At 46.5% G+C, this 71,739-nt stretch overlaps 2 protein-coding genes across 2 annotated transcripts; both read left to right on the plus strand.

Moving 5' to 3' along the window:
* Nucleotides 1–5,072: 5,072 nt before the first annotated feature.
* Nucleotides 5,073–34,786, plus strand: LOC118086755 (metal transporter CNNM4-like). Its single transcript, XM_060275777.2, has 8 exons — nucleotides 5,073–6,945; nucleotides 18,359–20,976; nucleotides 22,568–22,708; nucleotides 25,429–25,557; nucleotides 26,815–26,984; nucleotides 29,382–29,481; nucleotides 32,133–32,281; nucleotides 34,205–34,786. The coding sequence occupies exons 2-8, from the start codon at nucleotides 19,575–19,577 to the stop codon at nucleotides 34,328–34,330; spliced, it is 2,217 nt and encodes a 738-aa protein (XP_060131760.1). The 5' UTR covers nucleotides 5,073–6,945; nucleotides 18,359–19,574; the 3' UTR covers nucleotides 34,331–34,786.
* Nucleotides 6,939–12,262, plus strand: TRNP1 (TMF1 regulated nuclear protein 1). Its single transcript, XM_035118749.3, has one exon. It carries the CDS (start codon nucleotides 6,992–6,994, stop codon nucleotides 7,583–7,585), a length of 594 nt encoding a protein of 197 aa, XP_034974640.2. The 5' UTR covers nucleotides 6,939–6,991; the 3' UTR covers nucleotides 7,586–12,262.
* Nucleotides 34,787–71,739: the final 36,953 nt, after the last annotated feature.

Below are 71,739 nucleotides of genomic sequence, written 5' to 3' on the forward strand. Positions count from 1 at the left end.
TACTGTAAACTCATCCTCCCCATGCCTTTTTAAGGTTCCCTATTGAGAGGCTTAACTTCATGCTATTTTCCTGAGGGAAAAATACTGGAGAGTAATGGGTAGGTGTGCCTCTTGGTCTCCTGAGGCAACCTGGCGGATGGGAAGCACAGCTTATCATTAGAGTCATGTACCAAGAAAAGCCTTGCCTCCCGGCCATCTTTGATCCCCTCCTGCTTCTTACTGGTGTTATCTGTGTTGGTAAAACGAATTCCACTGGGGCTCATTGCACAAAAGGTGTACCCCATAGACAAGTATTCCTTAGGGCCATTCATTTGCAATCATCACATCTTCCAATCACATGCACACCTGGCACAGCTGTTGTCCTTTTGAAGTCTCCAAGCCTGCAGAAGGCTAAGCTGATCCTTTTTAGGACAAATGGGGCGCTCAGCCATCCCATCCTCCCCCTGTCCCTTGCAACCAGTTCAGAGGGTAGCAAGGGTTGTCAGCTACCTCCTCAACCTTAGTCTTAAGTGTTGCACTTGTAGAACCCAGCAGGGAGGAAGGTGGGGACAAAAGTAGTTTTAGTTCGCTCTGCCTGTCAATGGCTTTGGTGTCACTTACAGTGAACCTTCTGCTATGCACCCTGCCAACCTCAACAGGAACCAGGGAGTCGGGACCCTTCCTTACAGACATACCCTCTCTCACACAGGCCTTTTGAAGGTATTCTAAAATCCCCACAGTGCGCCTCAAAGCAGTGGAGCACAGATTTAAACCACTTAAACCAGGAACAGGGAACACAAGGATCTCCAGCTTATAACTCCCACCATCCCTGACCATTGGCTATGTTGACTGGGGCTGATGGGAACTAGAGCCCCACAAAATCTGAAGGGCTGCAGGCTCACCATCTCTGGATTAAACAGTAATTTCTTCTCTCCAGGGAATGCTGAGAGTAGTAGTTATGTAAGGGGGTATCACATCAGCAGGTCTCTAACTGAAACCCCCCAGTAAACTACGGAGATCTGAATTCAAATCCCCACTCAGTCATGAATCTCAGTGTGACCTTGGGCCATGTTTCAGCCTAGCCTACCTCACAGGGTTGCTGTGAAAATAAAATTGGCAGTGGGACAGGAGAGAACCATGTCTGCTGCTCTAAGCTCCTTGGAGGAAGGGCAAGATATAACAAGTAACAATGATGTTCAAGTGAATGTACAGACCCCCTCTATTTGCAAGCTATGGTCCTTGATTCAGACACAGGAGTAAAAGCTTACCTTATGAGTCAGCAAAAGAAAAACTGCAAATGGAGCAGCGTCTGTCTTTTTTGGGGGGCGGCATGTGTTCTATATAATGTTTATGCATAATAGACTATATCTTGCCTCAAGGCAGGAAGGGTCTGTGTCCTCATGCCTGGTCTTTGTCTTCAGAGGACAAAGAACAATTCCTTCCAGGACAGGTACAAATCTCTTTGATGTTAAAAAACAAAACAAAACCCCACACAAACCTAACCCTCTTTTGTCAGCTCTGCACGGTGATATCAGGAGATCAGCTCAGAATGAAAAGTCTTTAAATAATTTAGCAAAGAGGCTGAGCTGAGGCTCAGAAATGGAGATGTTTGGAGCTGCATTTCTGCAAGAAGAAGCCAAAACATGTTACATTTATACTGGGGTGGGGAAATCTCAGGCCTGGGGGCTGAATGCAGCCCCCCAGGATTCCCTTGGGACTCTCACCAAGCCATGCCCTTCACCGGTCCTGCTCCATGCCCTCCTCAAGTGCTTTTACCTGGCTAGACCTTGAATTGTGACAATGCCCATTGCATTTAAAGCACATGTCTTATCCCAAAGAATCCTGAGAACCATAGTTTACTCCTCACAAGCTACAACTCCCAGGACCCTTAACAAACTACAGTTCCCAGGATTCGGAGGGGGGGGGTAATGTGTTTAAATGTAGGGTACGTATGCAGCTTGTCTGCGTGTTCAAAAACTCTTGACTTTTTAGGGGCTTGGATGTCACATTGCTCCGCTCACTTTTGTCTTTGGTCCCACCCACCTGACATGCATCTCCCGGATGTTTCCCCCAGAGTGACTGTGTTCCTTGGGCCAAAAAAGGATTGCTATTTGCACCATGGATAGCGATCCTGTTTGCATTTCTAGCTGTACAATTCTATCTGCTCAGAAATAAACCTCAATTGTACTCAGATGAGGTTTACACCCAGATACTGCAGGTCTGTATACGATTACTGCCTTAAAACCTAATGACAGAATCGAATAGGCGGAATTTGCATAAAATGAGCCTTCCTCCTCTTGAACATGGAGGTTTGGATAAGAATGCTGGCCACGATGTGGGATTTCATATCCAATTATTATCAGGCTGGGTGCTCTTAAAATGAGGGAACAACATTTCTGGGAGAAGAAAGGGCGTCAAGCCCTCTCTCCCTCTTTTCTTCTTCTTCGTATTGCAAGCCTACTGGGGAGCCAGGATCTGTTTGTACTCTTTTTGTTTGACAGCATATGCTGTGAAGCTGCAGAGTGAGTCAAGCTATAAGCTGGAACAGGCAAACAAACATATTGGATGAAGCCCCCCAAGTCCCCAAATTCATACTGCAAATTCACCAGTGCCCAGTCTGTTCCAGTTCTGCCGTAACCACCAGCAGAAAAAAATCAAATAAAAAAATTCAATTTAGAAAAGCAAGAATATCCCCAATGGGTAGGCCGCCAACGCTACCTTCTGTTTAGCGGGATACAGCCAGCTCTACAGATGACATTTCACTGCCACACAGCTCTCAATCTTGTTCTGAGTGGGTTTCCTGTGGTTTCCTGCCAACCCATCCCACTTTAAGCCTTATTAATAAAGCCTTATGTAACCGTGCTGTTGGCAGACACGTTGCATGATCAGGTGGAACATCTAGTGGAAGGATGCTGTAATTCAGAGAATGTGCAGAAATGGTGGTTATGTGCATGTGTGAGGGGGAGTAATGCGATTAAACAACTCGGAGAGAACAGGAAAACTTGGGGACAGTTCCTTGTGATGAGAAGTGCAAAAATGGGGGGGGAGTTAAATTGTATATGGAATGGCCACTAAGGGTGAAGCAAGTAAACAGACAGAGCTGGGTCAGGCTCTGCTTTCTTGGTAGGAACCTCTGAGCCCTCATTCTCCCGGGCCCATCAATTGTCACTCCAAGCATGTTCCAGTCTCTCGTTTCCCCTGGCCCTAGCCCCCAAATTCTCCAGCCCATCCGAGTGCTGTTAAATCCTTCCAACAAATAAAAGTATTTTCCCCATAACATAAGAACAGAGGAAGCTGCCTTATACTGAGCCAGTTCACTGGTCCATCTCCACTTAACTGACAGCAGCTCTCCCGACCTGAAGATGCCAGTATACCTGAAGGAGCGTCTCCACCCCCATCGTTCTGCCCGGACACTGAGATCCAGCGCCGAGGGTCTTCTGGCGGTTCCCTCGCTACGAGAAGCCAAGTTACAGGGAACCAGGTAGAGGGCCTTCTTGGTAGTGGCACCCACCCTGTGGAATGCCCTCCCACCAGAGGTCAAAGAGAACAATTACCAGACCTTTAGAAGGCATCTCAAGGCAGCCCTGTTTAGGGAAGCTTTTAATGTTTGATTTCTGTATTTTAATGTTTTGTTGGAAGCCGCCCAGAGTGGCTGGGGGAACCCGGCCAGATGGGCAGGGTATAAATAAATAAATAAATAAATAAATAAATAAATAATTATTATTATTATTATTATTGAACCAGGGGCCTTCTGCATACAAAGCAGATGCTTGACCACTAAGCCAAAGCCCTTCTCCTAAAGAGCTAATACAGTCATACCTCGGTTTAGGTACGCTTCGGTTTGAGTACTTTCAGTTTAAGTACTCCATGGACCCATCTGGAACGGATTAATCCACTTTCCATTACTTTCAATGGGAAAGTTCACTTCAGGTTAAGTACGCTTCAGTTTAAGTACTCCGCAGACCGTCTGGAACGGATTAATCCACTTTCCATTACTTTCAATGGGAAAGTTTGCTTCAGGTTAAGTACGCTTCAGGTTAAGTACAGCCTTCCAGAACCAATTGTGTACTTAAACCAAGGTACCACTGTATATAATATAAATTAAAGCATTTATTCGCTACCCCATTCAGATCTGCCAGGTTCATGTAATATAAGGCTGGGTGTTTTGTGGTTGATGAATCTAAGTTCCATTGGAGAAGAATAGCATGTGTATATGCTGTCCTTGTCAGGATTAGGAAATCATGTAAATAGGCACCTCTTTCCAGTAACCACCGATTACCTCCTTTCTCACTGGGCTGCATTGTGTCCCTAAGGTCAATATTTTCCTGTCTGGATTACTATAGAAACATTTCCCGCAGGGAGTTGCCAAGGTTTCACCCTCTCATCCGTTACCCCCTCTGAATTCACGCAGGAGCCATGACTGAGACAGATGAAACTGCGGCTCTTTGATGAAACTGACTCAAGCTTGCAGTAGCTGCCTTTGCAGGTGGCGTGGGCATGGCAAAGAGAGTCACCTGCATTTTGCACACTGCAGAGAAGGAGCCGAACCAGCCCCCAGTAATGCTTTTTCGGCTGCAATCCGATAAAGTTCTTTCCAGGGAGTCAGTTCTCTTGACTGAGTGGGACTTATTTCTGAGTAGACATGAGGAGGATTGTACTGTGTTTTACCAGCTGCAAGGGAAGAAATACGTTTGCAGATTAATCCCTTCTAGAACAACAACAAAAATGCAAGCAGCAGAATGCAGAATGTTAATATTATGATACACTACATACACAGGGCAGTATCCATCTAACACACCCTGCCAGTGAAAAGATTTAAGCTTGTGCAACAGAACTCGCCCCCCTCCTGTACTCTCCCTAAATCTGCTCCAGAGGGTTGGGGGGGGGGGCTCTCAGAGCAGATTGGGGAGGGGCACAGGGGAAGCCAGGAGGGGAAAGTTTCATAGTGCAAGACAAAATCATTGCGCCATTGTATCATTGTGATACTTCGAATATAACCCAACATTCCTAAAATCTGCAAGAAAAGTTAAGGAGAAAAAGGAAAGATGGCACCAAAATGGCCTAAAAACGAGAGGAAAGCCTCAAGTAGGTTCTGGATAATTTATTGTGCAGTATGCTGCTACTGTACAGTTGTCCTCATCAGGGGTGCTGGAAATACTGGTAGGCAAGAAGTAAAATCAATATAATAACAATAATTTTTTATAACTTTCTATAGCAAGTCTCAAAGGAAAGCAATCAGAATACAAAATGGGCAAAAGCAGAAACTTACTCTAATATTTCATTTTTATTTATTAAAATAGCCTACCACTCACTGACATCCCAAATACTAGACCGGGGTAAAACATAAAAATAAATTATAATACCTAAATGAATAAAACATCCAATTCATTAAAATATTGGAGAGGCAGCTAAAAACAATAGAGGAAACTGCATAACAAGGGTGGGGAACACTTTTCAGCATTCTTTTTCTTCTATTGCTTTATTACTCTGTAGATCATCTCTGTAGATCATTGGTTGATTAATCAATGAAAGCTCATTAGATTAACAGTACAATCCTATGTTCATTTCCTCAGAAGTAAGTATAGGTTTAAGGTACAGGTTTAATTAATACATTTATTTGGAAAATGTATAGACTATGAAACTTAAGCTAATATCTTTACAGGGTTTACTGGGCCTGTGACCACTATAGTAAAATTCATAATGCAATGAACAATAAGACTGCAATAAGACCATCAATTTTGTACAGATAGGGTTGTATTAAGATTTCTTTCATCAGCCCTAGTTGTTAATGGGTGGAAGGTAAAGGTAAAGGACCCCTGGAAGGTTGAGTCTAGTCAAGGGCGACTATGGGGTGCAGCGCTCATCTCACTTCAGGCTGAGGGAGCCGGCATTTGTCCGCAGACAGCTTTCCGGGTCATGTGGCCAGCATGACTAAACCGCTTCTGGCGCAATGGGACACTAGGACGGAAGTCAGAGTGCATGGAAACACCATTTACTTTCCTGCTGCAGCAGTACCTATTTATCTACTTGAACTGGTGCGCTTTGGAACTGCTAGGTTGGCAGAAGCTGGGACAGAACGGGAGCTCACCCTGTCACACAGATTTCAACCACCGACCATCTGATCAGCAAGCCCAAGAGACACATTGATTTAGACCACAATGCCACCCGCTCTCTGTTCTTTATGGTCATGGGGATGGGAATTTGCCCATGGGGATGGGGATTAGCAAGCGTATGTGTTCAGTCAATGTGCCTGTCCACCTTTGCCAGAAGCATGTACTTTGCCCTCAGCCTCGAGTAAAAGTATGCTATTGGCACTTGTGAGTGTATCCGCCGAGGGAAAGGGTGTTGTGAGAAAGGGGTGTGTTTGTGCGTGGTCTGGTCTAGCCTCCAAGCAGAGCGAAAACGTGTCTGGCCAGAAGCTCCTGCGGCAGGTTGCTGGGTTAGCAGCTGTTCCGTACAGAGGCAAGGGGCGTCCGCGGAGGGCAAAAAGCGGAGAGTCCCCAGGCGGACGTGTGCGAAGGTGATGCAACCGCCAGGCGGGAAGAGGGGAGCTGGGATCGGGACTGGCGAAGGGATGCGCACCGGCTGCAGCCGGGTGGGCGGGCAGGCACCGGGCGGGGATTCGCTGAGTGATGCTCCCGCCGCTTCGATGACTGGCTCAGGGCGGCATCTCTCAGCCGCCCCCCTGCCAACACCCCGCCCGCCCTGCCGTCCCGTTATAAGAGCGCTCGGAGCCGTTCGCCACTTCGCCACAACATCACAGACCGGCGAGACCTGCGCCTCGCTTCCGCGGCAACGCCGCCGCCGCCGGTCCCCTGGAGCCTCGGCACGGGGGATCGGGGGAGAGAAAGCGCACCCCGAATCCCCGAGGCGATCCTGGGAAGGAGCTCCTTAGCCCCGTCGAGTCGAGAGCGGAGCCTGGCGCGCCCCGGGCGCCTCGCCAGCAGCATCAGCGGCTTCTCCAAGGTGCGGCGGTGCGCTCCTCCTCTCGCTCTCCGAAGCGCGCGCCTGGATGCCCGGCTGCGGTCCCGCGCCCTCTGCTGGCGAAGCCATGACGCCGCACAGCCGCTCGGAGGCCGGGCAGCCTGAGCAGGCGGCCGCGGCCGCGGCAGCAGCCGCCAGCCGCGAGCTGGAGGTGCGCGGAGCGGGCGCCTCCGCCTCGTCCCTGCCCGCGGCGGTGCGGGGCGCGCTGGAGCTGGCCGAAGCCCGGCGTCGGCTGCTGGAGGCGGAAGGGCGCCGGCAGTTGGTGTCGGAGCTGGAGAGGCGTGTTGAGCAGCTGCACCGCGTCTTCATCGAGGCCGAGCTGCGCATGGCCAACCGCGCCGAGAGCTTGGGCCGCCTGGGCAGCGGCGTGGCGCAGGCCGAGCTCTACCTGACCACAAACGGGCAGCGCCTGAAGAAGAGCCTGCGGCGCTGCAAAAAAGCCAGGCCGCCCGCCTTGCTGGCTTCGGCGCTGGGATTGGGCAGCTGCGTGCCTTGGGCTGCCTGCAGAACGCGCCGCGGCCGAGGGGGCCCCCCGGAGCCGCCCGAGTCCCCCTTCAAGAGGATCCAGCAGGGGGCAGCACCAGCTCCTTCTCCCCATCAGCCCCGGCGAACCCGGCCTTAGAAGTGGGGTGGGGCGCTGCACCCCTCTGCTACCCGCTGGAGGGAGGGTGTCGCTAGGGGGGTGGGGTGGAAGGCGACAGGTGCTAGTAAGCGTGCAGAGGGTCTTCCTTGCAGAATTTTCCTCCAAGGATGGGGACCGTTTCCCGAGCCCCCCAGAGCAGGAGGGTGTGGTGATGAATGTTGGTGAGCATCCTTCCTTCCTTCCCCATCTGCTTGTGGCAAACAGCTCCCTCCAGGCAGATCCACCTTATGCATTTAAAGCATTCTTATTGCACATTTAAAGTATATGACTTCCCCCAAGGAATCCTGGCAACTATAATTTGTTAAGGGTGCTGGAAAGGTTTGTGAAGGAGCAAACTACAGTTCCTAGATTCTTTGGAGGGAGTTGAATGTGCTTCAGATGTATAGTGTGGCTCTTTTCCAGCTGCTCATCATCATCAGATCTATTGGCTGCTCAACTATTGGAGACATCTGATTCTCATGACCATCTCATTCATTGACTTTCCTTATGGTTTGGATAAGTTTGGCTTGCAACCAGCCCCAGATTCAGCTCTGCTGCTCTTGAACTGGTCTGCTGAAGCTTTAAAGTTGTTCCAGAGCTGGCTTTTTTGGACTGACGGTCAGAGGGTGAGATGATGGTGGGAACCAGTCCTGGACCACTTGCCTTTAGGAAGCAAAAAACGGCACCTTCTGCTCCTAGGAAATGAGTCCTTTTTACTAGGAGTCAAGCAGTTGGGTGCTTCAGCTTCGACTTTTGGAAATGTCTATTACCACAGGAGGCCTCTTCATTGCATTCTAGTGAGGACCCAGAGCAAAATGGGCAGCATCAATATGTCTAGGCAGCCCTTTTGGCAGCAGCTGGAGAGAGGGTGTTGAGTCTGCTGGTTCTTATGCAATCAAAAAGTACCCATCTGTTTTGTAGAAACTCATCCTTTTTAGTCCAGGGCCTCGGAGAGCTTCTGGATTGTGCAGAACCTGGAAACATTTCATCTTTGCATAACTCTTAAAAGCAGTCAGTTTTTTTGTGGCTTGACATTGCCCCTCCTAAACTCTGCTGGTACCCATGGGTCTTTGAAGAAATAAATTTTGGTTCAGGAGAAGAGCAAGTCCCATCCCTCATATATATATATATATATATATATATATATATATATATACACACACACACACACACACACACACACACACACACACACATGGCTTGGCTTCCGAGTTGTCTGCCAAAGATTCCACCTTGAAGTTGCTTCCGGCCATGGGACTTTAGTGATGTGGAGGAGTAGGCTTGCCCAACGGTAAGCACCTGCTTGACAGACTTGACCTTCACCTGACACTCTGCTGCTAGATCTTCCTCAATGCAGGTGCTTCTTTTACCCAGCAAGGCTGCTGGTCATGCTTGGCTTCTATTCTCCTCTCCCCACCACATTTCCTGTTACTGGTTCCAAGAAATTGGCCTTAATTTTGCCCTAGTACATAACAAAAGCTTCCTTTATCCACCGAGGGAAACTGCCATGGAACTGCAACCAAGACAAGAGGTATCCCGAATTGCTCCTTCCTGCTGTTTTGGACAATGGCGTTACGGGGACTGAGCAGGAATTTTTTCCTACAATGATTGTATTAGAGCTCTTCCTTAGCCTTTTGTCTAGCACTTACTGACCTGAGTTGGACTGACCTGCTGTTCTGAACATCAGAAACACTATAATTTCTCATATTGAGAATCTATCTTGGTCTTTATTGGGGCTAGAGTTTGCCTCTTGCTGGTTAGCTGATGGGAACTTCTGAAATACTTTTATTTATTGCACTTTTAATGTAGATGTTGGCGTTGCTTTGCCATTTAGAATCTTACAGGGTAATGAATGGGTGCAGAATATCCACTGGATATTGTGCCCTTGATCCTCTGTATCCAACAGGTTTGGGTATATGGGGTGAAGACATGCCAGCTTTGTACTTTTGTATTAGTTCCACTTTCAGCTGCTTTGACAAAGGAACAGATTGAATCAGACTTCAAAACGGGGGGTCAAAACAGGGCGCTGAAATAAAGCCAGGCTGCATTTCTTTTACGTAGGTAGGGCTACAGCATGTGCTTAGAATTCGAAGCTAAAATACTCGTTATGTAACAGGAATGTACTGTGCAGTCTAAGTAATACTGGACAAAATTGCTCAACTTTCTCACTACAAAAATAACTGTAGGGGTTTTCTTGTAGAATTCGGATTGCTTTTGCATCTAGCGAGGTAGCCTAGTTACTCTTCTGCAGCAAACACAACAAGGAGCTTTTGGCACCTGTGAGGTTCACCAGGTTTAAGCTTTTGATGGTGCCATCCAGGCAGGACTTTGGGGCAAATGTCCCGGGCTGCACTCAGCAGAATGGGCATGGGCATCGGGAGGGGGACCTATGCCACAGGTTTGGCTAATCACATTCTGAAGTGAATGAAGTAGCAGGCATTGCCATCAAAAGAGGTAGGGAGACAAGACCATTAATTCCAGAGACACTGCAATTCTAACCTCGCTTACCTGCGAGTATGCCCCATTTGATTCAGTTGGTCATACTTCTGAGTAGGCATGGTTAGGACTGCATTCTAAAATTACCTAGCTGTGCTGCTGCAGGAACTGGAGCAGTGAGGGAGACTGATGCATGAAGCACTGGGAGATAGGCGGAGTGGTGCAGTAGGAAGAAAAGGAGCTCAGGAGGAGGCATGAGCTCACTGGAGAAATGCAAGCATCCAAAGAAGCCACTTAGGTTTGATAACAGCCAGACTTAAAAGCAAAAGGTCTAGAAACTCCCTTTAAGAAAAAAGGAGGGAGATTGCAAAATCAGGATTGAAATAAAGTCACTGCATTTAACCCAATGTTATCATAACCATCAGGCTAACAAGAGGTTGTTTGAACAACTGATGCTTAGAGCTAACACAACAATAAAAATAGTGGGGACAGCAGGAGAGGAATTCTCATTTTTGAACACAGGTTTCTCAAGAGACTGACATAATATTTTTTAAAAATATTAGCTTCTGAAAACTAAGGGCTCATCCAAACGTACACTAGGCACAGGTCCATACTTTAAAGCACTGTGTCCGAGCGCTCCCCCCCCCAACACTTTCCCCAGGTTGAAGCCCTGGAAGGACATCTTGAACAGGTTAAATGCATTGAAGAGTGACCGTATGAAGAGTGACCTTTATCCAAATATGCAACCTCTCTTCTCTTTCCCTGGAACGTATACAGTGCAGTCCTATATAGGTCTACTCAGAAGTAAGTCCTACTGTGTTCAAGTGTGGATAGAATTGCAGCCTAAGAAAGGGCCAGGCTGCCAATCACTAGCAATTTGGATAAACACATACTTTCAACCACAGAGTTGCATCCATATGCAGCAGGAATGTCCAACTTCTGAGAGACTGTGATCTACTTGCACGAAAAAAACACTGGCAGTGATCCACCCATTGTATTGACCGGAGTTGTTGAGCTTTTTTTAGGGAGCAAAAATTGTTGATTTTTTTGGGGGGTGTGTGTGTGTCAGGGTCTCACAATCGACCAGGATCGACCACGGATCCCTGCGATCGCCCAGTAGATCGCAGTTGACCTGTTGGACAGCCCTGACATATAGCAAAGAAAATTGGGATTCATGTGGTTTGGATAATGACGGTGCGAGAGGTACTGGTTCTGACCTAGCTGTCTTGCATGGTTGCCAGGTGCAAAAGAGGACAGGGCTCCTGTACTTTTAGTAGCAATGTAGAAAAGGGAATTTCAGCAACTGTAGCTTGTCATGAAGCTATTAAAGGTGCAGGAGCCCTCTCTTTTGCACCTGGACACCCTATTCAGTTATAATATTTGCCCTTCCCATACAGCAATCCATTACAAGCAATCCATCTGAAGAAGCGTGCATGCACACGAAAGCTCATACCTATGACAAACGTAGTTGGTCTCTAAGGTGCTACTGGAAGGAATTTGTTTGTTTGTTTCCATTACAAGAATGTAAAGGACAGGAAATTTTGAAGCTGCTTCTCCCCCCCTCACTCCGACCTTTGGCATCAGAAGGGACTCCTGTTATCTTCGCCTAGTAGGGATAAAATGATACGTCTACTCTCCTCTTTTATAAAGGAACTCGAAGGTATTTGGTGGTGTGTTTGTTTTAGAAATAAATAGATAAATAAATTGCTATTTCATGAAAGTGCTGCAGGGACTACCTTAATATGGATGAGATAATCAGGCAGCTGGTCTGTTACGTAATCTTTGCCTCCCATATGTTTCTGGTGAAGGGCTCCTGCCCTGCTGATGCGGCATTTGGGCTCTGTTGGAACAAATGTACATATTTTGCTACAGGCACCAGCTGGAAAGGAGCGCAGAGTTTATACCCAAATAAACATTGTGTTCATTGTTTTGAAGGTGGTTGACTTAAGCCAGGTGGAAGAGGTGAGACACGCAAAGCAAATCCCAGCACCCGGGTGATAGCTTTGCAAATGAACAATGGGAAATACTTTGAAAGTGTGATTTTCTCCCTCCCTATGGTTGAACACCTGTGCATGCTTACCTGGGAGTAAGTCTCATTGGGGATTGCTTTCAAGAGGGCATGTGTAGGAATGCTGAATAGCCGTGATCACAAAATCATGTGAATCTGGAGGAGTGTCATTGAAATTAAAAGTGCTTATTGAGTAGATTTCTGCAGCTGAAAATAAAGGCACATGACACAAAGTGGAGGCTGGCTGATTTATGGGAACATGAATGTGTGCTGGTAAGATGTTGACAGATGAGAAGCTGGTAAGTAAACAGTGGGGAAACCTTTTAGGCTGGTAGAATCATTGTCCCTACCTTCATGGGTCAATGTTGACAGGAGGGTGGGACAACCCACCTGTCAATCATCTAAAAATCACATGTGGTGCTTCCCAAGCACCTAGCAGACAGCTGGTTGTCTGACATTTGGGAAGAGCAATGCAGGAGGCTTTGCAAGCCCTTAGCTCAGCATTCAGGATTTGCTGAGCACAGGGCTTGCAAAGTGCTTTGGACAGCACTTCCCAAGCACTTGGCCACTAGCAAGATGGCAAAGATGCTATTTGCGTGTATCAGCTGTGGGATTGAGTTTGCCACAGGGAATTCTGTTGTGTAGCTTATGCAGCTGTGTCTCTGCCCCCCACACGATATCACAACAAACAAACAAACAAACAAACAAACAACCCAAAGCCACATCCCGGTAGCAGTATGGGCTGGGAATGAATCTGATCAGGGTTGCAGCACAGTGCAGAAGCTTTTTGAATGCCTCCTAATACCTTAACGAACACCAGTCATTGCAAGTGCACAATAAAAAAATGTTTGGAGGGGCCAATAGAAAATACACCTAATGGCAGACACACAGATTGGTATGTATTGTTCCCAATGTGTTTTGAAAAATGTTTCTTAAGGAAAAACGAACACCCTCTATTTGCAGTGTGCACCTTAGTAAGATCTGGGAGTGGGAGGAAACTGATGCTGCAGCTCACCAAAACTGGCATAAAACTCCCCAGTGCCATCCACTTAGAACACTGTCAAAGAGTCAGTAATGGGCACACCAAGCATCTAGTCACAATTCAAAAGCATCTCTGCCTGACTTAAGAGCAAACATAGTTAAAGTCACAGAGTGCTTTTGTGTGATGGGAATGGCTCACAGGAGCAGCCCGTGAATGAAAATTGTAGAGAACCACCCCTGCATGATGCAGCCCTATGCATGCTTACTCAGAAGCAAGTCTGCTTGACTTCATCAGGACATATGACTCATCCAGACTTGCCTTTGCCCCAACACTTTCCTCTGAAAAAGCTCGATCTTCAGTGGTATATGTCAATTGGGTTCTCTCCGGATTGAGTTTGCTCTGATTTATCACTGAAGTACGGGTTTTCTGGGGGAAAGTGGCGGGGCTAGAGCAAAACCACTTGTCCCACACTTTCTAGGCACAGGTACAACTGGAAAACCACTAAGACCTGTTCTTTCTAGGCAGGAGACAAATGTAAATCTGGATGAGCTCTTAGTGTGCTTCAGCCAGGACTATAGCCTTGTCGTCATCCACACCACACCAGCCATGATTACTATGCTATCCCTCCACTGTTGGAAGCAGTATACTTCTGAATACCCATTTCTTGGAACCACAAGTGGGGAGATTGCTGTTGCTTTTTGTTCCTTCTGTTCCTTCTTGTGGGTTTCTCAGAGGAGACTTCTGGTTGGCCACTGTGAGAACAGGATACCGGACCTTTGACCTGATCTAGCAGGGCACTTTTTATGTTCTATTGCCTCTCAGTCATTTCTCCTACAGCATACGTAACTCAAAGTACTTGTATGGCAGGTTTTAGATGTACAGTGCAAATCTACACACGTTTCCTCAGAAGTAAGTCCCATTATGCTCAGTGGGACTTTCCCCCAGGTAAGCGTGCACACACAGGATTGTTGCCTCAGTGTGACAAGTTACTGAGATGCTCCATAAAGGAGGCAACACAAATAAGCAAGCAATTCTTCTTTTTAAAAAACCCTCTACTTGAAATATTCCTGGCAGTAATTCAAAAGCCAGTACTGTTTCCCTTAACCAGCCTGGTGACTTTTCCTATTGCTGTGTCAGAATGTACAAATGCTGTGCGTCATGGTGCCAGCTCATACTGTGGAAATGTCAAGAGGCCTAGCTTGCAGCTGACTCATGCTGCCTGCCATTATGCTAATTGGGGGGGGGGATGAGCTCCTTCTCAATGCCTTCACTTGCTCCAAACTTCACACTGAGCTATGACAACGTCCAGGGAGATATGGCGCTGTTGAAGTTGACCGTAGGATGTAGGTCAGCTGCTGCCAGTGTCAGATTCAGGCTCCAAAGGGGATTGAGCTCAGATGAAGTCTGAGGAAAGCCAACTGAAGCGAAGGAACTGATCACAAAGATCAATGCTTCCAGAAGTTTTTTTTAAAAAATTGTTTGTTTGTTTTATTTGGTGGAATGTTTATATCTCACCACCCTTCCTCAAACTGATAGGCCTAGTTTTGATCCTGGGTACGCCCCTGACCAACAGGGTTGCAAGCACGCTTTGTCTGTTTCCTTTTGGACAATGGGACACAGCAGAGACTGGGGTCTTTATGCTATATGGTTTATTTACACATATACACAACCTGAGTCTACCTGGGTCAATGCATTACACTCCAAGAGGGTCACTTGCTTCTCCCATAGATATAGCAGGCTTGGGTCTAAGAACAGAGAAATCAGCCATGCTCCCTGTCTCTTTGTTGTAGCCTGTTACAGTCAGCCCACATGGTGCTTTTCACCCCCATTCACCTTCCTTTTCACCGCTAACCCAGTGAAACTATCCCCCTCCAGCCTTGCATCATCCAAACAGAAATTCTTAACCATCTTTTGTCTCTGCCCACTAACACACAGCTGGATGAGGGGCTCCAACCCTCTTGCTGTCTGGCACTGAACGTCATATGATGGCTCATCTTTTGTTAGGTTAACGATTCTGCCATCGCCAGTCAATTATTTCAGGAGGAAGTTCGCCTGTGTTATTTCCATCTTGAATCCTTGCTGGATCTGGGAATTCAGTGTTTGCAGTTTAACTCCCCCCCCCTTGATTAAAATCTAACACTAAATCTATAACTTCTGCACCCATAAGCTCTAGCACCAAAAATTTATAATACCAGTATATTTTCTTTTTTTAAAAAAACCCAACAACCTTGGATGTCCTCAGTAGGGTGATCACATGAAAAAGACAGCAGGGCTCCTGCACCTTAAGAACTATTTCCAGATGGGTGGCCCATAACACTGCCCAGCAGCGACTTGCCTGGTAGTAGGGCAGAACAGCAACAATAGCTGCTGCTTAGTGGGAGACCAAGGCAAGGTCTGTGTTTTCAGTGTTGGATTGCAACTCAGCTTGTATTGAATACTGGTGTGTCTCATGGGGAGAAAGGAGAGAGAGAGAGGAACCTCCAAGCTCCCTAGACTAGGCATCCCCAAACTGCGACCCTCCAGATGTTTTGGCCTACAACTCCCACGATCCCTAGCTAACAGGACCAGTGGTCAGGGATGATGGGAATTGTAGTCCCAAAACAGCTGGAGGGCCAAGTTTGCCCATGCCTGCCATAGGCTGTCCTTCAACATGTGCTGACCCTCCTTCAGGTGCTAGACCAGGCAACCCCAAACTTCGACCATCCAGATGTTTTGGCCTACAATTCCCATCATCCCTGACCACTGGTCCTGTTAGCTAGGGATCATGGGAGTTGTAGGCCAAAACATCTGGAGGGCCGCAGTTTGGGGATGCCTGTGCTAGACTGATACTCTCTGGGTTGCTTTCCTCATTTCCTTTCCCCTTCTCTTTCATCTTCACCTTGGGAGAGGAGACATATTTTTATGTCTCTCCTGCCGAGACCAAAGATCAGGCACATGGCTCTTTGCATCCCTCCACCTGGATTAGACAGGATCTTTCCTAACAAGCGTGCATTTCCTTAGATAAACTTAGCATTCTTATATTACAAAACTTAGGGTCTCATTGCGATTATAACCAAGGGTAAGCTGTGCTTATCCAGGAGGGAGCCAGTGCTCTGTTTGGCTTCCAAGCTGTGTGTTAACCCTGCACGCACATTTTAAGAGGCACATCCGTGGAGCCAATCTGGCGCTCCCACTAGTTCATCCCCACAGCCCTGACTCTGCCAATGCCTTGTGCCTGTCCCTGCTGGTAAGTGGTAGAGACTCTGCTGTCATGAGGCTGTTCCCAACACTATCAGGAGTACTGCACTTTTTCTATATGTACAGTACATCTGACTAGGTTCTCTGCATACCAGAGGGCCGATTCTTTTGTGGTGCGTAGGGATTGGAGAATCTGCCCATTTCAGTTTCTCTCCCTCTTTTTTCCAGTCTCAAATTCAGCTCTCCACATTTCCCCATAATTGTGTGTCTGTTTATAAAGTCTCCTTGAAAATTCACCATCACTTTAATGTGAATTTCTTTACACGTTTGGTATGCAGTTATGCCTAATATATACATTTTTGCAAAAGACTTTCCCCTAACGTTATCCAGTTCTGTATGTTATTTTCACTATGTTCACTTTGCAGTTTTTGTACACATGGCTTGGCTGGAGCATTGTGGTGCAAAATTCAAAGAAGTGAATTTATTATTATTATTATTATTATTATTATTATTATTATTATTATTATTATTAGGATGGCTGTGTTTTGGTTCTTGTATTATTTGGGAAAGTTCAAATTAGGTAGATTCATCTTTAAATGCAAACTGAATCTAAAATCTCCCCTATTCCTAGTGGTGAGTGCCACTTTGACCCTGTTTTGTTTTTATTTTATTGATCTTTTAACTATCACTAAAACACAGTTCTTGCTGCTGCTGCTGGTGCTTTAAGTGAAAGAGTGATATGGCACCATAAACCCCATGAAGGAAGTGGAGGAAGGGAAGGCAGAGCAGATCCCCTTCTTTCTCTCTGTTGCCATAATCTCATCCAGCGTCTAGTCTAGTTGGCCAAAAGGAAAGTGGAGAGGATGGTTTTAACAGCAGTGTAAGGGAGGAAGGGATCAGGGTTCAAATAGGAGAAAGAACACATTATCTCACAGAGGGTTTCAATTAATGGTATGAAATGCACAGCTTGGTCTTAAATCCTCCCGTTCTCTCTCCTCACTCGCAATGAGCGATTATTTTCAAATCAGCTTTTGACCCTATTATAGCAAAGCCTACTTAAAAGAATTGAAAAGAAGAGTCTGTAAAAAAAAAGGAACCCACAAAGATTAAGATAATGCAGTCTGCCTCCCTTTTCTGCCCCTTTAAAAGACCCCTTTTAAATATCCAAAAGGAGACACTAGGATATAGAAATAACACAAATATAAAAACAATTAGAGACTACAGAAAGCCAAATCAGAGCAGAGTAAAATAACAACTGTAATATGCCTGGGCAAAGAGATAGATTTTGACCTTGAATTGGGCCTGGAAATGAGCTGGCAACCAATGCAGCTGTTTTAGAGCAGTGATTATAGGAGTTCTAAAAGCAACTCAAGCCGGTAATCTGCATTTAAAAAAATACATATTAAAGATTTTCCTCATTTACAAAAGCATATGCATTGTCTATTTCTTCAGGTTGTGTTTTCTACAGATCAGTTACATTTGTTGTGAGACATTGGGGTTATATCCAGTATAGGGCTGGGAAGAAAAGAGGTGGGGACAGGAGAGAGGGAACGGCAAAGTTTATGTTATTTTGCTTAGACTTGTGTGGGGCTTTTGTGTCAGTGTCACTTGAGTATGTTCTCTTTCTATTCGCTTGTGATGTTTCCTTGGTGATGAGAGAGGTTGGTGTGGCCTAGGGTGTGGTTGATTGTCTTTGGTAGGGTTGCCAGACTCAATAGAGGACAGGACTTCTGTGCCTTTCATTGCCCTGCTCTCTTTTGAGTCTGGAAACCTTAAGGGGAACCAGCAGACCCTTTATTTAATTTCCAACCAAAGGGTCTGCTGGTTTCTCTTTAAGTTGTCCAGACTCAAAAGAGAGCAGGGCAATGAAAGGCACAGAAGTCCTGTCCTCTATTGAGTCTGGCAACCCTAGTCTTTGGTTGGCTGCAGTTGGATTTGTGTGTGTGTGTGTGTGTGTGTGTGTGTTGTTGGGTCAAGTTAGCCATATTGAATCGAATGCTGTTGGTGGGTTCATGTTGTTGTCTTGTTGGGCTGTATATGTGATAAAGGGGAGCCATACCAGAGTGAAGGAGTCCTCTTCTATTTGTCCCCGTGTCAGTTTCAGTCTGTTAGTTAGCTTTTCAAGTAAGGCTGTTTCTTGATACCAGTGTTCCATGTTTATTCCTGACAGGTCCCTCCAGTGTCTGGCTATGATGTTTCTGGCTGCTGAGAGTAGGTGGGTTATGAGCTCTTTATAGTGTGAGTGGGCATTGTTATCTTGGAAGATGTTCAGTAGGGCCAGTTCTGGGGTTACTTCTAGTACCTGTTTAGCTATTTTGCTTATTTCTTGCATGACTGCCATTTGACGTTTCCGAGTCATTTTCAAGGATAGCCCCATGTACGGTGCATTGCAATAACCCAGTCTGGGAATTACCAGTGCATGCAGTTGCATGGAAGTCATCTCTGTCCAAAAGTGGTTGTTGTTGGTGAACTAGAAGGAGCTGGTAATAGGCACCCCCAGCGTGGCCACCGACACCACCTGGACCCCTCAAGTGACAATGTTAGATCTAGGTGTACCCACAATCTGCTCCTTCCAGAGGAGTGCAACGCCAACCAGAGCAGGCCATCTTCCCACCTCCTGGACTTGAGAACTTGGAACATAGAATACCTCAGTCTTTTCAAGATTCAGCTTCAGTTTGTTGGCCCATAGAATCATAGAATTGGAAGAGACGACAAGGGCCATCCAGTCCAACCCCCTGCCAAGCAGGAAACACCATCAAAGCAATCCTAACAGATGGCTCCAAAGAAGGAGGCTCCACCACACTCCTTGGGAGCAAATTCAACTGCCGAACAGCTCTTACTGTCAGGAAGTTCTTCCTAATGTTTAGGTGGAATCTTCTTTCTTGTAGTTTGAATCCATTGCTCCGTGTCCGCTTCTCTGGTTTACGCAACCTCATCTATACAGCATTCAAGCAACCAAGAGGCATTATCAGAGTTCAAGGACACATTCCAGTCAGGAGGAAACACTCACAGAAGTGGCAAAGTATGGTTCGTGAAGAGGGTATGGCCCGCGGAGAGGAAATATGGCTGAGGAAAATGTGAAGCCTAGAGAAAGTCCTGAAGACCAGAGAGATCTGGAGGGTCAATTTCTTCCTCAGAGCAAGAACTGGCCATCTGTTTAGGGCGCTGACCTCTGAAAGGACCTTCCCCTCTCCCCGCACCATGGAAGAATATATAAAATATCTCCTTCAAGGGTGGAGTTATTTAAGCTACTAGGAAACAGTGTGGCATGCAAATGAGGTGAGTGTGTCTGCATATGAGGTGGGTTTATGACATGTGCTTGTACAGCCCAGTGTGTGCACCTAGAGAGTAACTGGAGGTACTGATCAGCGGAGCTCTCAAGGGACATGTCCACAATGAATGGTTTGGGGAGCTGCCTGAGCTGGAGGGATGAGGATGCAGGACTGGTACTGCTGCTGGTAAGGTGTCTCTTCTTTCTGCTGACAACGTTCCCTTTGCCAGCCACTAGTAGAACAGTCATTTTAGGCATGAGGGTGGAGAACAGCACCAAACCAGGTTCTACAGTCTTGGAAGACGGCATCATCCAAGTGGTGGAAGGAAGCACCATCCGGCTTCGGATCTTCGGTCAGGGCATCCACCAACATACTTGCCAGATGATATACTTTGCTGAATTACCTGATGCGTCAGGTGCTAATGTTAATGTGGACGCCTGCAACAAGAAGACCAACGACTTGCTGGTGAACCCATACTGCCATGAGGTACGGAACACCACTGCCCTGCTGGATGTTTTAGTCCTGATCCTGCGGAAGGAAATCGAGTTCAAGAACTATGTGATGTGCTTGGAAGATCATTCGGGCATGCCACGGTATTGGTTCAGCGACCGCGATTTGGTGATCCAAGTGATCGAGGAAAATCAATTAAAACTGCCTCTCTGGCTGAAGATACTCCTGGTGGTCATCCTGCTGGCGTTGTCAGGCATGTTTAGTGGTCTCAACCTGGGCCTGATGTCCCTGGACCCCATGGAGCTGCGCGTCGTCCAGAACTGTGGCACACCCAGTGAGAAGAAGTACGCTGCCAGGATTGAGCCCATTCGGCGGCACGGCAATTACCTGCTCTGTTCTTTGCTCCTCGGCAACGTCTTAGTCAACACCTCCTTCACCATACTGTTTGACTCCATGGTTAACGCAAGCATTCTGGCTATAGTGGCCTCTACATTTGGTATCGTTCTCTTTGGGGAGATAATCCCCCAGGCCCTCTGCAGCCGCCATGGCTTGGAAGTGGGTGCCAAAACCATTGTCATCACCAAGTTTGTCATGCTGCTGACTTTCCCTCTCTCCTACCCTACAAGTAAAATACTGGACTATGTACTTGGTCAAGAAATGGGCCACAGGTACAACCGAGAGAAGCTGATGGAGATGCTGAGGCTGACCGAGCCATACATGGGCCTGCTGAAGCAAGAGCTGAATATCATCCAAGGAGCACTGGAGCTAAGGACTAAGGCAGTGGAGCATGTCATGACCCCACTGCACGACTGCTTCTTGCTCAACAGCAATGCCGTCCTTGACTTCAACACCATGACGGAGATCATGGAGAGCGGCTACACACGTATCCCCATCTACGAAAAGGAGAGGACAAATATAGTTGATATGCTGTATGTCAAGGATCTAGCCTTTGTGGACCCAGATGACTGCACCCCGCTGAAGACGATCACTAAATTTTACAACCATCCGGTGCATTTTGTTTACCACACCACCAAACTGGATGATGTGCTTGAAGAGTTCAAAAAAGGTAACAAGGTGGAGATCGAGTCAGCTTCAGCCTCCATTTAAAAGTTAACTTTTTGTTTCTCTTTTGAAGAAGGAGCAACTTTTAAATAGTGGTTACCTTTAGAACAGGCCAGAGGGATTGGTCATCATCCAGAGAAAGTGATGGCATAGATTGGTGCCAACATTTTATGGATGACAGAAATGGCCCTTGCATTTGAGGCCCAGTGTCTCCCCAGGCAGAACTTAGATGAATCACAGGAGGTGGGGTGAGAGAAGAGTTCAGCATCCCCTTACATAGCATCCTGTCAGGGGCAGCCCAACCTGTTTTGCCACCTGAGGTGAAACAGGAAAGTGCCACCCATGCTGCCACAGCCTTGTGAGAGCCCCACAAGACCTCATGGAGCTCTTGCAGGGATCTCGCAAGATCTTGCCATAACTCAGAAGCCTCAGCCACTTCTCCACCGGTGGGGGCACCCATGGCAGCACCCCTTGGATTCTGCCACTTGAATCAGCTGCCTCACTCTGCCTCATGGGTGAGCTGGCCTGAGCACATGGCTGTCTCATCGTTCTTGGCCTCTGGGGATAACTGCCCTGTAACTTCTCCCATTCCATAGCCATAAGTATGTAAGCCCTGTGAGATCAGGCCAAAGGCCCATCTTAGTCCAGTATCCTTTTCTCCCAATGGCCAACCACATGCTTATAGGTAGCCTGCAAGCAGGACCTGAATGCAACAACCCTCTCTCCACTTGTGATTCCCAGCAACTGGTGAATCCTATGCTGAAGCAGGTGACTGCAGATTCAGCTACAGGTACTTTAAGGATTGCAGACAGCTTTCCTGAAGGAACAGGAGAAGGCTCTCCTACAGCCTTCCCCAAACCTGTTGCCAATCTCCAGGTGCTGTTTTACTCTAACTTACAGCTGGAATAGGGATGACAGGAGTTGTGGCCCAACAATATCTGGAGGGCACCAAATTGGGGAAGGCAGATATACTATGACTCTTCTTTAAACGCAACAGTTGTCTTAGTTAAAGCAGAATGGAAGTGGGGGATCTACAGGATGAAAGAAAAAGGCATATCGGAGGAGGGATTGCATTGAAAGCAGAAAAGCAAGCCCTGACACCTCCCATTTAAAAGGGTCAAATAGCAGAGATGTGGAATATTATTTCCCATCTGGGACTTTGGAGAGCCACTGCCAGGCAGAATAGGCTGGGCTAGATGGACAAATGGTCAGACCTATAGATAAGTTTTCTGAAGAGATGTAAGGCACGCCTTGAGAGACACGGGTTCCCCATCTCCATGAAAGAACATCTGTGGGCCAAAGCCAAGATTATATAAGAATTTTATTTAATGGATATAACTCTTTAAAACTTTTTTGAAACTAGTGTGTGTGTGTGTGTTTTAAAACACCATCAAATGATGTTTTGGCCTCAGTGCATGGGTGTAGCCAGAATTTTTGTTGGGGTGGGGGCAGGACTTTGTTAGGGGGGAAGAACCGATGTGATTGGTCAGTTAAGTACTTCTATTGTTTTACTTGATCTGGGAGAGCAGCTGCCCCCTGCTTCTCCCCTTGGCTATGCCCATGCCTCAGTGATATAACCAAAGTCTGCCCCACAGGTAAATCTCACCTGGCCATTGTCCTAAAGAAGAATGAGGCTGAATATGAATATGAAGATGAAGTGTTGGGTATCGTGACCCTGGAGGATGTCATTGAAGAGATAATCAAGTCAGAGATCCTGGACGAATCAGATCTCAACAGTTAGGTTCATTCCTAGTTGTTTTTCCACCTATGAAACAGCAGTGTGTGTGTGTGTGTGTGTGTGTGTGTGTGTGAGAGAGAGAGAGAGAGAGAGAGAGAGACAGACAGACAGACAGACAGACAGACAGACAGACAGACAGACAGACAGACAGACAGACAGACTCACTGCATTATATTTCCTCATTTTGGGTGTAGGTGGGGAAGCTATGGCCCTATAGATGTCATTGGACTCTAACTTCCATTAGTCCCAGTTAGTATGGCCAATTTTTAGTGATGATGGGAGTCCTACAATATTTGGCAGGCCTTGTGTTCCTCATTTGTCTTCAGATGAAGGCTTAACACACACTGTGCTGTGGCAGGTGCAACTGTATTTTGTTCCCACCAATGGTGGCTCAGCTAGCCTATCTTGGACCACTGCCATTTCTGCAGAAAACACTCGGAGAAGAATGGTAGAGGGAAAAGATCGTGATCGGCATTAGTTGTTTCCAACTGAATTTTGCTCATTTCTCTTGCAGTCTGCCTAGAATCAATAGTGTCATGAGGTAATTTGAGATGCTGGCCTTAGATTTAGAGTTATTATCCTACTATTGCAGGAGCTGTAATTGCTCCAAGCTACAATGTTATGAAGCACCAATAGGCAGAATTAAAATAAGGAAATTATGGGCTGTCAAAACAAGATGGTGCAGAAGTCCAGGACCTCACTCAGCAGAAGCAAGTGAAGGAATGCACATTTATCTGAGGAGCCCTCCTGAATAATCATTACCTAACTGCACCACTGCTTCTGACCTGCTCCCAATGGTAACTGGTGACCATTGGGCCTGGTGGAGCTCAGGTCATTGCAAACAGAGCTGGGGAAAACAATAGGTGAAGCGAATAGTCTTTTCTATGGCAACAAAAAGTTTCCCCAACCCATTTCATGGAAGGCAACATGGTGAGGCTCAGAGGCAGTGCCCCACTTTGTCCTCTTGAGGGACGCTCTCTAGTTGCTTCCCAGTCTTGCCTCATGGTTTGCCTTTCAGTCCTGGCGTCTGGTTTGCTCCTCAACCTTGCTTCTTGATTTGACCTCCAGTTCCAACCACCTTCTTGGTCCTGACTGCTGGCTTTGCCCCTGGACTCTGATCCCTTTGTGCAACTCCTAGTTCCCGGTTTGACACCCCACCCCACCCCAGCTCATTAAACTGCTGACAGGTATGGAGCACTGCCATTTTCCCTTACCTGGCCCTCTGCGTTGCCAGGAAAAATGAGAAGCTTTGAGAGATCCCAAGGAAAATCTAGGTTGCGGGTTGCTGGTATTTTCAAAAAAGGCTAAACTCCATGGATATACAATGGTACCTTGGGTTACAGATGCTTCAGGTTACAGATGCTTCAGGTTACAGACTCCACTAATCCAGAAATAGTACCTTGGGTTAAGAACTTTGCTTCAGGATGAGAACAGAAATCGTGCGGCGGCGGTGCAGTGGCAGCAGGAGGCCCCATTAGCTAAAGTGGTACCTCAGGTTAAGAACAGTTTCAGGCTAAGAACGGACCTCCAGAATGAATTAAGTTCTTAACCCGAGTGGACCTCTGGAATGAATTAAGTTCTTAACCCGAGGTACCACTGTACAAACTCTGAACTTGATCTTTCCAGTTAAACACATTTATATTTATACAAACGTATTTCTTTGGTGTGCTCTGAAGGGACATGATGCAGCCAACACACTCAAGATAAGCAGATCTGGGGCTGCTCAGTGCCTTGGCGGGCGACCACATGGGGAGTCCTGTGTATGCCATTTTGGGTTCCATCATGGAAAATTTCAAGAAAAGCCTAACTTAGGGTATCCCTGCCACCCAAGGTGTGGTGGGTGGTGTTGCGAGGGGAGGAAAGGAGATACCTCAGTGGTGCTACCGACTTTGATACCATTTCAGTATCAGGCAAAGGTCTCAGCTGTTTTATCTCTGCTGATCACTCGGACTGGGGAGACCCACCCAGGGACCATAAAGCTCACTGGGTGACTTTGGGCCAGTCACTATCTCTCTGCCTAGCCTACCTCACAGGACTGATGTGAGGATGAAAGGAGTAAGGGGGGAACATCTGGATTTGTTAGCTGCCGTAAATGTACTTGTGAAAGCTGGAGTATAAAGTCATCCAAAAATGTAAAACAAAATAATATCATACTTCCTTTATCAAACTTTTTGTATGGCAGCTCCTACACTTTGGAACTCCCTGCCTGCTGACACCAGGCAAGTGCCTTCACTGTGCTCATTTTGGCACCTGCTTAAAACATTTTTATTTAGGCAAAGCTATCCACATACAGGGATGTTGATGTGTTTTAAATTTCTTTTTAAACATTTTCAGTGTTTTTAAAAAATAAAATCCAAATGTATGTCATTCATGGTAGAATCTAGCAATCTTTTTGACAAGGGCTAAAAGGGGAATCAAAATTGGTGTTGAGATGGGGGATCACCCCCTTGGAAGCGGGGACAAGACAGGAAGCTCCCAAATTCCACGTCATTGAAACTTCACTGGTTTCTGAGCCATCTCGCAGATAGCTACCATGTGCTTTCAGATTTTCCTCAGTGATCATGAGGACTAGAAGCATATATGTTCTTTTGGATCCATATGTGACTGCGAGATTCTGCTCTCTCCATTTCCTTCCACTCCTACATTACACAGTGTGCCCATGGCTGCTTCTATAACAACACAATGTAGTGATTCTTTATTTGCTTTCCTCCCTTGCAGCCTACAATCGTACCAGAAGACGAGATGCCAGCCCAAGGAAGTGGGACTTCTCTGCCTTCAGGGGCAACGACATTGAGATGAAGATCTCCCCTCAGCTACTCCTGGCTGCACACCGCTTTCTCTCTACAGGTACGAGCCCTCAGGGACCACCTAGGCCACTGGAAAGGTGGAGAAGGCCATCTAGCATGACCATGAAATCAGCCTGATTAACTCCTTGCAGGGCTGGCCCTGCTGCGCAGCAGGATAAATTGGCCTGCTTCAGGCAGCACCGTGATGGGTAAGGTGGGCCTGGCCCTACCATTAGGCAGAGTGAGGGAGCTGCCTCAGGCGGCACATGCTGGGAGCAGTGAGGTGCTTGAGGACAGAACCATGTGTGCCACACCATCTGCCCTGCACATCCTAAACTACTATGAACATGAGTACATAAAAAGAGCCAAAAGTCCATTGCACCCAGCACTCTCTTCTCACAGTGGCCAATCAGGTGCCAATGGGGAGTCTGCCAGCAGGACATCAGTGCAGCTGCACTCTCCCCACTTGTGATTCCCAGCAACTGGAGTTCAGAATAGGAAAGGGCAAGAAATTTGATTCAGTTCACAAAGACATCTGAAGACAGCCCTGTTCAGGGAGGCTTTTAATGTTTAATAGGTTACTGTATTTTATTTTTCTGTTGGAAGCCGCCCAGAGTGGCTGGGGAAACCCAGCCAGATGGGCGGGGTATAAATAAATTATTATTATTATTATTATTATTATTATTATTATTATTTATGTCATAGCTACCTGATTCACATTTTCTTAAACAATACAAGAACTGAAACATAGCCACCCTAGAACATTTGTTCTTCCTCAATGTCTGCAGCCCAGTTATTGTGCACAAAAATGCATTAATTGGGGTCAAGTGCCATAAAAAGGCATATATTAGTAACAGATGTAAAACAACTAGTTATCATAAATAAAAGTGCTGCAGAGAGGAAGAGAGGTAGGGCATCAGCTTTGAATGCAAAGGGTCCCAGGTTTAGTCCCTGCCCCCAGCTTCTTCAAGTAGGGCCAGGAATGTCCCGTCTGATCTGAAAGCCAAACCTACCTGAAAGCCAAACCTACACATGCATATTTAAACTCCTAGCTCTGTACACATACAGAGTATCTTCCCACTGAGCTGTGCCCCGGCTCAGTTCCTCAGTGCAGCAGGCCCAAAAGGATTTCCAGGTACAGTAGCTGACATCCATAATGTGTGAGTGCCATCACTCTCCCACTCTGTTCCATCCGATGCCACCCGCCATCTGCCTCCAGCTGGCTAACTCGCCTTGCCTCATGGTGGCATGGATCTGGGAAAGGATTTTGCTCCCAGGAAGCATCCTTTGATTCCTGTGTCCTCTCCTTGTCATGCAGAGGTCTTGCAATTTTGCCCGAGCCTCATCTCCGAGAAGTACCTGCTACGTCTCCTCAAGCATCCTGGTGTCATCTGTGAGCTGAAATTTGATGAGCAGAACAAAGAATCTCCCAGACACAACTTGTATGAAAAGAACACACCAGCAGATTACTTCATTCTCATTTTACAGGTACCGGTACTTTGTTGGCACTTCCTACTCTCTCCGCACAGCCAAGGAAGCACCAACTGCATGACCTAATCTGTGGGTCATCAACGCGGCACTTTTGGTAGCCAATGTGCACAGAGAAGTCTTCCTGGTGCCTGCTGGGTCCCATCTCTGTGCTGAAACTTGAAAAAGGCCTTCTTTAGGCAAGGGGAGGTTTACAGCTAGGGAGCAAAGACAGCACATGTGTGAGGCCCACAACAACTTCTCTGGTTTGGAATAAGGGCCCATGGATGCAGAAGGTTTGGTAGCCCCTGCTTAGGCTATAGTCATGTATCCCAATAAGACGACTCTCATGGTCCCTTCCAACACTACAGTTCCATGATTCTGTGACCCTGCTAGTGACTGGCCAATTGGAACAGAGTCCACCTTAAAAGCCTTATCACTGGTGGCACTCCATGTGGCATGTCAGTACCAACTGCGTGTCCTATGGCAACTGTGTACAGCATATTCAGGCCAATGTTGCAGAACACAAGAGGGGGAGGGACCCATGAGGTCATCTGGATCAACCCCTTCGCGTAGGAGGAAATGTGCTTACCAGCATTCCTAGTGGGGCATGACACACTACAGGATATATATAACTACACACCAGCATACATGTATATAAGTGCAGACATGCATAAATTATACAATAGGAAGGCCACTGCTAGACATCTACCGGTAGTACAACCCCGCAAGCCGGAAAACCAGTATACTCGCAAACATACATGCATGCATCCAAATTTATTCTATTAGTAATCCTGTGTAGGGTAATAATTGGTGCCATAACAGGAATATGCAGCTGCCCCATACAGGGATTGGACCTGCCACCTTTGGCAGTTTGCAGGGCTGGCTCTAAGGCAAGGCTGGGTGGCGCATGGCGCCGGGCCACCAGGGGGTGCTGTGCGCTGCGCCTGCCAGACAGACGCAGTGGGAAATGGGGCGGGGGGCGCGCCGGAGCAATCTTCGCACCACGGCGCCAGGGCGCCTGATATGCTTAAGACGGCCCGGGCAGTTTGTATCAGGCACTGAGCACAAACCCTCCATTGTAGATGCCAAGAGATCTACTGCAAATGTGCTCATGCAGATCACATTGCGCCGACCATGTGGTCAAAAACCAATTGGCGTCAACCATGTGACCAAAAACAAAATGGTGCCGTCCGTGTGATCACAGCAACATGGCACCATCTATGTGTCAGGGACAAAATTAACACCGGCCGTGTGAAATAAACTGGTGCCAAACTCGTGTCCCCAAGTAGGGGGTAACCTGGAAGCAGCCCCACCCCACCCCCACCCCCAAGGAGGCCGCTGCCTGTGAACCCAGCCATCCACCTGCAGCACCAAAATAAAGGAAGCCCAGCATTGAGGATGAGGCGACAACAGGAGCTGCGACATAGAGACCTGGGACATGTTACCTTAAGAGTAAAGGTGGGTCCAACTGTGGTGGTGGCCCAAAGGGCCACAATAAATGTGATAATGTGTACCCCTGTAAATCCTTGAGTGTGCTTCTAATAGAAAAGTTATGGTAACCTGTTATGTACTTTATGAAACATGCACAATGTAACAGAACATGGTGGGAATCAGAACTTAATCAGCAGAAATTGCCAGTGCTTATTGTGCATGTGTATTAAACATGAAATGAAGTAATGATGTATATGATTGGTGGAAATTGAAATGCTTTGTTTGAAATTTTATAAATACCGCTGCCTGGACCACCAGGCGGTGTTGCAGTTTTGCGGAACGATCCGACTGTGACCTATTGCTTTGCAATAAACAATGTTGGACTCCTAACTCCTCACGTTTCTGAGTTTTATTGGCATAAACTCAGGAGATAAGCTATTTTCTGGCTTACAACACAGCAGCCTTCCTTGCTGATGCTCTGACCAGAATGGCTGACCAGCATTGACTGCAGCCTCCTTTTCTGGTCCCCAGCTCTGCCCCTGGGGCGACAACTGATTGGCTGATGGTGCCGGTCACCTGGATGACTTACAGCCTACAGGTCCAGGCATCTAGTCCAACCCCCTGCAGTGCAGGAATCTTTTGCCCAGTATGGGTCTTGAACCCACAACCCTGAGATCAAGAATCTCATACTCTACCAACTGAGCTGTCCTGCACAACAGTGATAGCAGCTGGTCCCTACTTAGAATTAAGGAGAAGGCCTTATTTCTGGGCCTATCCTACGCATGCCAAAGCTACCAAGCCCGTTGTTTGAGAGAGATGAATAATACTTGTCTGTAATGTTTTCTTTGATTGGGTTTCTTGGGAGTTACTTCTGCTTGCCACGAAATGGATTGTTGTGAGATTCCAGATTGGCTTGGGTGCTACAGGTTGACCCTTCTCTGACAAGTCAAGTTTAAAGGTCCTAATATTGCCTTTCTGTTCCAGGGAAAGGTGGAGGTCGAAGCTTGCAAGGAAAACATGAAGTTTGAGAACGGACCCTTCTCCTACTATGGAGTCATGGCCTTGGGTACACCCATCCAAGGAGGTAATCTGCATTCCTTCTCCTCCCACAGTTAAAACTCTCCCCACTTGATAGTTTAGGCTGTAATCCTAACCGCGTCTGCTCAGAAGCAAGTCCTACTGAATTCAATAGGGCTTACTCCCAGATAGGGAGATAAGAATACATCGTTTTCCATTATGTCCTCTATTTGTCTCATGCATCACTGTTTCCGTTCCACAGCAGTTCATTCCCCACTAAAAAGTGCATTACTTGCCTTTCTGCTGCAGCAAAATTACATAAATGATGTTGCTATTACATTATTCCACCCCATTTATTTCAAGTCAAAGGAAACACAATGCAGATGGCAGGAAAAAATGACAATTATCCATGATTTGGGGACTGAAAGAAACACAAGCACATCCCAGGTTCAGTTGGTAGAACATAGATGGGTTTTCTGTGGGAAAAGCAGCAGGGCAAAGGCAAAACCACTCTCACCCATGCCTAGAAAATGTGGGACAAGCAGAAAACCTCTTGGACCCATGCTTTCCAGGCATAGGACAAGCAGAAGTATGGGTGAGCCCTATGAGCATTTGGTCTGATTTTTTTGCGGAAAAGTTTACAACAAGGAGCATGCATCCTAGTTTGCTCAGGGGCAGAGGAAGGCGTGTGTGGTGGGGGCAGGCTGCCCCGGGTGTCACCATTGAGGGGGGAGAAAATGCTGGGCAGCACTCACCGCGGGGCCTGTAGCGTGCCCAAGCCATGCGTCTTTCCTGGGAGTGACACGGTGGCTTGGGTGCCTGCAGGCTCCGTGTTGCCCCAAACGGTCTGCCCATCACCCCCCCAGCTGTAGAGCGGCTGAGGGGGAGGAGGCAGGCAGACTCCTTGGAGGCCCCACAGAGTGTCCTGCCCCGCCCTGTGGGCACGTGGACCCGTCCCTGGGTGCAAGGCACGTGCGCCACCCCAGGCGCCTGATCGGCTTCCTCCGCTGCTGTTCATGGGGTGTTTATACATATTTTTGTTAATCAGAGGTACCAGGTTGCCCCTGAGATTGAGGGGGCCTGGTATGTGATGCATGCAAAACGTCACATTGCCTGGAGGAGGCCAAGCACTTTGGAGGAGCTGGGCACTGAAGCTGTGATGCCGCACGGGCATGATGACACACACATGCAATGCGGACCAGTCTCCCTCAACAAATATTGAGGGGGCTGAAGATACCTTGGCCCCCTAGAGTTGGCACACCTGCCATTGACCATTCAGTCCACACTTTCCCCCATCACTTTCTTGGCTGCAAAAGGTCAGGTTCGTTTTAAAAGTGATTTTGTTGTGCCAGGACAGCAGAGCAAATTTGGTGGTGATGGAATTGAAAAGTAAATTGTGCGTGTGTGTGTGCGCGCACGCGCAAAGAGGATGAGGCAGCAACTTGTTCCTCTGCATTTTTGGAGGCTGGACAATTGCATACTTGGTTCACACCATAGTCTGGTGCCATCTAGTGGTTTAATCAGAGCGATTCATCCATCCCTAGTACAACATTCAGGAAAGGGCTCTTGAGTTTCCCTGAGGGTGCCAGACCTTGTTGCGGCTGTTTCCCAGACAATACAACTCCCTCTGGCTCATCATTTCTTGCTATCTCTCTCCCTCTTGGTTGAAAGAGTCCTACAGTATAAGCAAGTAATGGCTCAGGCATGGGCATGAAAAGCCTAGCACAATGTTGCTTAACTAAGTCAGCAGGCAAAACAACCCCACAATATTTGCTGCCATCCCATGTTCTCCAGATCTGCTATCCTCAGTGACCAGCACTCTAGGTAGCCACCTACAGTAGTATCCCCTAGAGACAAACCTGACTTACTGTTGTGGGAGAGGGCTGACAGCTGGGAGAAGGAAATGGAATACAGTGGCACTTAACACAAGACAACATTTTGTTGCAGGTTCCAGACCTATATCTTTCCATCCATGGCTTCTAGTTCCCCAAGTTGTTTCAGGGGCCTCTTTACAGGGATTGTGTCCTTGGCAAGGAGAGACTCTGAAACACAACAGATGGGGGACACATGCGCATAAGCAGCGCTAGCCTCAAAGCAGCACCAGTCCCCCCACCCACCCAAAAAACAACAGCACGCCCTTGCTGTTCCCAGAGGCTGCTTCTTGCAGATTGGAACTGTTTATTTTTGTCCAGTTCAATGTCCCCCCTTGTTCCCTTTCTCTTGGATACACTTTTCTAGGCAGGACCCTGGTCTGAGCCCCTCCCCTGCTACATAAGTGTGACTTGCATTTCTAGCTTCCTTGGGTTGCTGGAAACATCCCCTGCGAACGGCCAGGCCAAAGCTAAAGGGAGAGACTGGGCAGGAGAATGTGTGGCCCTTAACAAGGCACGTTCATGGAGAGGCCTCATAGCTGTTAGTCTGGCTCTTACGATTCCATACAGCTGCAATCTCTGCCCCCTGTGCCCACTCAAGAAGTGTCCTTCTGCTAAATGGTTGAAGGCGGTTCAGCAAAAGTAGATGGAGCTTGGGTGGGTTGGCGGGCATAGCTGCCAAGTTTTCCCTTTTCTCACAAGGAAGCCTTTTCAGCATAAGGGAATTTCCCTTAAAAAAAGGGAGAACTTGGCAGCTATGTTGGCGGGCTGAGGAAAGAAGCTGAGGAAAAACCCAGGGGAGCAGGCTGGAGCATACAATTCTCGCCTCACTTTTTCCCATGTGCAGGTATTGAAATCCTAGGCTCCCAGATTCGCAAGAGCAATATGCAATGCTTTAGCATCACCAGCAGCAACCAGGTCCTCCCCAGCAGCAGCAGCCTACAGTACATGGCAGATTACACTGTCCGTGCTCTGACCGACCTCCTGTACCTCAAGGTGAGGCCTAAATGGATTTGTTTGACCCCTGAAAAGGAGATTCTGGGTGAGGTGAAGGGCGATACTTTCCTAATACCGGTAGATGCCGGTATATTCATTCATCTATAACAAGGGTGGGGAAACTTTAGCACCCCAGATGTTGCTTTGACAACTCTCATCAGCTCTAGCAAGACTAACCAGTGTTCGGGGAAGATGGGAGTTGTAGTTTGGCAGCATCTGAAGGGCCCACCTCTGAACCAGAAAATTCCAAAGCTGCCCTCAGTTGAGAACACAGCTTCAGCTGGATTCACAGCCATTTCCTTTTCTCAGGGGCAAATGGAATGTAATGGCAGCAGACCTGTGTGAAGACTTGGGTCTCCCAGGACATTCCTCTAAGTAAGGCAATGGGAAGCAAGGGGCATGACTAAAGCACTTCTATGTAGGTCTGCTCAGACATAAGTTCTACTGAGTTCAATGGGACTTCTTCCTGGGTAAGCATGCACAGGACTGTGGCTTTGCATTCACTTTTAGCAGTGTCATATCCCCACCAATGAATATTTTTGTGTACTAGGTGGAGGTCAAAGGTGTGGTTTAGTATTTGGAGCTCAGGCCCAACCTTTGCTTTGTAACTAGCCATGCTGTTCAGGGCAGCCATTTGCTGTTGGCACCTGCAGCCATGTCTCAGATTTCCAAATGTGTCCCTGATCACCAACGGTTCCCAACCCCTCATAGCTCATTCTCGAAACCGTCTGTTGAAGCAGGAGAGGAACGCCCTCAGGTTTTAGGAACTTGAGAATGTGGTCACATCTCTCATTATTTTTAAAGTATTCCACTGCCCATCTAGGCTTCACAGAATTGTGGGTGGTCTCTCTCCTCCCAGAGGCGGAGCTAGCTGCTCCAGCACCCGGAGCAGTGCACATGCTGTGCCTGCGAGGGTGGGGCTAGCCACCCACAGCAAGTGTCCCCGGGGGTGGGGGTGGGGCGCTGCGATGTCACACCCTCTCAGGGATGATACCTGGGGTGGGCCGCACCCACTGCACCCCCCTTCCTCCGCCACTGCCTCCTCCCACTTGGGCAGTTGATTTGAACATCCTGATAAGCCTTCTCTTTGGACACCTATTTGCGGGCGGGTGGGTGGGTGCAAACTTGATGTTTGCTACTTCTGACTTCTTTGTAGCTCAGGCATCCCCAAACTTGGCCCTCCAGTTGTTTTGGGACTACAACTCCCACCATCCCTAGCTAACAGGACCAGTGGTCAGGGATGATGGGAATTGTAGTCCCCAAACAGCTGGAGGGGGCTGAGTTTGGGGGTGCCTGTTGTAGCTTATTCTTTAGCCGCTTGCAGTTCTGTGGGAGAAAGGGCTGAGTTGCCACCTCAGCAGCCCCCACCACACCATTTCTGGCCAGACTACCTGTGTTTACATAAGGCAGGAGCGAGGAATCTCTTTCAGTCGGAGGGCTTCAATCCCTTCCAGGCAACTTTATTGGAACCACATGCCAGTGATGGGCAAAGCAATGGATGTGAATGTTTACCTTTTATACACTAGGCTGGTTTTTACTCACCCCCCCTCCCACACCTCTGTTTCCTCCATCCAGGCAAGGGAAGAACCATTATCAGAGTTCAAGAATACATCCCGGCCACACAAAAACACTCAGCCTGCACTTTTCTTGTGTGTTTTTACCTGGCTGGGGGAGAATCCTGAGGGCCAGATAGTGAGGGCTTGGAGGGTAGCATTGCATAGCCTTCAACTGTCCTGGGGAAAATGAAACATCCTGGTATTTTCCTCGAGAGCATAGTGGCCATTGCAAATCTCCTGTGTTGGGTGGCTTAGCAAATTAAATAAATTGTAATAATAATAGATGAGGTCTGGTTGTGCATGCTGGATGCTGGCAGTATGTTTCTGGAGTAATTGCTTTCTCTCTCTCCCTTTCTCTCCAAAACAGATCACACGGAATCAATACCAGAACTGTCTTATGGCCTCACTGGCGGAAGTCAACGCAGCTGCAAGTATCATCTCGCAGGCTGAGACTTCTGTAGACTCAGTGCACCGAAGTGTACCCCAGACTTGAATTGTGTAGAGTCAGTGCTCCGAAGTGTACCCCAGGCTTGAATTGAATTGAATGAATCTTTATTTGCGTCAGCCATCGGCCATAGCAATATTTCTTTCTCTTTCTTTGGCGATCACTCGTAGCCAAGTAAGATTGTCTTCCATAAACACAGTTTCAACAATGAGACTGTAACTGACTGTGGAGGCCAATTCTGGATCCACACATCGTTCCACAGTGGGGAGATTGGTTTCTGGGCGGGAGTTGATTACAGTGTGGATTTGCCAAGTGTGCCTTCCTCTTAGCATGTTTCTCCTTGTGTCCTGAGTTCGAGTGTCTTCAAAGCCCATGACAGCTTTGGTAAAGGCTGTTCTCCAACTGGAGCACTTGCAGGCAAATGTTTCCCAATTGTTGGTGTTTATACTACATTTTTAAAGATTTGCCTTGATACAGTCATTAAACCTCTTTTGTTGACCACTAGCATTACGCTTTCCATTTTTAAGAGTAGTTGCTTTGGAAGACGATAATCAGGCACAACATGACCAGTCCAACAAAGTTGATGTTGAAGAATCATTGCTTCAACATTGGTGATCTTTGCTTCTTGCAGTACACTGGTATTAGTTCACCTGTTTCTCAAGTGATGTGTAAAAATTTTCAGAGACACTGTTGATGGAATATTTTGAGGAGTTGGAGATGGCGTTTATAAATGGTTCATGTTTCACAAGCATACAGTAAGGTTGGTAGTACAATAGCTTTATAAACAAGCATTTTTGTTTCTCGGCGAATGTCCTGGTCCTCAAACACTTTGCACTTCTATCGGGAGAAAGCTGCACTCGCAGAGCTCAGGCGATGCTGGATTTTGGCATCAATGGCGGCCCTTGTGGAAAGATAACTGCCCAGGTAGGAGAAGTGATTGACATTTTCCAACGTTACACCACTGAGTTGGATTTGTGGTGCTGCAGATGGCTTATTTTGTACTTGTTGGTGCAGCACTTTGGTTTTTTGGATGTTGAGCGATAGGCCAAGCCTTTCGTAAGCTTCTGCAAAGATATTTAGGATGGTTTGCTATTATCTGTCAGTAAAAAGCTCCCACTGGAGCCAATGGAAGTCTCCCCTTCCTCCTTTCTAATAGCAGCACGGCACAGGGATGAGCGAATCTGTCAATTTCGGTTTCCATCTGTTTCTCATTTTTCCAGTTTTAAGTTGAGTTCACCACATTTCTGCACCAGTTTTTTTTTAAGGTCTCCATGAACATTCATCAGCATTGTAGTGTGAATTTCTCCTGATATACCTATCTTTGTATGCAAATTTGCCTAATGTATACATTTTTTAGGACATATTTTCTCTGAATATAATGCATTTTTGTATGTTATTTTTTTCTATTTAAACACAGTTTATCCTGGTAGATGCATATTATTTGGCCGGGAAACTGCATTACAGAAATCAGAAAATGCAAGTGCAATTTCAAAGGATGGCTGCGCTTATGCTTGCGTATTGTTTCAGAAAGCATAAATTAGGCACATTCACCATTAAACGTGGACTGAATAAAATTTCTCCCCCATCCCTAGCATGGAGAGGAAGAATTTGAATCAGGACTGTTGCTGGGAGGGGGAGGTTTAATCATAGCTGCCAAGTTATCCCTTTTTTACAGGGATTTTCCCTTATGCTGAATAGGCTTCCTCGCGAGAAAAGGGAAAACTTGGCAGCTATGGGTTTAATCCTCTTGTCCTTGTTCACCAAGGAGTCACCCTTCCTCTTCTCTTTCTTTATGAACTTGATGTAATGATGTGTTTAGCTTCTTGTCTACTTTGACCCATGGCTATCCTGCTGGGCACCATAAGCAAATACTCATAACTACTTATTTTATTTAACAGGATTTATATGCTGCTTAAATTACCAAAAACCTCCAAGCGTCTTGCATAAAACAATACAATTTTTTCATTAAAATTACAAATAAAACCAAACATTAAAAGCAAGTTGACCAAAAATATATCAAAATATAATTAAACAATGTTTATTTGTTTGTTTATCATCATCATCATCTCACCCATGGATCCCATGGTCCCAGGACAGGATACAAAATTAAGACACAATATTTAAAAAAAGAAAAAGAAAAAGGCACTCTGCACATGTTTGAGGGAGCCCTAGTCCTCATGACAGTCCTCAAATATTCTAGAGCTCAGCTGAGTGTTGCCACTGGAAACATGTTCCAGGAAGACTAAGTCCTGACGAAGCCTGACTCTAATAATTAATCCCTCTAGCAGGCCGTTTGTGTGTGAGGCTTTAAGGAATTAAGGGATGGGTTGTCTTCCTGGCCCCACCCAACACGTCCACCTCCCACTTTAAAGCCAAGTTGCCACTTATTTTACAGATCCTGCTCCTGCACCTTCACGGCAGTCTGAGACGGAATGTATTTTTCTAGTATGAAACATATTTTCCAACCCCCCCTAATTTCTGCACTCAGGCTGCTGTTAAAGGCATGGCTCCAGTAAAAGAAGAAGAATCAAGCTCTGTTTTAAGCCTTTTACTCACTTGCCCCCCTCCCATGACAACATCTATCCTTCTTCCATTGAGGTGTGTGGGTGGGGTGGGGGGATACTTGGAGACCAGCTAGGAATCCAGATCCAAGATTGAGAGAACGTACCTTTTCATTTTTCATCTCTGCATTTTGTGATGTCTGGTTTTCAGAACCTTGCAGGGAACTCAGACCACAACTGGGAAATAAACTTTCTATTGCTTTCAAGACATATGTAAATTAGGCTTGCCAACTTTCTCCCCCAAACCCTGCTCCTGTGCTAGGGTAGCCAAATCCAAAAGAGGGCAGGGCTTCTGAGCCTTTAATTATATGGAAAATGGGGTTTCAGCAGGTGCAGCTTGCCTGACCATTGACCCCTTCTGAAATTCCCACTTCTACACAACTCTTAAAAGCACAGGAGCCCTCTCCTCTTCTGCATGTGGCAACGCTGTCCTGCACTGTTTGTAGCAGCTTGATTTGTAGTCAGTGGCAGTGCTTACCTCTGTGTCCTATGAAAACCTTTTAACAGCTGATGTCTGCTGCCGTTAAGGGCACAAGAGGAGGGCTTTCTTTCTTTCTTTCTTTCTTTCTTTCTTTCTTTCTTTCTTTCTTTCTTTCTTTCTAAAAAGCATTTATGTATTAATACATTAATTTCAACATTTCCTCCAAGAAGGCCAGGGTGGACCTCTCCCTCCCTCCCCATTTTCCCTTTACAACAAACCTGTGAGGTAGGTTAGGCTGAGAGAGAAAAGTCACCCACTGAGCTTTGTGGCCGAGGGGGGATTTGAACCCAGGTCCACCTAGGCCTAATGCCAGCACTCTGGCCCACTGCACTACCCTGCCTCTCTTGATTTGTTGGCAATCCTAATGTAAATGAAAGTCAGGCACAAATACTTTCCCACAAAGGACTCTGCCCCTGTGCTTTGTCTGGGGCTCAAATGCGGGAAGAATTTTGAGCTTCAGTTCCTCGGCTGAGTTTCTGTGCAGTGAGCCATGGGAACTTGAATCGCCTCAGTTCACCTTCCCACAGCTGTCACTGGCAGCCAGGTGACAAGTGAGCAAGGGATTACAGACAAATAGCTGGCAAAATCTTTTTTGACATCTGAGGAAGCAGGAAGGGAACCCTCCCACAGCCTTGGGGATTAGGGCCAAGATGATGATGATGATGATGACAATTCAGCCCAGCCCTGCGGTTGATGTTTGAAGTCCCTTCTGCTTCCTTTCCTGAACCAGGAAAAACCTTGTTTAGATGACAGAATAAAAGGCTGATCTAGCAATAATCCCAGCCATTCTACTTTCAGTAACGTTCTCTCTCTCTCTCTCTCTCTCTCTCTCTCTCTCTCTCTCTCTCTCTCTCTCTCTCTCTCTCTCTCTCTCTCTCTCTCTCACACACACACACACACACACACACACACCACAAAAAAAACCACAACCCACCAACATTCAGTAAGTAACCTTTGTCAGAATTGAGTTGCTTGGCATCTAGCATGAGGTAGTTCAAGTGTGAGCAGTAACAGAAAGATGTGTCATTTTCAGTTCTCTCAGGTTCTCATTTTTTCCCACTCTTAAATTTCATTCTCCACACCCCTGCAGCAATTTGTGATTTCTTTTCCTTTAAAATCCTTATGAAGATTAATTAGCATTTGGGTGTGAATTTATCCTAAGAAACACATTTTTGTGTGTGCATCTTTGACTAAAATACACATTCCGGCAACAATTTTTTCCTAATGGAATGCATTTTTGTATGTTGTTTCCCCCCACCAATATATTCATTTACTGGTATAGCCACACTTTACCCTTTGTAGACATTGCTGGGTGCATTGAAAATGAGAGCTAAGTGCGAATTTTTAAAGGGAGCTCTGTTTCAGTTTACATCATTGCCACAAAAAGTGTGTGACACATTAGCCTTTGAACATGAAGTGAATCAAATTTCTCCCCGTCTCTAACTGTGGGCTCATCCAGATTTGCCCTTGCCCTGCTGCTCCCCTCCCCCCCCGCCGAAACCTGATCTGTATTGCTGAATTGGAGCTAACTTCAATCAGGCTTTCTGCTAAAGAGAGTTTTCCCAGGGAAAGTGGCAGGGAAAGAACAACACTGATCAGACCTGTGCCTAGAAAGCACGGAGCAAGCAGAAAACACGAGCCCCATGAAAAACCTGCCTTTCCTCTCCCATCCTTATTGTTAAGTAGATGTTAGCAGGTGGATGCTTTGTCACTGGGCCACAAGCTATTCCTGTATTAATTGCATTCCTGTCCCACCTTTTTCTCCAAGGAGCTCATGGTGGCCTACATGGTTCTTCCCCTCCTCATTTACAACAACCCTGCGAGGTAGGTCAGGCTGACAGGCAGTGGCTGGCCCAAGGTCACCCAGTGAGCTTCATGCCCAGGTTGAGATTCGAACTCAGGTCCTTGCCTGACACTCTAACCACTACACCATACTGCCTTCTCCCTTACTGGGCCTGTGTTTTGAGGTTATACATTCAGAGCTCATTCACACTTACCTTTGGCCTCATGCTTTCTAGGTACCGGTCTACATTTTAAAGCTCTGCATCCACCCCCCCCCTTTTGCCCTCCTGCTTTCCCCAGGTGGCAAAATCTCTTGGGCTGACCTCGTGTTTGCCCTATTCTCTCCTGGGGTGAAGCAATATTACAAGCAGTATTATCACTGAGGAATTAGGATTCAATGCTTCCTTTATTTCTCTATCTTCTTCCCCCTCATCAGGTCACTGTGCTAAACTCACCTTGTGCCAGATTCTGACTTCTACTTAAGCCCCTCAAATAAATGACCCAGTTATACCTCAGAAAACCGCTTTGTTTCACTCTCTGCACATTAATATAGCTGACTGACCTCGCCCCCTTCCTGCATCCTGGTCTATTAACTGTTTGATGGCTAGACATCTCCTGACCCAAACCAATTTGGGGTGTGTAGGGGTTAATGTGTATTACGCATAGAGAGATAACCATATAAGGTTTATTTTTTAAGCAATTATTTAACGTTGCATGTTCAATGCATGAAAATATATTCGAATTAAAATTTATAGGCTACCATGACTTATTTATCCATCAGGGAACATGAAGTTTCCCACAGGCATCTGGCTGGCCACTGTAAGAACAATCAGTGGGCCATTGGCCTGATCCAGCAGGTTCTTCTTATACATGAGAAGTAGATGGATTACCACTGAGCTACTGCCCTTCCCCACACTTGCCGCTGATCAAAGCCACAGAACCTGCAATGCTCAATAGGTTAAAAGCAGCCACTGTTTCATCTCCAGCCTGTTTAACACTCTTGACCACATCTCTTATTAATAGCCTTTTCACAATGCACTGAAGGACGCCCCGTGTCTATTTCTGTCCACTTCCCTAATCCGTTGGTTGTGCAGCAGCCAGCTAAGCACCTCCTGCCAGCCACCCTTTGGGGCATTCATGCCTCTTGGCAAGGCACATTTAGAGAAAACATTTGAGCCAAGAGACCTTGACTGTAATAGAGATGGCCTATAGGTGTGTCAAGAGCATGAAGGGTCAAGTAGTTCCCTTCACCTTTAATTCCCATGCATTTTATGGCCAGCTAGAACATACAGGCCCATGACAGGGGATTCAGCTAATTGGCAAAGAAAAGGCACTTCATATGCATTGTATATGCATTTTAACACTGTGACACCAGATGGCGCTGTGGAGTTCCGTTTTTGCCAACCCGATTTCTCATACAAAGTTTAACTGAAACACTTCTTTGATGTGTCTAGCTCCAGCCAGGGTTATGGTGAAAAGGGAAGGTCAATACAACCTTTCCCACTAGGGATGGAGGAAGAAATTGGTTCTGCTTGCATTTTAATGCAAACCTACTTACCAAAGCAATACACCAGAGCCGGAGCACATTTTTCAGACTGAGGGTCACGTTCTCTTCTCGCAACCTTCTGGGGGTGGAGCACATGCCAGCAGTGGGTGGGGACAGCGGCAAAAGTAGGTGGAGCAACAGAGGCAGAGGTGGTGGGCACAAGGGATGGCGTCCTTGATTTGAAGAGGTCTATAGGGAAAAGAAGGGACATGGGTGGCGCTGTGGGTTAAACCACAGAGCCTAGGGCTTGCCGATCAGAAGGTCAGCGGTTTGAACCCCCGCAACGGGGTGAGCTCCTGTTGCTCGGTTCCAGCTCCTGCCAACCTAGCAGTTCGAAAGCGCGTCAAAGTGCAAGTAGATAAATAGGTACCGCTACAGCGGGAAGGTAAACGGCGTTTCCGTGTGCTGCTCTGGTTTGCCAGAAGCGGCTTTGTCATGCTGGCCACATGACCTGGAAGCTGTACGCTGGCTCCCTCGGCCAATAATGCTAGATGAGCGCCACAACCCCAGAGTCGGTCACGACTGGACCTAATGGTCAGGGGTCCCTTTACCTTCTATAGGGAAAAGAGCATAGGAGCTTAGAAATCTGCCTGGTGCTGATGCCAGAAAATAAACACCAGGGGTCTCCTGACAAGCACCAGAAGTTGCTAAAGCAGAATCCACACCTTCAAACGTTTAGGCGTGAGAGTTGGGCGGGGTTTACAGTGACAGAATGCCAGAGAGCCCACTGGTGTAGCTAGCAGCCCCAAGGCCCTGAACATGGAACTGTACTGAGGGCTCCCTCAGTACAGCCGAATTCCTTCCGGCCTGCCTCAGCATCTTGGACGTCAGCAGGGAGTGAAGCGAGGGACTATATCTGTCAGTGACAGGTCAGAATGGAATGTGCTGGGGTGCCAAGATGGGGCCTTTTTCTCTTCCTCCTGTCCACCTCTCCTCTTATGGAGAAGAAGAGAAGGGAGGGCTGTGTGTGTGTGTGGGGGAGCCTGGGACCTTTCCACCCACAGCCTGAACAGCTCCTCTTATGGAAAGGCAATGGGGGAAGCCCTCCGTGTCAGCAACAGGGCGTAAGAGATTCTCCAGGCCTCCCCACAGCTTACCGTAACACAGGCTGGAATACTAGCAAAGTGGAATAACGGTGCCACTGCATGGATGTCAGCACAGGACAGTCTCCCATCCCTGCCTTGCAGATTCCAGAGGAAGTTGCACTCCAACTTTGTATGGTTATATAGGGGTGTAAAAGAGATGCTTCGCTGTCCGAACCAGAGACAACATGATATATCCCCCTGCCGCCACATTGGAATGCATATTTAAGATGGTGGCGCTATGGGTTACACCACAGAGCCTAGAGCTTGCCGATCAGAAGGTCGGCGGTTCAAATCCCTGTGACGGGGTGAGCTCCCGTTGCTTGGTCCCAGCTCCTGCCAACCTAGCAGTTTGAAAACACGTCAAAGTGCAAGTAGATAAATAGGTACTGCTACAGCTGGAAGGTAAACGGCGTTTCCGTGTGCTGCTCTGGTTGGCCAGAAGCGGCTTTGTCATGCTGGCCACATGACCTGGAAGCTGTAAGCCGGCTCCCTTGGCCAATAATGCGAGATGAGCGCCGCAACCCCAGAGTCGGTCACGATTGGACCTAATGGTCAGGGGTCCCTTTACCTTTACCTTTACTGTGGGTGAATTAGCTACCCCTTAATTAACGCCATTTTTGTGTAGCATTCAAGCAGAGTGGTTAAAGGATAAAAAGAACCTTACACCCTTTCAACGCATGCCCGCTTAGTTTATGATGCTTTTATCTTATACTTGTATACCTTAAACACCTCCTTCCGACACCTCCTGCAGCCAAGCTGGTGCCAAACATATTGACTGCCACATCATATTGGGCCACATCAGCGAGGCTGGAGGGGGGGGTCTTGTCTTCTGGGCAGCCCAGGGCCCCCATATACACTGCCCAGGCTTGCGCCCTGGGGAGGTCACTTCACCCCCAGAAGCACACTCCACTGTGTCTCTTGGGTGGCCCCAATTTTATGGAACTCTCCCAGCTACAGTTAGACAGCCCCCTCTATGGAGCTTCTGGTGCCTGCTGGAGACTTCTTACTATTCCAGCAGACATTTTAACTAAATTTTGATTTTATAGCTTTAACTCCCTTTTTATTATTTTGTCTCAGGTTACTTGTAGAGACTGTTGTAAGCAAGCAGTATGTAAATGGACTAAATAAATAAAAAGCAACCAAAAAGAACTGAAGAAGCCCAGGATTTGAAAGATATTTGCATATGCTTATATGTATAGATGAGGGATGGGGATGGAACCTCAGGCCCTGGGGTCAAATGCAGCCCTCCAAGCCCCTCTATGTGGCCCTCAGAACTCTCCCCAGGCCACACCCCCTCTGGAGCCATGCCCCTCACAAGCCCTTCCTTGCACCCTTCTTGAGTGTCTTATTGAGAAGACATGCAGCCTCTCAAGCTTCAGCCTGGCAGAAGCTGACTGGAAATTTTAGCATACATTATATGGGGGGCTGCCCTCATCTGCTCCCCCTGCCCAATTAACACCCGTCTTCAAAGTCCACTCCATGAAATCACTGGGGCCACCTCCATGACCTTAGGTTTCAAGTGTGGGCCTTGAAATATCGGGGTCTGGGATGCTCCTGACCTGGCAACCCTAGATGTGACCAAAGCACGGCCCGATTTCCTGTCCATAACCCGCACATGACTGAGACAGGGAAATGTGGCCTCTCGTTTCCCTCCCTCCCTCCCTCCCTCTTCTTTCCCTTCCTTCTCTTTCCATGTTCCCTTTCTTCCGTTCCCCTCGTTCTCTGAGTCACTGAACAGTGTTCCTGACCAGGAGCGATTCTTGCCAGTTGGATTTGGGTTTCTCTTCCACCTGCTTGAAAGCATAACTCAACTGACAGTTGTAGAGGCCACAATCCCATCAGGGGAAAAGAAAATGAAAGGGCTGCTGGGAAGGAGGACGTTCGCATCCAACGTGCCCAGCTTTCAAGATGGAATGTTCCAGATCCTGTTTATCTGGCTTTGCCTATGAGGAGGCCCATATAACTCAGGCTCCAACAACTGTGATTCTGGATTGTAAATAGCAGTAGGGGGGCTTCTTCAGATCAGGACACGGAAGAGACGCTGGTAAAGCTACAGACCGCAGGAAGATGGCAGGGTTAAGGGACGTCCAACAGGTAGAGGATCTCTCAGAAAAGATAAGGCTGTGTGAATTCTGGTCACTTTCCAAAACAATACATAAAGTGAAGCACAGCTGTCCTTCAAAATCTGAAATTATCTAAATGTTGCAATGGAGTTTTGCAATAAAGTAATGTCTAGAAAATTCATATAATGGAGTAAAGGTTACATAAAAATGCAATTAGTGAAAATAACATAAAAAGGGGCAACATTATATATTCAAATTGTAATAATCCCAAAGGTGCATCATTATATATTGGGAAACTGCTTTTGTAAAATGTGAAAATTAGGCAAAACAACATACAAAGATGTGTATACATGCAGTTCCCACTTACCAAACATAATGCATTCTCTAGATATTGGTCTTTAGGTGAACACTCACATAATCTACTGATTCCTTTGAGAACATTTCTAATCCAGGATTTGTCTGATCTCTCTTGCCCCTCTGGGCAGCAGCTAACCACCAAAAGAGAGAGAAAAAGGAAAACTGATCTCTCCTTCTGTCTGATTAGTTCGATCTCATTCGCTTGTCCGTTCCCTGCATGATTTCTGCCCAAAAATGGCTGCCACTGACCAGCAAAGCACAAATAAGTGAGGGATTAAGGAAGTGGACAGACTTCCACTGTTCAGGTATCTGAATTTGTGGAGTGTATAGTGAAGTGTGGACATTATTATTTACATTCGGAAAAGTGAATATTTGCATAGCGAGCACGCAGAAAACTGGGACCTGTGTATATTAGGAGAAATTCGCACAAAAATGAATTTTCACAAAGGGTTTGAAAAAATTAACAAATCACAAACACATGGAGATGTGGAGAACTGATGACTGGGACAATGAGAAACTGAAAGTGACAGATTGTCCCATCCTAACATAGCACATGCGTGTACATGGCAACAGTATTCAAACATACGCACATTGACAACCCAAACAACTGGACTGGATTTGGTCCTCCCTCCTTGATTTTCCACCCTCCAATTCTGGACATTGGCTGAGAAGGCCTTCCTTCCTTCCTTCCTTCCTTCCTTCCTTCCTTCCTTCCTTCCTTCCTTCCTTCCTTCCTTCCTTCCTTCCTTCCTTCCTTCCTTCTCTGTGTGTGCATGGCTGGAAATGGGAGAATGGGTCATTGGATGGCCTTGTGGCCCTCCCTGTTCATGGGAAACCGGCAGAGGGCAGCGAGAGGAGCTCTCTGCACAGAAGCACACACCACATCTCCTAGGCTGGGCGTTCTTGTGCCAGTGAACGCTAACCATCAATTAGACAGTTCAAGGAATGGTTGTTATGGCGATGCTTTGTCTATTAAACAATATGGCTGTGATTAGGAGGCATTCTATGTGCCAAGCAAGATGGGCGGTGTTGGGGATTTATAAGTGTGCAAAGAAATGTCTGGATGTTTAATGAGATTGCATTGGGGCTTCCCCAATTTAATTTCCGCTCTTCAGTGATGAGGTCACAGAAGGCTTGGCCTTCTGCCCTCGGTGACGAGCTCTGCTTTCTCAAAACCAGGCAGAGGCATTCTGATACTATTAGCAGTGCTTGGGATGAACTAGTTTGATTTTACAAATTTCAGGGGCCCATTGGGGCAGTTGAAGAACAGCCTTTACCAAAGGTGTCATGGGCTTTGAAGGCACTCGATCTTAGGATGCAAGGGAGAAACGTGCTAAGAGGAAGGCACGCTTGGAAAATCCACACCGTGATCAACTCCCGCCCGGAAACCAATGTCCCCACTGTGGATCCAGCATTGGCCTCCACAGTGACTTACGGACTCATTGTTAAAACTGTGTGATCGCCAAAGAGAGAGATACCACAGTCACGGCTTTCCTCAAAGAATCCTGGGAACTGCAGTTTGCTAAGGGTGCCAAGAGTTGTCAGGAGACCCTTATTCTCATCACAGAGCTGCAATTCTCAGAGTTCCCTGAAATGAGCTATTGACTGCTAAGCCACTCTGAGAACTGTAGCTCTGTGTCCTAGCAACTTTCAGCACCTACAGTTCCCAGGAATCCTTGAGGGAAGCCACAGCCTTTTAAAGTAGTATAATAGGGGTTTAAGTGTCATGCAGCCTAGTTCAAAACTCTGAACTACACCTGAAAGTAGTTTCCATAATTCCTGAGTGACCTGAACTTTTTGGGACAGTACTTTGAGCAATCTAGAACACTTAACGATATTCAATATTCAACATCTTCAAGTTCAATATGTTAAAACTTTGGGGCCTTTAAGCTTGAATATCATAATTCTTGGGGGAAATAAACAATTCACATTCATCTGTATCTCTGTGTTTTTGTTTTTGTTTTAGTCTGTATATTTTATGGTGTTTTTAGTCTGTATATTTTATGCTTTAGCATAGCAGCTTGTAACATTCCACATGCTGCAAGTTGTTGTTGTTTTTCTTTTTTGCCAAGGATCGTTTGGATGAATCAAACTGCAAACTGAACGTGAAACAAATCAGTTCGTTTTGTTTTGGGGGACATGTTGAATTTTAATTAGTTCCTTTTAAAAATGAACTTTCCAAGCTCTGACGCTTAGTCTCTCCTAACATTCCTATGGTTCATTTCAAGGGATCAAAGTGCCTTAGTAGCCTTTTGCAGATATAACGCTAGCTCTTGTTAAAACCACAGTTTGCAAACTCCGAGCTGGTCTTGTGATCACCTGCTCCTCCTTTCCATCTCACTTTCCCCCACACCGCTTCTCTGATATCCTCCTTTTCCTCCTTGCCCACCCATTTGTTTCTGCATCCAGTGGGAGTAAGGAGGAGAAGGGGCCATTCACTATCATTGGAGGTAGCCACTTGGAAGAGCCACCAGAGGGCCTACCAGTGTTGGAGCCAGTCAGGTGCCTCCTCCATCTCTGGTGCAGTTTTTCAACTGTGGAGGGTAAATTGATCATGCAATTAAATCAGTAGTCAAATTGTAGGCAAAAACACACCTGTCAATTGCATTGCATCTTGTGATCATGAGGGTGGGGCGAGGAAATGGGCTCTCCCCCTTGTATGTAAGGTACAGCACCTGAAGAGTGCTGAAGAAGACACACATGTGTTCCCCCTTTGCCTAGATTTCTTCATTTTAACTGCTGTATGGAGTAGGGAACTGCCAAATGGAACCCTGCCATTTCCTCATCATGAAAATATATGGGCCAGATGTTATTTTGACAGGTTCGTGCAATAGTTACATATGTTTTGCTTGTGTAACTGACTTTTCGGTAAGCAGCATGCTGTAACGTATAACTGCTGCTGGTTTGGGATGTTCGTGAACCCTTATATCTTGAAGGTCTGGCAATGAAGGAGCATGCATTGAGCCTCTGCCAGATCAACCCCACATGACGCATTCTTTTGTGGTGTGGACTCCTAAAGGACAAAGATTTGTAGCATGTGACATAATAAAAACTAGGGCCTAGTTCTTCACCAAGGTCATAAGCTGTGGGCTGTACCACTTCAGATGGAATGCTTTATTCAAAACAAAAACAACTTCCTGCACATAGAAAAGTAGCCTGCCAAAGGGAAATATAAGTTGCATTCTTTCTTCCTGATAACTAGTTTTCTGTGTGCAGGGATTTTATTTTTTGTTAATAAGTAGAAGCATTTAATCCTGAGAAGTGGTCTCCTGTTCACAGTCAGTAGTGGTACAATTCTAGGACAGGTTTACTGTTCTTAATACCTCAGAGAGAACTATGCCTCAGTTGTGACGTTATATATTTGTTTACTACTGCATTTATACTCCAAATTTCCCCCAAAGAGAAAGATGGGATACACACTTCTCCCCCTCTCTGTTTTATCCTCACAGCAACGCTGTGAGGTAGGTTAGGATGAGAGACAGTGACTGGCCCTAAGTCACCCAGTGGGCTTCATGGCTGAGTGGAGATTTGAACCTTGATCTCTCAGGTCCTAGTCCAGCACTCTAACCACTACTCCACACTGGCTGTTTAATAATATTAATGTTATAATATTAATAAGCCATGTGGTAAGCCTTCTTATTAACAACCCCACAGAGGGTGACAGGATTGCTTACAGCCTCATTGGCGTTAAAAAGTTCATGGAACTAGTTTTGGACTTTGCTACCATTTGTTTGTAAAAATGGTGGTCGGTCTTCTAGGAGGAGAACTGTAGTTGTATGGGGAATTTAATGGGGTAATGAATCCCACATTGGGCAGGCCAAGTAGTGACACATAAGGCCAATGTGCTAATCTCTTATACCATAGGAACGTAAAAAGTCCAGACCAGATGGAGGGCTGACAGATTTATGGGTGTTCTTTATTCCAAAAGGGTAAAAAAAAGAAGAAAAAGAGAGGAGGCAAATATCATTCTGCTAGAGTGGGGGGTGGTATCTCCTCATGAATCAGTATAATTGCTTTATAATATCCAAAGTATTGCAGAGGACTACTTATTGGCTTTGCAGTGTGATCCTAAATCAATCTGACAGAGTGCAAGGCGTTTACTCAGAAGCATGCGAGGTGCCAAAGGGGCCATGGGCCCAGGTGCAGATTTTTGAGGAGGTGTGAGGTAGGTGCCTCCACACAGGCAACGCCAGGGCGGCTGGGCCCGGTGCTCCTCTCCCAGTGTTTGAAGAACCAATGTTCACAAAGAGGAGCTCTGGGCCGGTCTGCCCTGGGGGGGGCGGCGGCATGGGGGCACCTGGTTTGTGCCTGCCAAGAGCTGCGTCAGGGGAGCAGGCGACACAGTGCGGCCCTGTGTGACTTCTGGGCAGGGCAGTGTCACATCAGCAGTGAGGGCCTGGGTGCTACAGTTGGCTCCTTCACCCTTCGCACCCCGCCAGCCCCACCCCCCGGGCACACGTGCAGCCCCCTGGCAATTGTATAATTAAAATCAGTAAATCACAGCTTATCATTTTCTATGCAGAGAATGCTTAGATCAGACAACTGATCTTGGGACATTGTTGACTGTAGATCATTCTTTATCCTTTTTAGTCTAGAAAGTGATTTTCGTCAGAACAGTCTGTAACTATTAAACACAGGAATATCCTGAAAATTGTTTCCACATTTGGAAAAGCTGTTTGAAATTTCTCCTGGAATATTATTTGATTCATACCTTGGTGTTTGACATTTTCTTTTTTCAGAGTGAGCTTCTTTGACGTTCAGGTGGAAGAGCAAGAATTCATCAACTAGACTAAGGTCAACATCCTTTGGATACTTTCGCATCAACACCTGAATGCCATTGTGAATTTGTTCTTTAGCTTTAGCTGCTCTCAGGTTCATTCAAAAATAAAAATTGCCAGCTACACTCCTACACTGTTGCTCTTATTATCTAGGTTGGGTTTGAGAGCATTCATGACAGGAATAAATTAATTTACCTTTACCCTAAACTTGTCTCTTGGATAAATTTCATCTAAGGTTTCAGGTGCTGTCCCCCCACTTTTTTTGTACCCTCTGTCTTCTTTTGACAGTTTTGTACTCCATATCTGGTACAGCAAATTTCTGTAAAACAGAACAGAAAACATTAAGGCACCAGGATAACTACCGTAAACTTCAGAGTTGTCATATGCTATTACTCTAACTCCCCCATCCAGCCTCTGCAATATGGGCTTTATCTCCCATGATTTTTTTTAATGGGTCCAAACTAAATACTGTACACTTATTCTGTAATAAGACCTGAGTTAGAAAGATCATGAACTCCTGTCTTTGCTACTACCTTTTGTTTTGCGGTACCCATGCTACAATCACAGGTACATGGAAATGTTTTCTTAGGAGCGACAATCGCTTCACCACCAAAGAACAATTAAAGGCTTTAAAAAGACGTTCCTTCACCATAGGTGTGTCCCTCTGGCTTTTCTCTTTGTCTAACTGTCATTATTGCCACGGCTTCTTCATTCTTTGGGTAAAAATACCGAAAGGCAGGAGCAGGCTAGTTTCACTTGAAACAAACAGCGTCTGCATGTTTTGCCTCAAATCTTGGGTTAGGCACTTAAACAAAACAAAACAAAAAAGAATCTGGAGAATATGGCTTAACCAGGGAAAGGATTTCCCCCCTCTCCTACCCCTCCCCAGTGGATCACCTCAAAAATGATATTGTACAGTTGGAAAAGTTTCAGAAAGAGGCAACCCAAATGATCAAAGGGATGGAGTGAGGAAAGGCTGCACTGTTTGGGACTTTAGTTCAAAGGAAAGATGAGTAAGGGACAACATGGCGGAAGTTTATAAACTTATGCATGGTGTAGAGAAAGTGGGATAGGGAAAAGTTTTCCTTCTTCTCTCATGGACATCCATGCAAATTCAATGAAAAGAAGGCAATCTGTGGCTACTAGTCATGATGCCTCTGTTCTGCTTCCACTGCCAGAGGCATTGTACTTTCGCTGGGAATCTCAGGTGCGCAAGGTGCTGCTGTGCTCACATTCTGCTTACGGGGTCCCTGTCCACTGTATGAACTGGACGGTGGACTAAATGGGCCATTGGCACAATCCAGCAGGCTCACCTTATTACATTCTAATGGGTGCCAAGTAGCCCATCTGTCTCTGATACCTCACTTCCCTTGTTGGACTGTAAAAAAGGTAAAGGGACCCTTGCCCATTAGGCCCAGTCACGGACGACTCTGGGGTTGCGGCACTCATCTCACTTTACTGGCCGAGGGAGCTTCCAGGTCATGTGGCCAGCATGACTAAGCCGCTTCTGGCAAACCAGAGCAGCGCACGGAAATGCCGTTTACCTTCCCACCGGAGCAGTACCTATTTATCTACTTGCACTTTGACGTGCTTTTGAACTGCTAGGTTGGCAGGAGTAGGAACCGAGCAACGGGAGCTCACCCCGTCACGGTGATTCGAACCGCCGACCTTCTGATCAGCAAGCCCTAGTCTCAGTGGTTTAACCCACAGCGCCACCCGCATCCCTGTTGGACTGTAGTCTTCCCTAAAGAAGGAATCATGAATCATTTTAAGTCTGTGTTGCAGGTACGCCCATACTTCTGTGCAGCCCTTGTGCGTCTTAAGCACAGCCAAGAACGTTATAGATTCCCTGAACTGAGGATTATGTTCAGCTACAGCAAGATGGTTTCCAGAGGGGTAACTACATCAGTCTATTGCAGAAAACAGGAGAGAGACCCGGTCAACTACTAAAGGATATTCTGTGGTGATAAAGGATTTATAATAGAAATAATGGGTATTGCTTCAAGACACAATCCAAACCACCTTTGTGTTGGGCTGGTGGAAAAGGGCTTGGGTTGGGTGGCACTGCCCCCCACAGCTCTGCCAGCCTCCACCCATGGAATGATGCCAATGCCACTCCACCTTGATGAATATTGCATTCCACCCTCAAATGTGTGGGCAGAAGAATCACCAGTGGGACCCCCTTGGGGTGTTCTGGGGCTAGCGAGGGGTTGGGCTGGCTTAGGTTCTGCTAGATCCTGAGCTGTCCCCACTGCCATCGCTTGCTGGCACTGGGCTTGATCCAGACTCAGTTGCTGTACCAACGCCAGGCCTGTCCCCACTTTCTGCTCTACAGCTCCATCATTCCCCACCTCTGCCCTTCTCTGATTTGGGTTGTCCTGCCCAATTGCTGTTTTGAGAGCACCGGGTCTTTGTCATTATACATGATTGTGTCCAGCATCATAAACTCTCTTTGTGAACTACTGTCACTATCAATTGCAACTTTGCTCTATCTCAATTTTGTGGGCCCTTGTTAAGGTTTCTGTCACCTTTAAGATCAGAGGTGACTAAGCCCTCATTCAGGGGCATTTTCTTCTGCCACCCACCCCAAGAGCCCACTGATTTTTAAGGCAGTGGCAAAACCATGAATATTTAAGTGCACAGCCCACGGATAGGCAACTCACCCCTTTCACAGTTGTTCAGTAATTTGGTCAAGTTGGAGGTGGGTGATGCCTCCATAGATCAGCTGAAGGGAGACACTGTGTGTGTGTGTGTGCGCACACACTTTGTGAGTGTGTGCATAAGAGAGCATGGTGTGGCCACACCTGCTACCCTGGAAAGTTGGCCAAGGGTGTACATGATTTTCAGCCCTTGTTAAAGATGGGGAGGATATATTCATGATGGCATGCATCAGCTTTCATGGGCTAAAGCCCATGACTCAGATGTCACAGGACTCCTTGTTCTCTTTCTCATTATAGCTGTAACTTGGGAAAGTGATTATTCACTTTCTGGAGAGGAAGTTAGAACTTGTCTCCATGTTACTTTTTTTACCCAGTGCAAACTTGGAGCAGCCTCTGCCTGAAGGCTTTTCCACGCCACTATCAGGAATGGGTGAATCTCTCCATTTCCACTTTTTATTGTTTCTTCCACTTCTCTACATTTCCACCATAGCTGCCAAGTTTTCGCTTTTCTTGCGAGGAAGCCTATTCAGCATAAGGGAAAATCCCTGTAAAAAAGGGATAACTTGGCAGCTATGATTTCCACATCAGTTTGTAATTTATTTCACCAGCCTTGTAGTGCAAATATCTCCTAATGCAGTATACACAGTTTTGTGTGTGATTTCCCCTAACACACATTTTTGCAAATCACTTTCCCATAATATAATGCATTTTTTGTGTTTTGTTGTCACTAACATATGCTTTTCCATTGAGTACATATCCTGTAATTTCCACCTCTGAAATCCTGTAACTTTTCATACCACAAGTGCTTGGGGTGTATGAATGTGTCATGATTTTCTTATGCTATATTCCCTTCAAAGAGCAGTAATATGGTATCGTCACAGAATAACAAATAAAGCAGAATAAACACACAATGGAATATATCCCATTTGTGGAATGTTTTTGCTAGGGAGAAGCGCCTGGTGCCTTCATCAATTTTCTTTAAGCACCAGGTGAAAACTTTTCTCGTCAACCTGGCATCTAGCTGATTAACATTCTATGGCTTTGTAAATGTGTTTGTGGGAGGGGGGTTATTGGTTTGTTTTTGTTTCTACTTTTATTTTATTATGTATTTTGTATTCTCGTTTTGTATTTTTCTGTTGTCAACTGCCATGGGATTTTCAGATGAAGGGCAGTGTACAAATTTTAAAACAACAACAACAACAACAACAACAACAACACACTATTATTGTGTCAAGAACACATTGCAGAATACATCTGCACCAGCGTGGAAGGGCCCTAAGAAATAATAAAAGACTACATTGCTTTGCAGTGGCAAAGAAGGGGATGGCGGAAGAATACAGGGTAGAAATTGGAGAGAGGTGGCTGATGCACATGAGTATTTTAGGATGAAGTCATTGGGGTGCATTTGTAAATAATCTAAAAGGTTTTGGAATCCACACCCCAAGGTACCTGAATGTTATATTCCACCCATTCCACTCAAAGCTGTTTCTGAAATCACCCAAGAAATGTCATGTTGATGCCTCAGTTTACCTTATAAGTGGGACTAGGACTTGCAACAAAATCTTGCAGCGTGGAGTACTCCTGCTAGTCTTCAAGGAGTCCCCTTTAAAAAAAACCCAAACCTGCAGTAATTATTTGGGTCAAGGTACTCTGAGGCAGGGGCTGCTGGCAATGTCCTACCTCCCCAAACCAGTTCGAATTTCCATCCCATCTACCAACAGCTGTTTTTTGCATTCACTCTGGAGTAAGTAGTAATGTTTATTGTCCTTTGAGAACACCCTGAGACAGACAGGAACGTCTGTTGCAGGAGTCGCAATACTGGAGTGTGTTATGTGCACCCCACCGATCTGGGTCATCTGAAGTTTCTGTCCCTTCACAGCCTCTCTTTTCCCGGCTGCTTCACAACTGCTAAGTTGGAGCTGTTTCTCTTGGCTTGTGAGTCAGGACATTTGGCTGGAGTGTAAAAAAAAGGAGGTGGGAGGGAGGGAGGGAGGGAGTAATGGCCTGACTTGGCCAGAAGCAGCTGTTAGTAATGGCTGGGGACCAGCTACTGAGCAATGGAAAATACCAGGAGCTCCACAAAGGCAGGGTGCAAACTGGGAATCTTGGATTCTTGCAGTGGTGCATCTGTGGGTGCTAGGCACAGACAGCGGCACCTGTATCATCTCTGGCCTCTGTGCTCCATGCTTTGGTAACTTCTAGGCTGGATGACTGCAGCATGATCTGTGTGGGGCTGCCCTTGAAGATACTTCAGTGCAGCAGCCAGATTGCTGGTTGTGTTCCATAGATAGATGATAGATAGATAGATTTTAAATTAAATGTTATTCCATCATATATTAGATTTAAACACAAACAATACAGACAGGATATCAGATTTGTCAACAAAATCGGAAGAAGAGAGAGGAGATACCTATTAGCAGAAACATATTTCCCCCATCAGAAGCGACTGGGAGTCCTGGGGGTTAGTTGTATTGGTATAAATTAAAAGATAAAGATTCCACAACACCATATTAAAGTGTCCTGGATTTTCTAATCTGGGATTCCATTTAGAATTCATACAACCACTGTTTTAAAACAAAGGGGAAAAAGAAGACTATATGTGCATCTTACTTGCTTCAGCCTGGCAGCAGCTGGCTACAATTTATTACACTCTCAGGATATGAATATGATGATAAATAAAAACATTTAGATGTTTGTTTTCTATAGGGCATTTATACGACATCATCAGTACGCCATGATTCTCCTGTGCTTTCTCCCATTTCTTCTAGGAGCTCAGGACATCTGACCTTTTAAGGAAGGAACAGAGAAGTTTAATCTCCACAAGGGTAGATCATCTCTCCTCCATCATGCCTCTTCAACTTTAGACCCATTTCACTCTTTCCTTTCTGGCAGCGGCCATTTCAGCAGCAATGTTTTTAGCTGTTTTATTTTTTATTTTTTAATTGTGCTTTAAAACTCACTTGCCCACAGTCATTCAAAAAGATTCAAGCATTTGCACAGTGCCGCTTAAACAATGACAAAAGTTCTGTCACAATTTAAAAAGTGGATTTTAAATTTAAAATAAATATGCTGCTAAAATGGTGTGCTTACATGCATTGCTACTCCCCCAATCTCAGGTCTAGTGCGGACAGAATGTAGCATGATGCAAAACCTCTACACCTCCCAAAACATGGAAAGTGAGTTGCAACAAACCATAAGGACAAGCCATTGCAACTACCCTGTTTCTCCTATTTTAGGACGTAGTCATAAAATAAGCCATAGCAGGATTTTTAAGCATTCAAGAAATATAAGCCATACCCCAAAAATAAGACATAGTGGTAGGTGCAGCAGCAATGCTGGCCGCTGCAGGAGGAGGAGGAGGAGGGGAAAAAATAAGACATCCCCTGAAAATAAGCCATAGTGGTTTTTTTTGAGGAAAAATAAACATAAGATGGTGTCTTATTTTCGGAGAAACACGGGTATAAGGACTAGGACATTACATTTTCTTGTTTCTTTTTATTAAGTACAGTGGTACCTTGAGTTACAAACGCCTCAGGTTACAAACGCTTCAGGTTATAAACTCCTGGAACCTGGAAGAGTTACCTCGAGTTGAGAACTTTGCCCCAGGCTGAGAATGGAAATTGTGTGCCGGCGGCACAGCGGCAGCAAGAGGCCCCATTAGCGAAAGCACGCCTCTAGTTAAGAACAGTTTCAGGTTAAGAACGGACCTCCGGAATGAATTAAATTCGTAACTAGAGTTACCACTGTAAAAGCAGAATTCTTTGCTAGGGCTGCCATGCATCTGGAGAATTTCTGATTTGTCCTGGATCTTCAGTAAGTCAACCAAAAAAGCTCAACAACTTGGGGGTGTCTAGATTTTTATTTCTTGAAATATGACAACCCTATCTTTGGCCAACACCATCCTATACTTTTTCTGTGTTTTTGCAGAATCACAGCACATTTACATACAGTCTGGGCTCTGGTTGACCAGTGGAGCCTGGTCCATTTGGGCAAATGGGTCAATACCCTACCAAGCTCAATCTGCCCTAGGCTAGCTCCCCAGCTGCCTGCCTAATTACCTACAAATTCTCCAGAGGTAGCCCAACCTGTTAGTTTCCTCCTCCTCAGTATTACCCTTGTAAAACTCATCAGGGCTGAGAATGGGGCAAAATTGTCTCTGCCTATTGCATAGCTGCCAAGTTATCCCTTTTTTACAGGGATTTTCCCTTATGCTGAATAGGCTTCCTCGCGAGAAAAGGGAAAACTTGGCAGCTATGGCCTATTGTTGGCTGTGTCTCTGCCCATCATTGCCTTTAGCTCCACCTACTGTTAGCCTCCCTGCCTCTCGCCCCACCAGTCCCAATGGACACCAGCCACCACTGTGGTTGCTGATGTGTATTGAATTTCTAGCTAGTATGCGGAAACATCTTCCAACTTTACCCAGTCCTGCTGCAGGACTTTCAAATGCTGACAGTTCTGCAGCAGAAAGCTAGATTCTTCTCTGCCTGTGCCCTTTTTCCACAGAAAAGGGAGGGACTGGTTGCTAAGCTGGCCTCTGCAAGCTACACCCATCAATGTGCAAGGGTGTTGACTGTATCTATTCAATTACAAGGAAAAGGGATTCTGCCCATGTTCAGAGACACCAGCATTGCTATGATGGCTTCCAATGTTCCAGGGCTGAACCTTGGACTTAAAAGTCCAGGCTAAAAGAAAAAACCCTGCCTGCTGTTTGCACAGCCGCACCCGTGTTTTTCTAGACATCTCATTCATGCCAGGGCAGAAAGGTGTGTATTTAGCTCAGGATAAATTCATCAGTCTGAAGGAAGCCAAATAATCCAGTGAATTCTGCCATGCTGTGAGCATGTATGTGTTGGTTACCAGATCTTCTCTCCAGCCTTGCCTGAGGTCTCCCGTCCCCTGTGTGTGTTCTCTGACTAATCTCTTACCCATTCCTGTGGCCAGGCTTCCCCATCAAAGAGAGAGAGAGACAGACAGCAGATACTAAGAGGAATCCCTCCGCCCAGCCCTGCAGCGATGTCCCTGTGCAGACTGCACAGGATAAACCTCGCTGCTGGATCCCTGGGCCTTTCTGGAGTGGAAAAAGGTACTCAAGACAGTTCTTTCTGAGGACATAGCTGAGATAGCAACAGAGATGGGGGTGTGGGGAAGAGAAGAGGAGATTTGTGTTTGCATTGCATTGCATTCAGAAACCTAAAATGAAAATGAAAAACCTAAAATGAACACTGCTTGCCTGTCTGCCTGTCTGCCTGCCACCTTCTCCTCTGGGGCTGTCCGGGGCCACCCACCACAGCTTGTCTCCTGCTTCCCTCCAGCCTCCTTTTACTCCCCTGTCACCCTCAGCTCAGCATGAAGCTGCGGAGAAGGAGGAAGAGGCAGCAGAAGAGGAGGAGATAGTGGGCCAGCACTTTCTGTTTTGTCTCAAGCGGTAAAACATCCTGGAGCAGCCTTGCTCCTCTCCAGGGTTCCAATCTGCCAGCCAGCCCCTCTTCTGGGCACCTCCATTCCATTCTCCATGGAAAAAGTCATGTGCTTTAAATGTGTGTTTTATATGTTTTAGGTGTATGGTGTAGATCTACCTTTAAAGTGGTATAGCAGTGCTTCAAATGTATGGTATGGATATGGCCAAACATTTGTGCTTTGGTCTGCAGTTTGGACTCTGAAATGGGATAGTAGGGAAAGGAGAGCACAGCTACATCTCCAGGGGCAGCCCAAGACATTTTTGTTCCTTGAACTGGAGTGGCAAATAGCACCCTTCCCACCCCCAGTTGAGGTGCATAGTATCCAAGGCCAGCCAAATTATTTTGGCACCTGAGGCAGAAAATCCTACAGGTGGTTCTTTTCCTCCCTGGCAGTAAAAATGCAAAGGCTGAATATTAGAACAAAGTACAAGAATACATTTAAATAAGTAACCCTTTGCTGCCTTTCCATGACACACCAAATCAGCTGCTTCACTCTGCCTAATGACAGTTTCTCATTTTCCCAATCTTAAATTTAATTCTCCACATTTTTGCAGCAATTTTGGATTATTATTTTAGAAAAACCTCAAGAAAATTCACCACCATTTTTGAACGATTTTCTTCAAATAAACACATTTCTCTATGACAGTTTGCCCAAGAGACACATTTTTGCAAAGCTATTCTCCCTGATATAACACATTTTTAGTATGCTGTTTTCACTAATATATGCTTCTTCTTTTTTGCATGCTTTACCCTCATATATACATCTTTTTACATGTTACTTAGCTGGAGAACTGCACACTGCAAAATTTAGAGAAGTGCACATTTTGAAGGACAGTTTGTGTTTCAGTCTGCATATTGTTTCGGAGAATGTGAATTTGGAGGTTTGCCTTGAAAGCAAGTTGAATAAAATTTCGCCACCACCACAAGCAGTCATGTGTGGCCTGTGGGTGGCACCTGGCTCATCCAGTGACCTTTGAGCCTCCCTCCTCTGCCTCCTTGTTCTTCCTATATATCAGCACCTGATTGCGCAGAGAGATATGAAGGGAAAGAATCCTTGTTTCGGTTTCTCCATATACGTGCTGCCTTACAACAGGTACCTGCCTATTTAAATTTAGGGTGCCATATACACGTTGCTAAACCTGAAGACATCCTTCACCCTAAAGGAGCAAAAGATACAGATTTGCATACAATTTGCTTACCCTGGTGTGCCTGCATGTATGAACAGTTTATTTAATACATCTCATTATAGTGGGAGAAAAGCAATGACAAACCTAGACAGCATCTTAAAAAGAAGAGACATCACCTTGCCGACAAAGGTCCGTATAGTTAAAGCTATGGTTTTCCCAGTAGTGATGTATGGAAGTGAGAGCTGGACCATAAAGAAGGCTGATCACTGAAGAATTGATGCTTTTGAATTATGGTGCTGGAGGACACTCTTGAGAGTCCCATGGACTGCAAGAAGATCAAACCTATCCATTCTGAAGGAAATCAGCCCTGAGTGCTCACTGGAAGGACAGCAGGGCCGGCTCTACATAGCCCCCCCGGTGGCGCAGTGCACCACGGCGGGGGGCTGGTAAGCTGGGCGCCGGCCTGGCAAGGAGGGCGCCGCGCGGCGAAGCCGTGCAGAAACCAATTGCGCCCTGCGAGGGCAGGGCGGGTGGCGGAGCGATCTCCGCCCCTCAGCACCAGGGCGCGCGATCTGCTCAAGACGGCCCTGAAGGACAGATCCTGAAGCTGAGTGAAGCTCCAATACTTTGGCTACCTCATGAGAAGAGAAGACTCCCTGGAAAAGACCCTGATGTTAGGAAAGATTGAGGGCACAAGAAGAAGGGGACGACAGAGTACGAGATGGTTGGACAGTGTTCTCGAAGCTACCAACATGAGTTGGATCAAACTGCAGGAGGCAGTGGAAGACAGGAGTGCCTGGCGTGCTATGTCCATGGGGTCACGAAGAGTTGGACACGACTAAACAACAATAGTGGATAATGATTTGAGTGGGTGATCTATGTACCAGCTCAGTCTGCTGTCCTGGTGCTAATTGTTGATGGGCAACTTCCAGCCCCCTCCTGCTCTCCCTTCTCAGGGCTCTTTATGTTTAAAGTGGACTTGGGCCAGGTTTAGACCAGACAACACTTCAAAGGGTGATGGACTGCTCTGTAAAGTAGGACACATGGCCACTCCGTTTAAAAGCAGGCCAACAGGGAGCTGAATGAGCCTCCCTTGATCCTACCATCCCCACCCACATTCTGTTTTTGTTTTGGCTGAAAGATTGAAAGAATTGTAGGTATGGATGTGAATGTATTGTTATGGGTTTGTGGGGTGTCTGGACCCTTCTTCTGATTCCTGGACCCTTTCTTTTGATTATTGGCACCAGACACTGGATTTTGCATGTTAAAATACAGGTCAAGCCAGCTTGCCATGTTCAGGAAATCGCCTGGGAGATCACCCATTAATGACCCATTAAGAAAGCCATTAAGAAGGCAAAGTCTGAGCCTGGGAGGGGCCCCTCCTCCAGCTCTGAGTTAGTTAGCAGGACAAAGGCCAGAGTTGGGAGGAGAGCAGGGGTTTAGGATTGCAGTTGGCTGGGATGGGAGCTCAGAGAGGAAAAAGTGGGAGGGTGTTAAAAGTCAGCAAGCTGGAGCAGAGGGTCAGAGAGCTGATTTCTGCTGGCCTGCAAGGCTGTGGCTATGGGAGAAACACTCTTGGAGTGCTAATGCTGTTAGCCCCTCAGTCACAGGTTGTATATATGGGTAAATAAACCATATAACATAAAGACACCACAGTCTCCACTGTGTCTCATTTCCAAAAGGAAACACCAACTGTGGGTAAGCACCTAGCACTCCTGGAAGCTCACACTGCTCACACTTACTAAATCTGTTTCTGTTTTCAAAGTCCGTTCCTCTGTTTTTAGTGATGGTAATAGCTTTGGGCCCCCCCGTTTATAACATTTCATTTCAGTAGCAGCTGCCGTCGTGCTTATCAGAAAAATCTATGGCAAGTTCTAACAAACTGCATGCATGATCTACTTCCCTGAAGGCATGGCACTCCATCTCTCTGCTTGTGGAAATAGAATTTGGGCTTTCACACATTGAAACACAGTGAGATCTTTCCTCCCACCACTGCTTTTCAAGTCGCTTTCTTACGTCACTATACACACCAGAGAGGAGACGGGCATGTCTTCACCTGGTGCCCATTATCTGATTTGTTTCCCTGTGCTGAATTGCAATTTCACTGAAGCTGTCATCTGTGCATATGCAATGGCTGCCTGAAATGTACACACCTCAGCTTGACTGCGGCTTTTGTTTTCTAATCAGATGGATGTGGCTTGAGAGAAAGCACATCATACGGGAGTATTTCTCGAGAAAATACAGGGTACTAATGAATTGTGTTTAATGTCATGTATACTCATGTGTAACATCAGTGTTGGGAGCGCATTGGAGTAATGCCCTCCCCCCCCCCAGTCTCTCTCTCACACACAATTTCACTGATGTGCAGAGTTCATCATTTAAATGGCTTTTAAAAGTCTGTCAATGGCATTAGTCATGAGAGGTAAAAACTGCAAAATAAATAAATGTTGCAGTGTGGAGCTTTCCTGCTCATGGTGTCAGGAAGCCAGCTGGCCATAACCTCTTCCAGGAAACTCCATTCCCTTGCCTATCCCACCTGGTTTTCTGTTCCACCCCCCCAAAGTTTTTCTGTTCTTCGTTCTGTAAAGCTTGGGATTCCCCTCCACCCCACCCCCACAGGCTTCTGGTATCTGCCTCTTGCATGTGGAACAGGATGGTGCCATTTTGGCTATATAAGGACAGGCAGTCGGACAACTGAGGTTACTATTAGTATAGACATCAGAGCCATCCATTATTTTAGCCCCCCCCCCTTTAACAGTTTTCTTTTAAATTTGCAATTGCTTTTTTTTAAAAAAAATTATTACCTCCAAATACGCTTCAGCGTTTTCTCTGATGACTTCCAGAATTTTTCCTTGACACAGACAAGGACAGAAGGTCGGGAATGCATCCCCGACATGGAATGAAAGCGGAGGCTGGAATTCTTGGAATAGCAACATACTGAGTTAACGGTTCTAACTTTCTTCATAGAAACAAAGTCCAGACGTTGGCTGCCTGTTCCAAGTCCCAGCTGGCAGCCTGTCTGGGGGCCAGAGGTAGGGGAGGACTCTGGTATGATCAGAGAAGCTAGTGAAGATTTCCTTCTGAAAAAATCGTATTAGGACAAAACCACCCTCCTAAATTCCACCACCATGGGGATTCTGGAAACAATTGACCCATTTGTCCCTGGACCACCAAAAGTGCAGAGTGCAAGGAGGGCCCTTGCCTACTATGTTGTGCTAAAACATTTAATTGTATATGTCTATATTGTTTTTAATGGGATTGGTTTATATCGTGTATTTTAACTATGTGTTCTTCCAGTACACTGTGTGCTCTTGCTGAGTTAGGGGCCCTACTTCATGGGAGACAGTCCTCCAAGTCTGCTAAGGGATCGTAAGATAGGGGAGCAGCAGGGTCCTTGAGGTTTCCCCATCAACAGAGAGAATCTGGATAATGGACTGAGCAGTTACACACAGCTCACCTGGTCACAAACCTCTCTGCTATGGTGAGATGGATTTGATTTCCATTTAAATCGTATTCATTATTTCTATATGTAAATTAGCCAAAGAATTGATGCTTTTGAATTACGGTGCTGGAGGAGACTCTTGAGCAGGCATAGGCAACCTTGGCTCTCCAGATGTTTTGGAACTACAACTCCCATGATCCCTAGCTAACAGGGCAGTGGTCAGGGATCATGGGAGTTGTAGTTCCAAAACATCTGGAGAGCCAAGGTTGCCTATGCCTGCTCTTGAGAGTCCCATGGACTGCAAGAAGATCAAACCTATCCATTCTTAAGAAAATCAGCCCTGAGTGCTCACTGGAAGGACAGATCATGAAGCTGAGGCGCCAATACTTTGGCCACCTCATGAGAAGAGAAGATTCCCTGGAAAAGTCTTCTCCCTGATGTTGGGAAAGATGGGGGGCACAAGGTGAAGGGGACGACAGAGGACGAGATGGTTGAACAGTGTTCTTGAAGCTACCAACAGGAGTTTGAGGAAACTGCAGGAGGCAGTGGGAGACAGGTGTGCCTGGTGTGCTCTGGTCAACTATCTAGAGTCAGCAAAAATAGGTGGGTCCACAAAATGAAATATCTTAACTACAGAGTTCAACCATTGGTCCATCTAGTCAGTGTTGCTTACTCTAATCAGCACCTGATCTCCAAGGCCAGCTTTTTCCAAGTCCTGCTCCTGAGATCCTTTTCAGCTGGAGAATGAACCACATTCTTCGCAACTGGGCTGCGTAATGGAGATAAGAGCCACTCAATTCCTCATGTGTTAACTTCCTGTGTGCTGGGCTGCTGCTCCAAGCACAGGAGCAGGTTCGTTTAAAAGATAGCAACCCTAACTCCCAGTTAGGGATGGGTGAATCTGTCAATTTCTGTTTCTCTCCATTTCTCATTTCCCCAATCTTAAATTCAGTTCCGCACATTTCCATATCAGCTTGTGATTTTTTTTAAAAAAAGTCTTCATGAAAGTTCATTCATATTTGGTGTAAAGTTCTCATAATAGACACCTTTTTTGGCAAAGCAATTTCCCCTAATATAATGAGTTTTTGCATGTTATATGCATTTTGCATGTTTAGACCTTTAAACCTCCCCCCTTAAATAAATTCAGACAAGACTCAAATTTTGGTTTGGTTTCTGGCAGATTTTAGGCCACAACTTTATTGATTACATTAGGTGAGTGGTTGCATAGGCTCTGGTTTGACTAGCTCCCTGCACCGTTGCAGGTAGCGCTGACCCAGGGCACCAGCATAGGTCAGCCTAGGGTGAACATCTGGAATGGCGGAAGGCCAGGGACATGCTATGTCCACCACCCAGATGTCCCCCTGGACTCAGGCATAGGCACAACCCCTTTCAGGGTTGACCAAACCATTGAGTCCCTGTATTCCTTTAACGGAATACCCTTCACATAGGGATGACGAGAGCGTTCCCCCATCCCTATCACCTGAACCAGAGCCTATCTGCAATCTTTCAAGTTGTGACGAATTGCTATGCAGCAGGCAAAACCCAAGTGGCACCAGCCAATCAGCCAAGTGGGGAAAATTCCTGCTGTGCCCCTGTCCCAACAACAGACAACATACGACGACATAGCAAGGTCAAGCGCACAAGCCCTACAAGTAGGGAGAGGTGGACAGGTGTTCCGAATGCACACACCGAAAGAGGAAGCTCTGAGTCACATGCATGGTCATATATAGGTTCCTTGATCAGTTTGGCTAGCGTCCCATTGGCCTGATTAAACCCAGCATCAAGGGACCTACCAATAGGGTGTTGAGGCTATACAATTGTACCCACCCACAACATGGGGTTTGGTTGCCAGGTCGCACCACAACATGCCCTCTTTGAGGGAGGACACGATTGAATGCAATCTTTGCCCAAATATATGCATTTTTGTACATTTTTTGTACACATTACTGGGTCGAAGAACTGCATTGCAAAATTCAGAGAAGTGCAGAATGTGAAACGTGACTGGTTTCAAAAAGTGCAAATTAGATAGAATTGCTTTCAGTTGTGAATTGAACCCAATTTCTCCCCATTCCGACTCCCAGTAGACCAGTCCTTGGTTAAATTCCACCGCTTGCAGCATCCACATCCCTCCCCACACTCTTTTCTATGTATTATCTTGCCAATTCGACTGGCAAGTGCACTATTGGCTTCCTGTTGTGAATTACAGTGTAGCTGCAGTTTTCGCAATAATACTGAATGCATGCAACTCATTTGCCTGAGTGGGAATGCTCCAAACATTTAAACAATGCTAACACAGCGTCCTTGGGGCAAGCTAGAATCACCAACAGGATCTGTAGAGGGGGTAGAGAAACTCTTTGCCTGGGTGCCAGCCAGTTGAGTTTCCTATGCAAAATATGTCTAGTGCCTAACAGCATTAGGATAAAAATAAATGCCTTCGTCAGATCCACAGTCCCTCTAGCTCACTGCTATTTGAGCTAACTGAGAGTGACTCTCTAAAATGTATCAGGCAGAGTTTCTTCCCTAGGCCTGCAACTTCAGATCTTTAAACTGGAAACTCAATCAACTGAATAAGGGAGAAGGTGGCCATGACTGGATACACACCATACTTGTAAACCACATTAAAAGCAGATTATTCTCCCCTCAAAGAATCCTGGGAACTGTAGTTCGTTAAGGACACTGGGATTTGTGGCACTGTGGTGGGTAAACTACAGTTCCCAGATTTCTTTGGGGGGGGATAAAAATTTGCTTTTGATGCACTTAAAATGCATGGTGTATATACAGCCAAAATGCAAAGGTGGATTGGCTTTCTGTACTTTTAATAACTCTAGGCAAACGAGGGGGGATTTTGTTTCTCTCACCTCTGGCAGGAGGGTGGTGGTACTTTGTCATGACACAGTGCTGCAGCCATTTGAAAAGTCCCATCATTTGAAATCCCCCCTCCCCCCATTAGAATGATGATTAGGGCAAGACCATTAGACTGGATGGTTTGCATGGCGTTGTTGTACAAATTGGCGGGGTGGTGGTGGTTGTGGCAGTGGCTCTGGGGTAGCATCAGGCAGCATAATGGAAAGGTTGGTCAACAAAGGGAAAGGACATGGCTTGCACAAGTAGAATCCAACACAGAGCTAAATGGGGGGGGCGGGGGCAAAATGAGGCCTATCTACTCATGCAACAGGACTTCCCTCCTCTTCTCCCCCTGTGCACCTTCTAAACCTGTTCGGTGAGTTCCTCAGCCCTCCAGATCAGATTTAGGGGGTGCAAGGGTAGAAAGGGGGGGAGTCTCTACTGCATATGCAACAACATAGTTGAATCCTGCTCCATACAAATTGCCATTTTATTTCCTTACACATGTATATCCCACCTTACATAGGCTCCAAGGTGGCATCCAAGTGGTTCTCAGGTGGTTGCCCATCCAGGTGTGAACCAGGCACAGACCTGCTTAGCTTCAGCACAGTGGTAGCCACATGTGCCTTCAGGCCATACTGAAACTGAAATCTTTCTGGTGGGCTTCCCAGAGGCATCTGATAGGCCACTCTGAGAACAGGATGCCGGAGTGGATGAGCCTTTGAACAGATTCAGCAGGGCTTTTTGTATCTTCTTCACAGTAGGCCTTCTTTTCTTTTTACTTTTGGAACTGCTGGTTCTTTCTCTCAGTGGCCACTGCAAGGCTGTAGGGTATGTTGACCTCGTAGAAAGCCAGCTGCCAGATCTTTATATAACAACCCTGCACTTTTACTCTCATTCTTCCACCATCTGGATTTGGCCTTTATCTCTTGATAAGAAAAACAAATGGAAATTCTCCCAAGCAATCTGTTGTCCCTCTTGATACCGGCACAGTGAGTTCTTTGGTACCAAATGGAAAAGAAAAAGAAAAAACCCACAAGTGGCCAGCCAGAGCAAGGAAATCTGACCAATCCGGCCTATTAATATCCGGGATGGAAGTTCCTTCCCACTTTGCTGATAAACTCAGGTGTGCAGTTGTGTTAAACAAGAGCTCTCACCTTGCTGCTTTTCCAGGTCTGGGCCAAGATTTTTTTGCTGCCTGAGGTAAAAGATAAGATGCCTCCTCCCACCGCCATTCCACATACAGAAGATGCCTGGTGTGGCTACTGAATCTTATTTAAGTCATGGGATAGTGCCCTCAACTAGGCCATACCTCAGTGGTAGGACACCTGGTTTGCATGGAGGCATCAGGTTGAATTCTACAGTAAATACCTTGTATAGAAGCACCCTATGAGTCTGACCAAACTGCGGGAGACAGTGGAAGACAGGAGGGCCTGGTGTGCTCTGGTCCATGGGGTCACGAAGAGTCAGACATGACTAAATGACTAAACAACTAAACAAACAACAACGACAGAAGCACCCTAAATTCCCCTCTCCTCTGCTACTTCTCAGCTACAAAGAACTTCTCTCCTGCACCAACACTAAGCAAAGAAAAAGGGCAGTTGGGGTATTATCATCATTGTCAGAGGCATCTTTCCCATAGGGCCTAGTGGCGCATTGCGCCAGGACACCAGCCTCTCAGGGGCACTGGCGGGGCACAACCAGCCACTAAGCCCTATGACACCCGTGGCTGCCTCCTCCTCCGCTTATGCCCCCGGAGGAAAGAAGCCGCCTGCCAAGGAAAGAGAGGGAGGGAGAGAGAGCGCTCTTCTCCAGGCGGCGGTACCGGCGTCTGCAGCAAGACCCTCCAGCTAGGGCAATTCACAAGAGCTGAGACCACGTGGGTGAGCAAGGTGGGAGGGAGCGCGCCGACACAGCCCACTGCCCAGCATGGCTTTCCACTTAAAGCGGCGATGGCCCCAGAAAAGGGGAGCCCGCCGTCAGAGAGTGGCTGCCCGTAGGGGGCTTCTGTGAGGAGAGGGGGCGCCTCCCGAGCCACTCTGACCCTGGGAGTGGGCTTTGTTTCTCCCCTGGTTAGCTTCTTAGCCGCGATCGGGGGCATTTCTCCGACGGAGCGCCCTGGGTCGCGGGCCGCCTCCACCCACACCTCCTTCCTCCCACCCGGGTTGGGATGCACAAAGGATTCATCACGTTTAGAAGAAAAGATGGGAGCCAAGCGCTGGTTTCAAAGAGCCTTCCTTCTGCTGGAGTGGGAGGGCCAGAGGAGCATGGGACGGAGCAGGAAAACGAGGCTGGCTACCAGCGCACAGCATCCAAGCGGCTCTTGCTGGTCCCGCTGCCGCACCGCGCCTCCTCCTTCTCCCCGCGCTGTGTGCACGCTGGTGTCAAAGCTCTAAATTTTGGGAAAGGGAGGGGGCGCTGGAGGGATCTTTGCGCCACGGCGCTGGCTGTGCTTAAGACTGCCCTGATCATTATTGTTGCCATTTTTGTTTATTGATTCCCCCCCCCCTTCATCTGATGATTGCAAGGTGATGTTAAATCCTACTTAAGAAAAGAAATACCACGGGCTTCCCATAGGCATCTGGTTGGCCACTGTGAGAACAGGATGCTGGGCTTTATATGCTATTGGCCTGATCCAGCAAGGCTGTTCTTATGTTCCTATGATAAATGACTACTAGTCAATGAGTCAATTTGTGACTAAAATACTACATTACACTTGACTCTAGTCCAACGTGCAGCTTGACCCAGGAGGAGCCGACATTTTATTTAGCATTTTCTGTGAAGGGTGCAGGCCAAGCTTTGCTACCTCCTTAAATAACATATCTTCCCAAGCACTCTGTGGCTGAGGGTGAGCAGCATGGATCAAAGTCTGCTTGGTCAGCTTCGTGTCTGAGCGGAGGGCCCAAACAAATGGAGATTTGTGGTCTCCTCTCCTCTCCCACCCCAACCTTAAAGCACATGCCAGGGAAGTGGGTCAGGGGGAGCTTTTGTTCCCAGCAGGAGGGGCTCTTCTTGCTTCCCACCCACCCACCCACCCAGCCAGCAAGCAAAAAACAAAACAAAAGCAGCAACAAAAACCGATTCTTCCACATTGTGACAGGTAAGTACAATGGATCATGCACAGGCCAGAGCCAGCGGGGAGAAATCAGGCAAAGGAGCATGACAGGATTTAGCAGAATGTCTTCAGATGATGTCCAGAAAAACGAATAATAACACACACACAAACATGGAATGTAACAAAGTTCCCCATATAAATCCACACTTTCTGAGACTGTTTCCCCTTCCTTGAGAGAGGCTTGAAGGAGGGTGACAAAGGAGAATGAATTTTCTGTCTCCCCATTTGTGAAATGCCCTCCCTAGTGAGATCTTCCTGGCACTTTCTCAGCATCAGGTAAAAACATACCCCCCCTTCCACCACTGCCCCAATACATTTGATGGGCTATGATTTCCTTGTCTGCTGTTAGGCTACCATCACAGCTTCCTGCTGATGCTGGCAGTGGGTGAGGTTAATTTGGGTATTTTTTTAACGACCTGCCTGTCTTTTTGTGTGAACGTGTTTATATTGTAATGTATTTTCCCCCTTACGTTTATGTTGTAAATATGTTGTAAGTGGCATGGATACCCTTTTGTGTAACTAGCGACTAGTAAGTTTAAGAAATAATAAAAATAAATAATTCTCCCAGCACTGCTTCCCTGATAAAAAAAAACTACTTCCCAAAGTTGCTGTTGCTTGCTTATTTATTATTAAAATAGTTTACCCTTCCTTCCTTTCCATCCTTCAAATGAGACTGTCTGTGTTAAGAATCATAGAATCATAGAATCGTAGAGTTGGAAGAGACCACAAGGGCCATCCAGTCCAACCCCCTGCCGAGCAGGAAACAGGAAAGAGCTCCAAAGTATTTCACAATTTAAAATCTTAGCAACAATAAATGTCAGAAAAATATTCTCAGGTCGGCCTCAGGAGCTGATAGCACAAGCTCCCTGGCCTGGTCTCCCTTTCTCGCACATGCCTGGTGCTACGGCATTTGCACCAACATTTCGATAGACTTTGCTGTTAAGGAAGGTCATGTACCTGTTTTGCTTGTTTTTTAGTCACATTGCATTCCAGGGGGATATGACCTTAAGGTTGTAATGGAGAGCTCAATGAAGATGTTGCCCCAGTGCGTGGCAGCTGTGAAAAAAAGGGCACATTCAATGCTAGGGGTCATTAGGAAAGGAATTGAAAACAAACTTGCTGATGTCACAATGCCATTATGCAAATTTATGGCGCAAGCACCTTGGGAATGTGGTGTACAGCTCTGGTCGCCTCAAAAAGGATATTGTAGAGTTGGAAAAGAGCAACCAAAATGATCAAGGGGATGGAGTTGACTCCCGTTTGAGGTTGCAGCATATGGGGCTCTTCAGTTTACAGAAAAGGCAAGTAAGAGTTTGTAAAGTGGGTAGAGAAAAGTTTTTTCCCCTCTCTCACAACACTAGACCTCATGGATATCAGCTGATGCTGAATGTTTGGAGATTCAGTGCAGTTTTTTTTTTTTAAAAAAAGAACCTCTTTACACAGCACATAGGAGCTCGCTCCCGCAAGCGGCAGTGATGGCCACCAACTTAGGTGGCTTTAAAAGCACTGGGCAAGTTCAGGAAATACAAGGCTATTATTGATGGCTACTAGCTATGATGACTATGTTCTACCTTCACTGTCAGAGGCAATATGCCCCTGAACACCAGCTGCTGGGAGTCACAGGTGGGGAGAGGACTGTTGTGCTCTGGTGCTGCTTGCGGGCTTACCAAGAGCATCTGGTTGGCCACTGTGAGAACAGGATGCTGAACCAGATGGGCCACTGGCTTGAGCAAGCAAACTTCCTTTGTTCTTGGGATAAATGACTACTAGTCAAATGACTACTAGTCATTATGGCAGGGCCAGCTGGTATAGCCAATGTTCAGGGATGATGGGAGTCGTAGTCCAACAACACCTGGAGGGCCACAGGTTCTCATCCCTACAGCATGTTTATATGCTTCCTCTAGGATCAGAGGCCACATCCTTCTGGATGCCAGTTCCTGGGGAAGAACTGCTAGAGAGGGCTATTGGAGCTCATATCCTGCTTGCAAGCTGTCCAGAAGTATCTGGTTCCCTACCATTGGAAACACAATATTGGACTTGGTAGACCTTGGAGCTGATCCAGTGGGACTCAATCAATCAATAAACTTTATTTGCATAGCCGACAGCCATAGCAACAGAATACACGCAATATACAATTAAAAAGAACATGGATAAAAGGATCAGTCATATGACTATGATTATCGTTTAAAAGGTAGCCCTTAGTCTCATTGCATCCAGTGGGACTCTTCTTATGCCCAATTCATCTGGATTTCATGGCGTCCAATCCTATGCTTGTCCCATTGTGTTCAGTGCCTCTTATTCCCTAAAGAAAAAAATTCCTTCCAGTAGCACCTTAGATACCAACTAAGTTTGTCATTGGTATGAGCTTTTGTGTGCATGCAAACTTCTTCAGATACCTTATTCCCTAGCAAGTGTGCTTAGATTGCAACCTAAAATTCCATGCCAAGAAGCAAAAAAGCCAAAGAAAATTCATGTTGATTTAATGATATTCACATTGCCTTATATAACTGACAACACTGTCTACCTGGACAAAGGCTTTAATTCTCTCCTCCTCCCTGCAATGTTTGCAGCCTAATCTGATGGCATTCTGCACACTAATAAGGATGCATTAACCTATAACCTCTCACACCAGTGTGCTAGGAAGCAAACATTTCCCTTAAGTGTGCACAGCCTTGAGAAAATAATAGCACAAACTCTAAAGTGTCAATATTTAACAGGTCTTTATTGGAACAATCCTTTTGGTTTATAGGGAGAAAAAAGATCTGTAAGGAAAATAGCCGTGTTGGTCTGACGCAGTCAAAATAAAAATAAAAAAATCCTTCCAGTAGCACCTTAGAGACCAACTAAGTATTACTTTCGTGTGCATGCACACTTCTTCAGATACACTGAAACAGAAGTAACCAGACCCTTATGTACAGTCAGAGGGTGTGTGTGGATATTTTATTTTTATTTTGTAAGGAAAATGTTTATTTCCTTTTCGTTAAACAGGTTATTCATTTAGGAGCAGCTTTTGGGGGCCAATTCCTTACAAAATGATGTGCAGAAAGAAATAAAACAACAGAAACTCAGCTAGCGTGATTATAGATACGGTAAATTGACACATGAGAGATACTGAACTAGATCACCAGCATTTTCTTTAGGAAATGCAATAGTAAAAAGATAAGGCCTTAAGGCCTCCTTGAATGCTAGACTGGAAGGGGACAAATGAAGGCTAACAACTTGAGCCCAAAGAACCTTAAAGACCACCTGATTCTTTATGTCCCACCTTGATCACTGAGATCTTCTCATGGGTCACTTTTTGTGGTCCCCGCACACCTCCACTCTGCCTTAGTCTTTCTAACTACCAGACAGTTGAGGAAGAAGCTCACACCCATTTGCCCCCGGCGCGGAGCCACTTCCTTTGTTACCTTAACAACCTATAGTTAGGGGGCCATCACCATGAAGCTGGCCTGGCTGCTTCAACAGTTGAATCCCCCATTAGATTTTAGCCCTTGCTGGATCCAGGAATTAGAAGGGACTCAGGCATACAGCCTAACCCTGCCCCCAAACTCACAGCAATACATTGACTATGATGCTGAGACTGATGGGAGTTGTGGTTCACAGCATCTGGAGGGCAGCCTGTGGTTACTCCTGGCCCTAGATGCTGGAGAGGAAGAGATGGCAGGAAGACACTTGATGTTGGTTCCTCTAGCTAAGCATTAGCTCCATACCAGGGTTGGGAAACCTGCAGTCCCAAGGGCTGCCTGTGGCCCTCAGCCTCATTTCATGCAGCCCTTGGCCTAGTTTCAAAAGTCTGCCCACTTCACAAACTCCACCCATCTTTGAGTTGGCTTTCGCCATTTTGTCCCCAGTTTCACCCACATTTGGGCCCAGCTCCACCTACTCTTGTGTCTGGTTCTGTCCCCTGTGGGGATGCAGGCCCTGAAAGGTTCCCCAACCCCTGATCTATACACACTGACCTGCAGCAGCTTGCCAGCATTTCAGACAGGAGTCATAGAATCATAGAGTTGGAAGAGACCACAAGGGCCATCCAGTCCAACCCCCTGTCAAGCAGGAAACACCATCAAAGCATTCTTGACAGTCTTCCTCAGCCCTATCTGGAGATAGAACCTGGGGCCTTCTACAGGCAAAGAAACTGCTCTAACTCTAAGGCACAG

Source organism: Zootoca vivipara, chromosome 6 (genome assembly GCF_965207765.1).
Source record: "Zootoca vivipara chromosome 6, rZooViv2.hap1.1, whole genome shotgun sequence".
NCBI classification, from domain to species: domain Eukaryota; kingdom Metazoa; phylum Chordata; class Lepidosauria; order Squamata; family Lacertidae; genus Zootoca; species Zootoca vivipara.

Excerpts from the sequence above, each read along its gene's own strand:
- TRNP1 (XM_035118749.3), top strand. The coding sequence starts at position 6,992 with ATGCCCGGCTGCGGTCCCGCGCCCTCTGCTGGCGAAGCCATGACGCCG.
- LOC118086755 (XM_060275777.2), top strand. The coding sequence starts at position 19,575 with ATGTCCACAATGAATGGTTTGGGGAGCTGCCTGAGCTGGAGGGATGAG. Across the intron at positions 26,985-29,381 it reads ACTTCATTCTCATTTTACAG|GGAAAGGTGGAGGTCGAAGC; the intron begins GTACCGGTACTT and ends TTTCTGTTCCAG. Across the intron at positions 32,282-34,204 it reads CCGACCTCCTGTACCTCAAG|ATCACACGGAATCAATACCA; the intron begins GTGAGGCCTAAA and ends TCTCCAAAACAG.